The following is a 72,089-nucleotide window of genomic DNA, read 5'->3' as shown; positions in this document are numbered from 1 at the left end:
TGTAATATTGTGTCTCATTTTATCAACCATCATCAAGTTTTTGGCCCTTACGAAGAAAAGACATTGAATCAGACTTATAAAATTGAAATATGCAAATATTATTGATAAAATCTTGGGCGATTGAAAATAATTATATTGTGAAATGTAAGGAAACGGGAACTTATATCTACCTATTTCACCATCTTGCAGTCAGCAAAAAAATAATAATTTAAAAATACTGTATAGAATTGAAATTGGTAATTTTGATATTCGAACAGTTTCATTGTTATTAGGCTAAAAATTGAATTATTGCTTGCAAAATTGTTTGCAAAACGTTTGTATGTAATGCCTAAATGGTGTTTATGCGGTCGCCTCATCAGCGATTACCAAGCGAAGAGTTGAATTGGTTATCTTCTTGAATGGTTGAATTTGTTGAATGGAGACATTGGAAAAACAACAGTCTATAGGGGGAAACTATCATCAGGTAAAATCATATATATATCTTTTGTAAAGAACCCCTGGCATTTACATACTATCGGTCTAAAATTTGTCGCGAACTTGTCGCGGTATAGATTCAGCTTTGCAGTGAATCTTCAGGAAAGCTGAAAAACCTAACTTGTAGAACAGGAACGCGTTAACACTGTTTGTAAAACATTGCATGCCAATAAATTATAAACAAAAGACATACTTTTCTGTATCTCGCTTGTATTTTTCCAGCAAAAGTTCCGCCGCGTCAGCATTATCTTTTTCATTTCCCAATGATGCTGGATAAAATAAAACTCATTAATTTAATACATAGCAGCGTATTTTTTTTTGTTTCAAGTACAAAGTTTTCTCAAAACAACAATGTGATTATATAGAACAAGATTCGGTAGGTTTAACGACGTAGCCTCCTTGTCTGCTGTTAACATATAAGATACACGGACTAATTATTACTGTGAATGTAGTGCAGGCAGAGGCTACAAACGCTACCTTTTCCATGAAAATAGGGATTTCATTGTTTAAAACATTTAAACCCATTTTAAAATCATAGTATTGATTACAATCACAGAATACCCCATTAAATTTTTAAAGAGACTTGAAATTGATGACAATCAAGACTAATATTTTTGTCTAAGTTTGAATTTTGAAGCTTCACGCTTTACGCACTTCTTTAAAGTTGAAATATCATTAACTCCTAAATACAATAACATTCAACAGTGCGTAAATATTGAGTCTTCAAACCATGAATTAGAAAGACGTATCAATGTCCAACATAAGTACTTGTCTAGACAGGACAAGGTAAGGCACATAATTGTTAATCGTTTTATGTATATCTTACAGCGTTCAATAAACATTCTACAAACGAGCTACGTCTCTTGGTTTGATTATATTTGTACTTTGCGCCAGTTCCAAGTACAAGTAGAAACAAATGGCAAACTCACTACAGTTTGAAAGTAATTTTATCGTCTGACCTCACATGCAATCAAATATTTTCGCAATTTTGAATCATTGTGAAATAATGACATCCAAGTTACCATGGCTACGATGATGTAACAATAAGCATGCATAAAGGAAGATACTTATGTAACTTGCTCCTTTTCTCCTAGGTGCGCAAAATGAAAAGAAACTTATTTCGAAGAAATCTTACTGGGATCAAATGTGCTTTCCGGTGGTTGCATTATGACATCATCAGATTGATCGTCTTCAATCGACGTCGTGGCAATTATTGCGTCGGTTTCTAATTGGCTACTCTGTAAAAAAATAAGGAAACTGTTTATTTTGAAATTTATTCACATTGCAGTTCCGCAATTCCATCCATTGAAATAGGGATGTATGTTTCCAATTGCCATTCGAATGATTTCATCCGCAGAGCGAATATTGATATTAGAGGTAAGAAGAGGTTGGGACTGGCCATGGACCAGATGTAGTTCGAGTGAATATTTTTATCGATTTCAAAGGTTTGCTAACCGGAATAACAAATACTGTTATCGTCTCCTCAAAGGACGTACGTGATATGGTTTTATACGTTAGTTTAGTTTGATGACGTGTGAAAAATTTCATTCAATTATCATCCTCCTGACACACACACATATTATAGATTATTGCCATGGAAACGCTGAACGGCAAACAGGTGGTATAGGTTAGCACTTTACATATTTCAAACATGCAAAACAAAATGATAACATTTTGTATATGTAAGGCGTATTAATATGTTCATTAAATTAGTTAAAATCAAATCAAATCGCCATTTACAATAAAATTCTACCATACCAATAACTCGAACCTCAAGCAATCATTAGGAACTTCCATATACAGTATAATATAGAACTCTTGATAGCCAAGTTGTGAAACGCAACGCCGATGAGCGTGGTGAGAGGAAGCCGCAACCGCCAAGTGTTACAATTACATGAACGAATCTACGATGGCGTCCAGAATGAGTCCAGAAATCCTCTCGCACATAATTACCCCCCGCAAAAAAAAATTTAAACTCAAACTTGATTGTTATTTTCAACGACATCCAGTGTTTCATGTTCTGTAATCGTATCTTTCGGTATCAATGTCTCGTCTGTGAACTCATTTAGACCTTGTTTGACTGCCTTATCAAACGAAACCTGGAAAAATAACAGAGTAAAGTTAAAACTGCCATAAGTAGAAAGTATCAGTCCAGTATTCATTCGGAGGAGCAAAACTCAAGTTAACGTATAAAAGGGAGATTTTTATGGTGTTATAAAGTCAGTAGCGACAATTTTTTAGTGTTTGCTGATTTTCTTCTGGCAATTCATCAAATAAAGATGATGTTCATCTGTTTATCACACACATTTAAACTTTGCGATTTTTCAGTTTAAGCATCTTACGGACCCGGACGTTCCATTTATTTTCCAATATACACAATATGAAACAAAAATTGTGCAGAGTGCATGCAATCAAATTCCAAACATAGAATCATTGAATATATTTAATTTTATTCCCTACCTGTGTTGCATGCTGGTCCATTATCTTCATCAAATCTTTTTTGTCCTTCAACAACTCTTCTACAGTTTGGTCGGGAGGTCTGGGTGGGGGCAATTCACTTCCATCAGAATACATCTGACATCATAAAATTGAGTTATAATACAATGCGATCCCTAAATATGCACTGATATCGTACATGTTTGAATTTTGCAAATCGACTAATTTTGAAATACTATTTTTCGTTACCTTGGATGACAAGTTTGTCTTATGATGTGAAGTCGTTGATATTCCATTGTATGGAGGTAATGATGAATTATTGGTCTAAATATCATGAATAATAATATTTTTTAATATAAATAAAATCTTCAAATTAACAATTTTTCAGTAATTTATGACGAAACTCAATTCTAATTTTCAATAAGTGAGTTTTGCTGTACTACGCTTAGATGCAATCACCTCAAATATCATATTGGTCAGTTAGAAGCAGGTCAATTCATATGAAGTAATTTCGCTTAAAATAACATTTAAAAATCTGCTCTACAAAATCAGTCTAAGAAATCAATATATGCACACTATATAGGCTTGAAATTTTCTTTAAATTTCAAATTGACTTTAGGTCGAATATATATTTTAACTTACTGCGTATGGCTGCGATTTCGAAACGGAAACCGTTCCTTTGCTTGAACCACATCCCATATCGTCCAAATTGTTTTCGTGTATGGAATCCTTTTTGCTCAAAGCCTGGATCTACCTATTCCGCTATTCAATACTTTGATAAAAATAAATACAATAGAATTATATTTCGACCAGATATATGTTCCTCGACTTGCTATAATCTTTTTTTCAGCTTCAACGCATTAGTTTTTATTCTTTTCTTCGATTAAACACGGAAGCTAATTTAAATTATTTTTCACGTCTGAAAGGAAACATAAATGGTTCAAGCTAGGTTACTTACTTCTAAATAAACATATAAGTTGATCACACTCTCGTTGGTTATACGCTCTTTCAATTTAGGAATTTATGAGATTGCTTTTAGCAAGTTATATCATTTATAAATGCTATTTTCCCTTGCAGTCTAATACCTCCATCTGACATAATAAAGTATTTGCGCGAGACAGACCCTCGTCTCTATACAAACATTGTCTTCAATCTATTAAAGCCTTTCCATTGTCAACAATGTTTCTTTGTTTTTGCTGACAATTTCACCATCTACACAAAGGGATTTAAGTGTATAGAGTATAAACCATTTCTTATCCTTAATCTATCGGAACGTAGGGGAATACCGAATGAACAATATATTCCTATAACAATTCTTAAGAGTGCTTATGTCGGTTGCGCGACCACATCCTCAAAATAAAATTACTATACTCGGCCTTTTATAGGATAACTTTATTTTGTATTTGAATAAGTTGACATACCTGAATTAGGAATATCTATACTAAAAAATAACTTTCCCATAATTTTTGTGATAATATCATTTTCAATTACTTTACATATATAATTTCGATTATTGAACAAGAAATGTTCATATGCATCGTTTTGTTAAATTCTCGTTGTGGTTATTTTTGTTGCAGACGGAAGAAGTCGCTAGAAACCTATTGCTTAATTTTTTTTAAATTTCCCTTTGGCCTTGCGGAAACCGATTGTTCATCAAAAATTTTGCAGTTTTAAATTGATTGGAACAGTTTTTTTTATTCTGTATTGCTTGCACTCATGAAACACCGGTACTGATTTGCGACATTCAAATCAACCGGACATTTAACAGTATTTGTAAAACGGTAAATTCAACTACTGCATTTGTAGTTTGACCGTAAATATATACTACTACGGTTTGACAGCTGTCGTAATGTTATACGTTTAATTAGAAAGCTTCTAGAATCAATAACTGAACTTCAGTATTGAGTTTTGAGTATGAAGTCATAATTTTTAACGGATGAATCAAATTCTATCTTTCCGATTTCCAGATTCTGATATTTCGAAAAAAGTATGTGCAACAAGATGGCGCACAACCTGAATCCTAACCTGGTACACATACTATGTTCAGGATGTGCGCCATCTTTGTTCACATACTTCTTCATGATCAATTCGACACAGCCAGCTTTTAATGAGAAATGGCGACTCTTTTGCAGGTGACAAGCTCCTTATAATTGGGCAGAATCACCAAATTCACAAGTTCAGAGACCACAGTTCAGAAAAGTTTTGCTTGCCTACATATAAGTCCTTCCCACCGAGTTGGAAAATTGCTTTTTTAATACCAGTAGGTTTTTAAACTTTGCTTATTGTGAAGTGAAACTGGCGCCACTTCGTGGCACGCAAGAATTTTCGGCTACAAGTAGGTAATATTCATTAACCCGTGCTCAATCCTTTTTCGGTCGTTGCGGTTTTGTTGAAAAAATCTGGGACCTAACGTTACTATTACTCTCTAATGGACGAGATATCATAATGTAACAAACGAGAATATCGGTCGGAGACCGAAGACTTATCGATCGAAAGTTAGGGAATCCCCAAAACAGAAACTGCGGATTCGATTTATTCGCTCTTACTTCATAGCGAAACCGTGTGTCCCAGCACGAATTAATTGATAACTCGCTAATTATACGACATAATTCATCCAAAATCAATGGGCTTCTGATATGATGGATGCACATGCAAAATTTTGAGCTGATTCAACCTCGCTTTCGTGAGATCGCGTGTATCTAACAGACAAACAAACAGATACCTATCAACACACTTACCGATCAAGATCGATAAGTAACAATTTTAATATCAAATACATACATACATCGTACATACATACATGTTATTTTGGATTAGTAATTTGAAAAATGAGATAAATTTATCGAGAATTAACTTGTTATCGTTCTTTGTCACCTATCGCATGCATTTCTGTATGCGTGAATAAATGTTTTAAAATTACATGGCGTGCCGCATAAAAAACTTTCGCGGGCCGTACGTTGTGCAGCTACGTCTTAGATAAATAGGATCCGAAGTTAACTATACAAATTATTTTTATGTTCTTGCATAGAAACAGATGGGTTGGTGCTCCCTCGATTTGTTCCTATAGCATAACCGAGTATATATACTGTTCGCCCGAAACTAAAATTTTTGTATGGTATTCCATATAGGTAATAGGTGCAGGCATTTCTCTCGCCTTTTTTCTGCGAATAAAGTATTATGACGTCACGTATGTTCATCAACTGACATTTATAATCGCTCATTATTTATTGTTTACGGCTGGCGGCACCAAGCACCGCCGTATTTATATTACGTCCGGCTTAATTACACCTTGCTGATAATGAATTAATTTGCACATGCAAGAAATGAAATATTCGGAGAAAGCAGAGAAAATTTGCCAGAACTACGTATTATTTTATATATTTATGCTGGAAAAATATTTATCCCAATTTGCCGCTAATGTGCAAGAAATTGACGAAGTGTTGAATTTTATCATTTTGAAGGGGTTATATTAAGCAAATTCTGAAATTTGCGAAATAGGTTTTCTGCTACAATGTATGTTTCCTTGGCGGAGAAATTGAGCAATAACAATAAAAATCAATATGAATATACTGTACAGAAATATATAAATGCGGACAAGCCACGAATCATTCAGACGTATACTCATTGTTTTGAGACAGTGAACGCATAATAACTTTATCTTACAATAAGCGAAACACAAACAAGTACTTTTACTTAAAAGTATCGCCTTGCGATACCGACGTTCGTAATTAATTCGCGGAACTGGTGATTAAACATAATAATAAACGGCGAAGTATACCAGCAAGCACAGCCGGATTCTTTGAAAGATAACAGCACTCCTTTAACCCATCCTCCCGTTTCGACGTATACAAAAAGAACCTATTAAAACTTGATGTATCATTTTGTTCACCTTTATTATACGTCTAACCATAATGGAAAGTTTGTCGCAGCGGTCTAAAATTGAAAGTAGTAAAATCCCGGCTGTCCGCGAAACGGTAGAATTTAGAATAGAGTCATTGGGTCTGAATCTCACATATTTAGTTGACACGGGATTCAAAAACAATTCAAGCAAGGGCTGTCAGGGAATCCTATAGATCTTGACTTGATAACTAAAAACGAATCTAAACATCCCCCATTAAAACCATGAACAATATACGCTAACACAGTGGTTCCCAACCGGTGGGAAATTTCCCACTAGTGGGAAATTTGGGGGTTCCTGGTGAGAAATAGAATGCTCCTCTAAAAATATACGCACAATAACACAATTATTATATATTACACAATGAAAATCACAATATAAGCCATGAAGCGGAAAAAGATTCCCATTCAATTAATTGAAACTTTGGTAAACTATCACGGTGTTGGCCATGTTATTCTGATCGTGCTCATGTAACTAATTTTGATCTTTGGTCGACCGATAACAACCTCACAGATATGTCTCGAACGAGTACCAAGGCTCTGATTGTTACGCAAAAAGATTTTCGTTGAAGAGCCGCTAAGGGGCACAGTCTATTTTCAAATGTCTCGGAGATATTGGGTAGGCATACGCTCTGATGAACAAATGTCTGGTCCGTCCCGTCATTGTGGTCAACTTTTATTAAAGATAATGGCTAATGTCTAAATAAAGTACGATCATATTTATCTCGGCTACTATTCACGTTTTTGAAGAAAAATTTCGAGCAATTGACGCAATGCGTTGTTTGCACTAAGACCATCTCCAATGGTTCTATGAAGCCCCATCAAATGAAGCAACATATTTCCAATGTCCATTTCTTTATCAGTTTGCAAAAAAAAAACGAAAAATAAAAGCAATATGATATTCGACAACATGGGGCAATTTCAGACAAGTTTAAAGTGACTGCGTCTTATGCAGTTGTCCTAGGAATAGCAAGGACTAAAAAGTCCCATAACATCGGTGAGACATTGATGAAACTTTGTCTGGTGGAGTGTTCTGATATTTTGCTGAGTGAGTCAGCGACGTCAAAGATGAACGGGTCAAAATAGATTCAGACATCCGGTCTATCATATAAAAAAAGCAAAACTGATATTGACGGCACAATGTAAACTTTGATGCGTCCTTTGTAATCGTATGTGTTGAATTGTTCTATTCGGTGAATAACACTTTTTTTACACGGATCGTCACTATCTTTGGATGCTAGAGGGCGAAATGAATGTTTCATCGGGGTTTTAACTTTTACACCAATTGTGCAAGCTTTTATTACTGGAAGTCTTACCCATTATTATTGATGAAAAACTTATTCTTTTTAAGGGAGTCAATATTTAGTGGGAAATAGTAACTCAGCCTAAATCGGAAGTGGGAAATTAAGATAAAAAGGTTGGGAACCCCTGCGCTAACGTGACGTGATCTGGTACGCTCGAACGTCGTATTCTATCTACCTACTTATCTCCTAAAACGCAACATTTTCTGGACTTGACGAAGAGAACGAACTTTATTCAAGTAAGTAAGGCCTTTTAACACTATTACATATATTCTTCACAAATTCGCTATTGTTTAGAAAATTTTAACGAATAATTTGATGATTTATCATCCACGACCAAAAAATTTAAACACATAACACCAATATAAAATTTTCTGTTACATTTTTTATTCATTTATCGAATGTAAGTTTTCTGACCTGGCCAAGAGACTTTAAATGTCGCAATTTAGTGACGTCATAAACAGAATATTAATTAATAAAATCTAGAACCAGTTTTAATAACATTCACCACATAAAAGCGCTATATGAAAAAAATAACACAGTAAACCTTAGAGTCCATTCCTTCTCAGTCAAGTATGTGCCAACTTTTAATATAATTTAAGCTAAATAATGTACCGCATTAAACATGTGCCAAGCGGGAAAGCATTCTTGCTGAAATCCACTTTTACAATTCATGCTTACGAATTGAAATCAGTCATAGAGCAGAACATATATATTATAGTTTTTAAATTCCCTCTCAGATTTACTATGTTTTGAAATAATCGAACAATCCACAATGTTAGTCTATTTCAGTAGAAACGTCAAAACTTTTCATGTCTCTCCTACAGGTTGACTATTTTGTCGGGGTCTTCGTCTGGACATGTGTGTATTCCTGATAACATTCACAACCACACGGGCGCTGTAAAAAAAAATTTAAAGTTTTCACAAGGCGATTACATAAGTGACGTCATAAAGTTGACGATTACAATCTAAGAATAAATAATTATGAGTAACAATAAAAAAATCGTTATTTATTACGACATCGTCATCAATTTATTACTGCCCGGGTGAGTCGACGGCCCTGCACAATCTGCGCTATTACGACTTCTCTATATTATACGAATTATGCATTTATTGTGAAAAACACAAACATTAAAAGCACATTATTATCACACAATGGGTAACAATAATACACTTACTTTAACTCTAGCTTTTGATGAATATAATTTTCCACCATAGACGTAACACGTATCTACGACTGATTCACAAATCTTTGTGCGACATCTACATGAAGAAGCGTAAGAAGGATCGAAGTAGCTTCCTGCAGTCGTCCCACAAGGATGTCCGTCGCGGCCTCTGAAAACGAATTTGTATTCATTATAGCATGTGTATATGTATCAACCATTTGTGTTGTTTGAAAGCAAAACTATCATAATAGAAAGCTTACCTCCTGGCCTCTAATTTAGCATTGCGTCAACTACTCCACCACTACAAAATGACACAGTAATGCTGGAAACTTTCTATATTTTTGTTGTAATCAAACAATTATGCTACAAAGATTCGTCAGATGGGTCACGGCGATATTGTAACTTATGCTCTTTACCTATGCTTGATTTAGCGCCGCACTAATCTAATGTGTTCGTTCTAAAACAGATTATTCTAAAATCCATTTTTTCTAATCGGTATAGTGACTGGGCTAGCAGAATGCGCCAAAGCAAATATATTATAAACGAGTATTTTTCATTGCTACCGTAAAGAAAGTTACGGGATAAAATAGGACAGAAAAATGGACCAGTTACAAAATATATTACAGTACAATTATTTTTTCTATATAATTTAGGTACTTACTCGCATTGCTCTCCTCTAAGATAAATAGGATGAGAGAGTTTCACGTTGCTGTGTTGAGTGTTCGATCCAACACTTATGGTCACTTGACAAATGTCCGTTTTGGTTTTGCATAGATCTTCAATTTGACCGTATGGCAGAGACGACAGACATTTGCGTAATAAATGCGCAGAACTGTTGGGAAAGTGGTTTTGATTTGATAAAACATTTTTGTGAATACTATTGTAGATAAATAGCACGAAGTGTTTTTTAAACTTCAAAGTTATCAATTGTTAAGTATATTGTTATAATTAAATAATTATGCTTCTATCCAACTGTTTTTTGAAATAAAAGTTCCAAAAGCATTACCCAAAAAATGAGACTTTATACAAAATGAGACTTACTTTGGATCAGTTCTGCATTCTTGAAGCCCAAGCTGAATAAAAAAAGATAATATGAAGAAAATGATTACGTTATCACTTTAAATATTTTCGGTTTAATACAAGCAAAAATTTTTGATCGCCTTTTTAATATTGAGGAAGTAACGATTGTTCAAGTGATTCCATTTTACAAATTTTTAGATATCGATCTATATTTTGTGTAGAAGTCAGTAGATATTGATAAAGTATTCCACTTTAAATGTGTGTTTGTACGTTCAAATTTTGGTATTGTATGGTATTGGTGTCGTGTTTGCTATTCATATATAAGAACAAACGAAGTGTAATCGATTAAAATTAGTTTAAGCGTTAGAAATTTAATCTACCCACCGAAACGTGTTTTTGGCAGCTATTTCCGTAGTGTGAACTTCCTCCGTGATTATACGCGTGACTCCCGGAATGGGTTGTTCCGGGAGAAGATCCGTATTGACCACCATTGTATGTCGTTACACTCGAACTGTACATATGACCTCCAACAGTCCCCGATTGACTACCACTGTATGTTGTTCCACCCGAAATGTGCATATGACCTCCAACAGTCCCCGATTGACCATCACTGTATGCCGTTCCACTCGAACCGTGTACATGCCTGTGTTGGGCTACGTGTGGTTCCACCACACTACCATCTGCATTGTGATTATGACTTTCGACGCCATTTGTTGCCTGGCCGCCAATGTGTGCATGTTGCTCCACAATCGTTCGAACAACTGAATTGTGGGTGTGATAATTTATTTGTCCTGACGATAGTGATGTTATACTCCCGTCATTGTTATGGATATGCTGAGAAACACCAGAATTCCCGAAAACTCTACCGTCTGTTCCATGGGTATGTATGCCGTTAGACGCTACTTGCCTTTGATGAGTGTGAGGAGGAACGTTATATCCGCTACTGATATCCCCAGAAACTCCATGTGTATGTGGTGACTCATTTCCAATTGCATTTCCTTGAGAATTGTGAACGTGGGATCCAACTGGTCTTTGCCGAGGAGGGATATTGCTTGTTTGGGTATGGGTATGATCCGGGACGTTTCCGGAAGAGACTCTGCCACCTGGAGAGAAATGAAAATGAGGGATTTGATTTCCAATCACACGTCCATCTGGTGCGTGCTGGTGTGTTTCTAATTGCAGCTGAGGTCTTCTTGTTTGAGTGTGAGTGTGAGGCTGGACACCGTAAGATCGATCGGGAAGACCACTAACGGGATCGTGCCTATGGTTGGTTGCACTATTTTGAGGTTCAACATATCCGTTCGGACCGTGGGAATGCAAACCTATACCGGCCGGAGACTGTCGGTGAGAATGTGCTGGAACGTCTCCAATAATAGCTCCATTACTTGTGTGCATGTGAGGTTTGACATAGCCAATAGGATTTCTTACATCTCCGCCCTGTCCATGATTGTGTTGGTTTATTTGAGGCCGTGTGTATGTTGTCGTGCCAGAATTTGGAGGAGAGTGCACATGGTATCCAGCATTTCCAGACATTGTGTTTCCTGGCCCGTGGCTATGTGGTGGTAAGCCGCCATGACTGTGAACCGCTCGATTAGGAGGTGGTCTTCGACCTCCAACATTTCTATTGCTCGGTCGTTTTCCTAATATAGAGAAAAGTGCCAATGTCTGTAAAAGCTTGTTTTTTTTGCCGCTACTAGATCCTTTACCTCCAGGTTCTCCATCCTTTCCCGGAATTCCGGGAGCTCCCGGTGGACCTGGATTTCCTGTATCTCCTTTAGGCCCAGGTCCTCCTGACGAGCCATCATTACCGTCACTTCCTGGGGAGCCTGAGTCTCCTTTACTTCCTGAATCTCCCTTGTCGCCTTTCACTCCTCCCGGGTTACCAGGTTCTCCTTTATCTCCCTGGTCGCCTTTGTCTCCGGGAGGACCATTATCTCCAGTATCGCCCTTGATTCCGGGAGGACCATCTCCTCCAGTATCGCCCTTGCTTCCGGGAGGACCATCTCCTCCAGTATCGCCCTTGCTTCCAGTATCTCCAGTATCGCCCTTGCTTCCAGGATTTCCAGGATCCCCCTTGCTTACAGTATCTCCAGGATCACCCTTGCTTCCAGTATCGCCCTTGATTCCAGGATCTCCAGGATCGCCCTTGCTTCCTGGGGGACCATCATCTCCAGGGTTGCCTTTGCTCCCGGGAGGACCAGGATCGCCTTTGTTTTTGTCTTTATTTTTGTCTTTATCTTTGTTCTTGTCCTTGTCTTTGTTCTTGTCTTTGTCCTTGTTTTTGTCTTTGTTTTTGTCTTTGTCCTTGTTCTTGTCCTTGTCTTTGTTTTTGTCCTTGTCTTTGTTCTTGTCTTTGTCCTTGTTTTTGTCTTTATCCTTGTTTTTGTCTTTGTCCTTGTTCTTGTCCTTGTCTTTGTTTTTGTCCTTGTCTTTGTTCTTGTCCTTGTCTTTATTTTTGTCCTTGTCCTTGTTCTTGTCCTTGTCTTTGTTTTTGTCCTTGTCTTTGTTTTTGTCCTTGTCTTTGTTCTTGTCCTTGTCTTTATTTTTGTCTTTGTCCTTGTTCTTGTCCTTGTCTTTGTTCTTGTCCTTGTCTTTATTTTTGTCCTTGTCCTTGTTCTTGTCCTTGTCTTTGTTTTTGTCCTTGTCTTTGTTTTTGTCCTTGTCTTTATTTTTGTCCTTGTCTTTGTTTTTGTCTTTATCCTTGTTTTTATCTTTGTCCTTGTTTTTGTTCTTATCGTAGTTTGTTAATAAATCATTAAATTCATCATTATCACCATTGGCACTTAATGAATCCGATAATTCAAATGGGTTATATGCTGACACAACTGTTACAACAGAATATGCGACAAGAAATGCAAGTGCTAACTTCATCTTGCCGAAATCGGCTGGTCAAGACCAGCGACTAACAACAGAATGCAGAATTACGAGAACATCGTGGCATTATATAACAAGAGTCCGTTCATGATACGTAATATTTTCACGATCTCTATCGATTAACTTTCTTTTTTTTCATCTCTTTTTTCTCAACTCCATTTCAACGAAAAAAATTGAACTCATTATTTCCGTGCAAATTTATAGACTAACGATTTGTTGGCCAAAATAACTATAACTATAAAATACTACTGGATACTGCTGATTTTCTCATGAATAGCAATTATTAAAATCGCACTGTGCCCTCGGCATTTAAAATCAACTAATAATATGACTTAACAATAAACAGAACGCGGTCTCAAGAATGGATAAGCGAAAAAATAATCCGGTTCCCGATACGGAGTTGCATTACCTTAAAGTTAAACAATAATTAGTGCGCTGTTGTATTAGAACACATAATGAATGTATCTTGTAACTTGAGAAAACTAACTCTGATATTTTACTTCGAAATAGTTGCCAAACTTTGCAATCTTCGAACTTTAGTATATTTGGTTCATGCTATGTGTTCATCACTTTTTCATGTAATGAACAAGACTGACTACCCCGTCAAACTACCTCTAAAGCACTGCGCCATTATGTTTTAGGTGTTTTAAGAAAAAGTAAAACTTAGTTTACCATTCTATAGAATGAATTTAAAATTAAATTTTTCAAGATATTGTTTTTTTATGTAATTTTAATTTCTGCATTTTATTTATAATGTCATAAAGTAAAGCTATGACCGAGAAGTTACAGTCGTGGCTTTACCTGGCACTAATGTACGACGACTTGAACCTGGTTTAGGTTGTTGCTATCTGCCTTTGGGCCACACGTTTCAAGGAAGATATCAAACTCATATATTTCAATTGAATTCCCTTAAAAAACCGTATCTGTCCACTCACGGGGAAAAATGAGGGGCGAAAAAATAAATCTGTATTTAGAATAAAAGAAATAAAAATTTATTTTGCCTTAAATTACTACTGTAGATTATATATATTTATATCCGGTAAATTAACAAAATGAGTATTTTCAAACAATTTTATTTCGCTGATTAACGTCATTTGCAAAAATGTGAAATAAAACGTAAAATTTTTTTTAGTATAAATTATATGCAAATTCATTTTCACGTTGGAGAGCTCCATTGAAATAGAAATGTGAACAATAAAGGTTTTCCGTTATTTAATTATTATTACAATGCGGTAAAACCGAGACATCGCACTCAAACACTCGCGTGTGGAGGGGTTTTGATAAAAATCTTTTTTATTTTCGTTTTTCAACTCTATCTATTGGTCACGTATGATACGACTTTGATCCTCGTGATATAGAATTCGATCACGTAATCCAACTTATTTGCACTATTTTTATGCAGTCGAATTCTGCATATCAGATTTGATAACATTACTTTTTAAAGGTCTTCTAATTTCTGTATAATTTTACATGTTTTATATTTGGAAAACTTGATTTGTACAGTCACGTGGCCCATGTTTTGGTAAACTGTACAATTATTCCTCTAAGCGCCACTTTGGAGATTTACACGCAAGGTTCCCCAGCTTTATTTCCAATTGAACCTGTTAGAATGTTTTGTAATTACGCCCCATGTATCATGACAATTTAATCACTATCATTTAGTTGACAAAATGATTATAACAAACGTGGCTGACGTTTTAAACTGCATCTTATTTTTTTCATTCCTATTAAAACTAATCGGATTTTTTTTGAGTTTCTATTTGATGGGAACATGAAGCGATGATTTGAATTGAATTACCTTAACATTACACCCTGGGATTGATCTCCAAATGTTCACTTTACACGTCGCACAGGTCGTATCAAAGTTTTCAGTCCTGAAAATGTCATTCACAATCTGTAAACGCACAATACAATATGTGCTCATTTTTATTTAATACCGCAAGGTAAAAATAGGTCCATGAACCATATATAATATGAAGTATTATCGGGCGCCCCTGCAAATCGCAATACAAAAACACGCGACTCGAAACCTCAAACACATCCGACTGTTAAAAATGTGACAGAGTCAGTGTGTCGATTGTTGCTGGACCATGTTCAGAACTTTAAAAGGCTATTATGACGTCATGTTTCAATTACGTCAACGCTCAGACCATACTAACGTTAAACAAATCGATGAGAAGAATTTTGTAACGGGACTTACTGCGACTTCGCCTGACGCGAGAGCGAAACCGCCGCATCGTGTGCAAATTTAATTTTTGTGCCGCCATTGTACACAAATAACGAATCTCATACACTCCACCACTAAAAATTCCAAAGACATTGGTCCGGCAGTTTGAGAGAGAGGGAGTTTTTTCATACCAAAGAAAATACAAACAAGAACAACAACAAAAACTTAATAAAAAACGATCTAGGACAGGGCTTCCCAAACTAGGGGCCGCGAAACGAATTCTAGGGGCCGCGAAGAGAACACCTATTTTACACAAAGTACTATATCTATTGCACTTTTTCAGACTCTTAATTTGAAATACAATCATTAAAAATAGTGTAAAATGATAAATTCACGATTCCGAGTGAATATACATCATCACACCGTGTTTTCCCGAAAATAAGACATTGTCATCAATTTTCTTTTGAACACTGGAGCTCATTTTAGGGGGATGTAGAGAATAACGAGATTAATATACGAAATATGAATATCAAAATATGATACAAATTTAATAGCACGTTTCCATTAAAAATAGCGGCTACATATAGGTTATTAACAATTTAAAAAGTGGATTTCTTTCAACTATAGGGCTCAGTAGTTTTCGAACTTAATTGTATTGTGACGACCTCCAGAAATATGCTCAAGTTGCGACTTCCCATGAAAAATACCGTACGTATTGATACATTTCAATATAATACCTTTTTTGCATTGAGTTTTATATAAACGAACGAACAAAATCTAACAACAGTCAGTGAAATCAAATTCAATGAAACCAAATTCATGGTAGAAAAGCCTGCCTAATATAAATACGAAATCGCAAAGGAGATGTGGTGCGCAACGCTTTTTGAACCAAGTAAAAATAATCTTTATCTACAGAAAAACGAATTTTCAGAACATGAGAATCTCATCGAACATGGGTGAGTTTCGAGCATTTTAAAGAAAAACTAGGCAGAGTTAAGAAAGAAAGATTTGCACCCATTACATTGAATAATCTGAGTACAGATGTTTTTGTTATTGAGTAGCCCTATTAAAAGTTAAGAATTGGCTGTGTCAATAAAATATCAAAAAAGCATATTTTGAACTTTTTAGCATTATTAACGTGAACAAGGGCCGCGAAAAATTTTAATATATCAAAAGGGGCCGCGAGCTCAAAAGTTTGGGAAGCCCTGATCTAGGGGTTCATTTCGTGTCCAAAAATTGGTTTTTACTGCCCTTTAAACTCACCATTTCATGATTTGCAGTCTGTGAATGTTTGAATAACACAATTGTCAAATGAATTTCTATGGATATATATATTTAAACGAGTCCAGGGATAGATTTTCGGAATTTTGATGATGCAATGTTCGACATGGCGCTGTTACGGAATTGACAAATGTAAAGAATGCTAATCATTTTGGAATTGAAATTCTGTGTTTCTCGAAAAAGGTTTTCACAAACTCGTGAATTGTTCGAATTCTTCAATGAATTTATAGCCTCCACGATTGTGTGTCGTTGTTAAATGACAATTCGGAAAAGGTATCTCTAGCAATCATGTTAACCCACAAAATGATTGTATGTCACATTGTCACAAATGTCACATTTAAATTTGTGTTTCAGCGTCGAATATTCGTGATTAAAAATTCTATTTTTTTGCGAGCGTGCTTGTCAGTGATCGAGGTTTAATATAATAGTCATTCTATAAATATTTACTTATCATACGACATGATACCGAGTTCGGCTAAGGCCATAGTTTTTTCGATTGATTACTAGTCGAAAGATGAAAGGTGAGAGGTCGTAATGATAATTATCATATTTTAATCATCAGATTGGGAAGCGGTGTCTAATACAGTTGTCTCTTTTACGACATGATGTGAATACCGACTAGACCTACTCAATTTACGAATTTTTTTTCACAAAAATATAAAATCAGAAATGTTCTGAATTTCCCTGTTGTGAATTAATCCAAGTATTTCATAATATAGTTGAAAATACCAAGCATTGTAAAAATACGCAAATTTCATTTGTTGCATTCATTCAATTATTTTAATTTTTGCACGTTAATCTTAATTATAATCCATTCATTGTTGAGCATGTAAATTTTTACAATTAATTTCATTAGAACATTGCATTAGTTTGGCATACTCCGTGTAAGGTACAACACCACTTAATGACCTTGCCCGAGGTGTAATTACAAGTTCGACGCACAACAATGGTTTGACAATCAAGATTAAGCGCAGAACGGAACGTTAACAAAACATACCCTTTAAAACCCTAAACTGTTATATATACAATACGAAGATAGAAGGTGCTTGTCACAATCTGTACACGAAAAGGACGCCACAGAGCCAAGTACGGATATCTCTAGAATGTTATCATGTCATTTCATCAACAATATTTATTAAAAAAGCACACCCACATAAAATTCAAATTAACTATCCGAAATTTGAATGACGTTGTGTTATAAACAAAATTTGCCTCAAAAGTTAAGAATGACAAAGTCGTATTTCGCTTTCATGCATAGGCAAAGGACTCCTCCATATCATTAATCCTGTTGGTCAAGTTTCTACCCTTTATGATTTCCCCACTCGATCAATTTCGCTTCTAACAATGCTATAGTCTATGCTGGGAGTTTTCAATTGGCAGTTTGGAAAGATTTCCAAAGGAACAAAGAGGGAAAGTTTTGTCGATTCCATCTTTTGTGTAGATTTTACTATTTAATGATTGGGTGTAATACATGTTACAAAGATGAATCCACGGAGTGAATGCGTGCATAAGCCCCTATATTTTACTACTACTGAGATAAAACGTCACATGCCACCAATTTTACATATCACATCCCCGCCCATTAGGAACCCCTCGGCTCCTTCATGTCTATAACCACATGTTATTATACACTTGTTCGACCAAAAGACTAATCAGAAATATAGAATAAGATTTTGGAAAAATGCAACCTTTTCCTAATATTCACCATATCAAACAATTGTTTATTTAAATAAATTCTTTCTAAATGTATTTATATTATAGTGTGGATAGCTTTTTTCTACTGTGCAGTAAAAAGTCGCGGTTGCGCTATAGCCAGAGAAAAAGACTTTTGCAAGTGATTGATCTTTAGTTTCATTTTTTCGGCAAACAACGGTTTTTGATTTGTCTTCAGATAAATAGGTAAACAAAAACAGACTCTGTTTATCTACGTGCAGGAAGAAAAGTTTCATTTTCAGAAAAGATGAAATTGGTAAAAAATATTTTTATATGCATTATCGATGTTAATTCAAAACTTTGATGATATCTAGCCAAGGTTATTTTGATGTTTTAATTTTAATACGAAAAACACAAGCAAGAACCTTAGCGACTATTAGTGGATAGTATAAATCCAAGTGTCATTTTTTATCCCGTAAAATCAGGCAGGAATTTGGCATTATGCAATTCTGCTATTAAATCAAGAAACAGTGTTGAATATGTTCATCCAAACACGAAATTAGAAAAAGATTAACGATGCAAACACATGGTTTCCCGAATGTGTTTCACTACTTAAAAATTTAATTCTTTTAAAATTGCGTTTTTTAAAATAATAATTATATGATGTATAATAAAAACGAATTAAAGCATTAAATCAAACATATTGTCGACAAAAAATAAATAATTACGGGAATATTTTTCATGTTGAATCAAGCTATATTAGTTATAATAATTTTGGTTTGGATCATGCTCGATGTGCTATTTAATACGACAACAATGATTACTCTTTTTCATGGACCAAGCACGAAATATAATTAATGCCGCGCGCTTGCAAATGGAATTTCATTTTGCCCAAAAAAATGACATTTACAGCATTTTGCCCTCCGGTAAGACTAGATGTGAAAACAGTGGTTTTTCCGGCCCTTGTCGTAACGTCTCTGAAATTTTACATAAATAAGATTATAGGATAATTGTATAAAATAATAGCCTTTGGTGTAATCCATTACAAGCCATTCTAAAAAAAAAAAAATTTTTTGCTACGGAAATGGAAATTTTTAATATCATTAACCTATATTTGTAATTTTAAATTTTAAAATGAGATACAAAAAGAAATTACAGACAATGTACAACTTTAATGTTACGTTATATTATTTTAAGCAAGACAAACATCGCAATCGCATTTTATTCATATCAGGAAAATTTTCTGTCTGTATAGGTAAAAACGGACATCAAGATTTGACACCCGCATGGAATATCCCCATTGTTCACTAATATTTCAATCTAATAGTTTCTTTTTATGGACAGATAAAATTCGGTCACTTCACTTTTTAATTATGCTGTAATTTCACATCTTCCTCCCGAACAAAAAAACTGGTAAACGATACACATTGAGCTGTTACGGTTTTATGAAGGAATCAAATCGATCGTGGTTAGGCGGAAGAATCGGAGTTTTGAAACATAATCTAAATTTACATTTAGATTATGGTTAAATTACATACAACATTAGATTTACCATCGTGCAACAAAGTACAGGAAGTATGATAAATAACAAGTATAATAATGCATTTTCGCATAGGATGTGTTATTTCGACCACAGACTATCTAAAATAGATATATAACTACTAGGTGAGAAGTGTTATAGCGTGAGAGCTGATTTCTTAATTCAAATTCTTTTATTTTCTTAATTCTGAAATTAAAATTTTGTTGCAAAGCAAGATTCTTGTGCTGATAAATCAATATGGAGAAAGTGTTTTTTAATCAGTATTTTGTGTTATATATTCAGTGACATCGTGCCTCTCGAATATGTGGGCGTATACGACACATACGGCCAGCGGCAAATGCGTTATAAATGTTTTCACATACTCAAGAATACGCTTTTTCAAAATGGTTCATGTTAGTTCCGCGTAATGTAGCTGGGTATGATGCTCACGAATTTTCTTTAAAAAACTACCGTTTTCACCATTTTAACTTTAAAGAACTGATATCCATGTTTTGGCACAATCTCATAAACAAACAAAAAAATATTTATACATTGCGCTTATGCATTGCCATCCTATGATTACCATGGTGATAACTGTGGCTTCTTGAGATTCTTCTGGAAGAATGAACCAAGTATGATTTTTCTATAAATGCATTACTTCTTATTTTTTAAAAAAAAAATACTGAACTTTGGGCGATAATTTATATTGAAAACAGCGTGTACATCAATCTTCTAAATTTTTTTTTTAATAAATTCAACCATCGAGCTGACCCGTTTAAAAGAACTTGAATAGTATTGGATATATATGTGTTTCACTCCCATAGAATGACTTCGACAAATATTTTGAACCCAAATCAAACTATGGTTGATATAATTTATTTTCTTTTGCTCCGTAAACGTTTATCGATACTAAAAACATCACTCAGAGTTGTTTTTATTTTTTAAAACCAAAATGGCCGCTGAATATTTATGAAGGTATTTTTTAAAATGTCTCAGATTGACGATACACGTCATGCACGTCCGTCGTGAAGCGGTCGCCTATTAACACACATCAGAGAATGCCGTTTGTGTGTGGATCAAATATATATACATCATATATTGATCTATACTTCTGAATAATTTTAAAATATCTTACGTCTTGCCCGATGCATAAAAACATTACATACAGCCTAACCTGCGGGTTATATCCTTGTTGTCACATCAGATGGATTTTTCGATAACATTTCTCTTTTTTTTTTTCAATTTTTCAATTTTTCAACAATTTTTTCTTCAATTAGGATCAACAAAAAGTATCTTCAGCAACGTCGTATTTGTATATTCAGGTCATTCAGGAACTGCACTAAAATGGTCTAATTAGCACCACTTAATATTGTTGTCATTTTTTCGATAATCTCGCACACCGCAACGCTGCATAGTTTTGAATAGATTCACAGTTGAACACGAGTGTGGAAAACGCCCATTTCACGTAATTATTGGACAAAAAGTGTACATGTGGATGTTTTTGCTAACTCGTTGGTATTGCTATTCTCCAAAACTAACGGATTAGTTGCTTTCGAAGGATAGAAAACTTAGAAGAAGAGTTTAGAAGTCTAATACTTGTTCGGAGTGCCATTCGTGCTCGATGTTGAACACAAAATTTTGATTTTCTTACAATATTGCGCCACCACGTGACACACGTTCGGCCAGACCGACATATTCCAGGCAAAGCGGTGATCAATTCTCAGCTGCGGTCTGAGGTGAATTGCTAGGGCAATCCGATCTTCGTGTCTATTTATTTGCACTATTGCACTATTTTTAATACTCATTTTCAGAAATACACGAATCAAACATCTCTCGTTTCGGAGATAAGAGTAAACAACACGAAAAACGTGTTACGTCAAAGCATTCGAAAAATTGGACCTCCTGAAGTATGCGTACCAAGATGGCGCACAACCTGAACTCAGGTTGTGTACCAGGTTAGGGTTCAGGTTATGCGACATCTTGGTGCGCATACTTCAGGAGCACCGAAAAGTTTAATGGGTTATTTAAAACCACCAACAAAATATACAGTAAGTATACAAAATATACATATAGGCTACATAAAACAAACACACACACGGAAATTTTTCCAAAACTTTGATTGAGATTCAAAACATGAGGCATAAAAGTACCCATCACTTTTTTACCAAGAATATTGGTAAAACACAATAAGATACTCTGTAATCGGGTTTCAAACTTGTGATATACCACGAATATATATGAAAAATTACTATGATATCCCAAATCGAGCGTTAAACTTGGGTTAATTATGATAATACATGCCGTTGACATAAACGCAGGAGCCGTAGAAATACAAATTATACAGTGAAAAATACGGACTCGTATTATTCTTAAATTTTTGTCATAACCAAACTAAAATATGACGAAAAAGGTGTATTACGACCAAAATGTCGCACGCAAGTGAGAAGAACGAACAGTCAAGAACCCACTGTGAGATACTACTCTATTGATTTTGGCCATTCACACGTTGACAGTAATTTATATATCACTTTGACGTGTTTGTGTTTAAGACATTTTTCTTTGTCTTTGTATGTTGGAATTTTTTTAAATGCAAAAGAGAACAGTTAACTTTCAATAACTTTTCAATGTCAACTTTCAATGTAAAATATTTTCTGTTGAAGTTCTTTTGTGTCCATGCTGTTCAACCGATTTTTTCAGAGGAAAACTACTGTATAAAATATGACGTTGTATGTATGTATTGTTGTTGTTGAGTGGACCAACTGTTTTTTATCACGAATATTAGCCTATGTGAATATGGTGAATCTACAGGCTTGTCCATGGGAATCAAATGAGGAAACGTCCCATGGGATGGGATAGCACACATTTGTATTTTCCATGGGACACGAAAACCGTATGATTTTGGGGAAATGATGGTAAAACATTTCGTTATGGATTTTGTGTCCATATATTTAAACATAGCTCTCTTGTTAGTTATAAAGAGCAAAATATATTCAGCATTAACAATATACTACGTCAAGGGGCTGATATAGGCTTACCATTAAGGATGTCAAGTATGAGTACATACCCACCTAAGCAATACCATACGAAATCAAACAAGAGCACGATAGTCAAATTCTGGACGGAAAAGGAGGCCGAAATTAAGTAATATGAGTATCCAATCTTTCACAGGAGACAAAATCACACAATAAAAACGAATCCCTCAGAACCCACAGAGATTTTTAAAATAAATTAACGATAAAGCCTTCTGGCGCAAAAAAAAATATATATATACGGTGTATTATATATAGTGAAGTTTGCGGCATCGTAGCAACTAAACATAGCAGTGAAGCAGTTTATACATATATGTGAAGAAATTGCCACAAAACGTTACATATTGTTTGCAATCAAAGTTTTGAACTCGAGAATCGATTCCAGTGCATCGAAATCGATTGCGCAAAGAATCGATTCTGTAATCGAATCCAGACTCGGTCCCGCCATCCCTAGTGGTTAACTGGCAGCCTTTGCTACGTTTATATGACCATCGAGGTGTATGCTGCTAGAGTGCGTATTGGCGGCACCAGGCGCTTGCGACCTTGAAGCGAATTGAAGGTCTCGCGGCCTGTCTACGCGCCCACTGCGTGGGGGATGCACTGTAGATTCATCTTTCAAAAGTGCATAATGTCAGATGATTAGCGGGATAGTCTTGGCTCTGCTTTCTGTAGTGAATCTACGTACTATTCCCGGGGATTTATCCACTAAAATGAAGAGATAAGAGAATGCAGATATTTCGGGTAATTTCTGCTGACAGGTGGGTACGGAATTTGAAAGTCAAGAGATTTGGAAATACAAGTCGAAAATGAGGAAAATGTAAATGCCACAGATGCTCATGTTACAACTCATGCAGGCTCCATCTTATATTGTACACGCAACCAATAGTTTATAAAATGCCATACGCTAGAACAGTGGTTCCCAAACTTTTTGTACCATCGCCCCCCTACAGTAGCTTATACAACTTCATCGCCCCCCGGCACTACAAAAAAATGTAAAGTCAGAAACGAATATATTACAGAAGTGTGTACCAATGTAGAGGTAACTAATTTTGTTCGCCCACATACCATCAAGTTGTACAAAGGGACGGAAGCCTTGCTATGGGCAGGGGTATATTCACTTGGCTAACACAGATAGTCCCCGAACTCGTAATAGAAATAAAATAAGGTTAATCGGAATAAAAGTATGGTCGAACCCAGGGTGGTCCAGCGTTGAGGGCCTCGCAGGCCATACTATCATTTTTGATGTGTTCGCGGGCCACAGGAGCGTAACTTATAAATAACTGCAGATTGATTGAATACCGAATTTTACAAATTTGAGATACAGGGGGGTAGTTACTTAATTTTCTGACATAGCCTAAAAGCAGCATTTTTTGTAATACTGTTTGGGCTGATTGCGAAAAAACCACTCAGCAGGAATTATATTGTTCAGCCATAACAATAATATTTAGTTATCAGGCATAGCCAACCAAGGCTAATAGATTCCTCATTCGATTTTCAGTTATTTATTTAAGTCTATTTTGTTAGCATATATTCCTGACACAAAAGCGAGAAAGCCAACAATTCAGATTAGCCAAGCACATTATTCAACTTCGCTGGTTGCCTCAGCTAGCCATAACACTAGTCAATTCAGTGACATAACAATATGTCAAACGATTTTTTTGGTTATTTTTATGACGAAACAACACCAAATTTTGTTTTGTTCAATTTTTTGTTTACCCTCCCGCATGGGCGACGCAGGCCATAGATAATGAAGCCTGGGCCTGGGTTTGGACCACTCTGGTGTAATCCTTACCCGGTACACATACTACGGTAGTAATCAACTTATATATACTCTATACCAAAACACAAACGGAAAACTGAATCATATATCGAAGTGTAAGCACCATGAATCCTTCGTTAAAGTCCTTCTCCGACGTCGCTAAAATTACAGAACAGAGTATATATGTGGTTTAATTCCCTCTAATTAATCGGGTATCCACGTGCATGACTGTCAGTAAAAATGTCAGATAAAAAGATAAAACCGAAAATTGCCTTGTTAAAATTTCCCAATTTATTTAATCTTGGGATTCTGAGGAGAAAAACTAGTCGAAAGGATTTTGAGATGACAAAAACTTAACTTAAAAAGAAAAACGCTAAAACATATAGTAGGTCGGGGTAATTCGGACACCCGGGGTATGATGGACAGGCAAAGTAAAATCCGTCTAATAGCGACACCTCGCGCTTTATCATCGCTTGAAAGGCATCGGGTTATAGAGTGACACCTTGTGAACAATTCCGCCGCAAAAATTTGCATGCTTCGCTGCACAGCTTGCAGCGTGGTTCTTTTTCGGAAGAGGTGTAATTTTGCGGGGCGAAAAAACGACGTTTTATAAGGTTCCAACTTTGCGAGGAGGAATTTTTTCTGAAACATGTAAGTTAGCTCTGATTTTTATTGTTTATCTGGTCGAAGTGGATTAATTAGATAACATACATCCGTCAGTAAACTGCCACTGCTTAATTTGAGTAGGTATGATCAACTGAAAGGTGGGGTGGGTTTTGAGCTGGGGGGAGGGGATGTTTTTTTATTATTTAGCCTTGTGAAAATAATAATGGACCTTCGTCTTTGAGAGTTGAATATAATTATTCATTTATATTTTATACTCTTTTGCCACACAGGATAAATGCACTCTCATTGCCATAAATATTTTCATGGCTACTAGCAGGTAGTCCTGGTGTAAAATTCCATCTTACCCCATTCACTTTTTTTTTTAACAGACAATTGAAAATATGCCAAGAAATTATAAAAGAACTACTTCTAGAGGTAGTTGGAATACAGAAAATATGGAAACTGCAGTTAAAGAAGTTATAAAAGGAGGGAAAATTAAGTCAATAGCTCTAGCATACAATGTGCCAAGAACAACTCTTTCTCGTCATGTGTCAGGAAAGCTACGAAAACCGACTGGGTCAAATCATCTGGGCAAATGCTCCGTATTGGGGGATAAAAATGAACTTTATCTAATAAACCACATATTGGAGTTTGAAAGGCGTGGTTTCCCATTAACTGTCAATGATATCAGAAAACTCGCATATGAATTTGCGATCATCAATGATTTGCCCCACAGATTCTCAAAAGAAACTAAAATGGCAGGGATGGACTGGTGGGGTGGATTTCGCAAAAGGCACAATGACCTACTCACAATTCGTAAGCCACAGTCACTTTCAATTCAGCGAGCAGTTCATCTCAATAGGCCAATTGTCAACAAATTTTTTGATTTATTAGAGAGCACCATGCTGGAAAATTCTGTGTTTGGAGATCCTTCTCGAATTTATAATGCAGACGAGACAGGTTTGAGTTTAGTGCCTGGAGTAAAAAATATTGTTGGCCTCAAAGGTTCAAGGTATTCGAGTCAAATAACAAGTGGTGAGCGTGGACTATCTCAGACAGTTGTCATGGCTGTAAACGCTGTAGGTGATTATGTTCCACCAATGGTTATATACAAAGGTAAACGGGTTAATCCTCTTCTGCAGCAAGGTATGCCACCTGGCACTGTTGTCAAGTATAGTGAGTCCGGCTATATGAACAAAGAAATATTTTTGGATTGGATCCAGCATTTCAATGCTAACAAAAAGATATCATCTGAAAAAGTTGTACTAATACTAGATGGACATGGCTCACACACGCGTAGCATCGAAGTGCTGGATTTTGCAGCCAACAACAACATTGAAATTGTCAGTTTGCCCCCACATACAAGTCATTATCTGCAACCTTTGGATAAACTTCATTTTAAACCCTTGAAGGACTATTATAAGGAAGCTGTGCGAGTTCACATGAGGAACAATCCGGGGGTTGGTTTGACCAGATTCAATTTCCCAACTCTTTTTTGTGAAGCGTACATGAAAATATGTACTCTGAAAAATGCTGTTTTGGCATTCAAAGCAACAGGTATTTATCCATTGGATAAAGATCAGATTCCAGAGCATGCTTATGCTCCTGCTGAAACCACTGATGTTTCTGGTATTGTGATGGATTCATCACCTTCTACAAGTGGTATAGTACCAGTAAATGAAGAAGTTCCTGTTAATGAGAGATCATTTGATGATATTCAGCCTTACCCAAAAGTGTCTCGTAAAAGCAAGCCACCACGAAAGAAGTCTATCGAAACAGGGTCCAGAGTTCTTACTAGCGAAAATTATAGAAAAGAACTTTCAGCACTTAATGAAGCCAGCAACTCAGGAAATCATAGTTCAGGTCAGTCAAGTTCAGGTCAAAGCACACAAGTGAAGAAGTTGCTTAAGAAAAAAGTGAAAGTGGTAGGAAGAGAATTATTAGAAAATATTTGTGGTATTTGTGAGGGAAATTTTTTCGATGATGAGGAGGAAGAAGGTTGGATTCAATGTGAAATTTGTCAAAAATGGTTCCATGATATTTGTGCTGGGGTATACGGAAAGTTTGTAGTGAGGTTCAAATGTAATGATTGTAACTAACAGAATTTATTGTAGAGCAGCTAGTCAACATTGAATTTCTTTTCACCATTCGTTTTCTAGAAAGGTTCAATGATATTTAATATGAAACATTTATGATGTCGAATATTGAATTGATGTGTATATATTACTTTCTGATGTGATGTTTGTGTTTTGCTTAATTTTGCCATTCTAATTTAAGGTAATATAAAGCAATCATTGTTGTGTTTTACTGAAATAGGCCTCATTCATTTATTTGGACTTGAAAATTATTAGTTTGAATAAAAGTTGGTAATTTCATCATGATGTACATTCTCGCTCTAGCATCTCATCTCCAGGGGTAAGATGAACACCACAATAAATTTAATGAAAAAGTTTTTAAAAAAAAAAAAAAATTGTTTCTTAGAGGTCTAGGCACTGAGTGAAGACTTATGAGCAGACTTTGGGCTTATTCTGTTGTGTGACCGTATTACCCACGAAGTGGCTAACTTACCCCCATATTTTTTTAGCCCAAAATCGTACGTAACTTCCTATTGGTTGCCATGGTAACGATGAAGTTTTGCGGCAAATTTGCTGGGAGTTAGGCGCATCAAACCCACATGGAACGATTTTATTGGCGGTGTTACTAGGAAAGTTATTCTAAATTATATGTTAGCGGGTCCGACTTCCCCCGACCTACTATATCACACAGAATGACTGGTATATATTCCAGTAAATACCCTGCTGAGTAGCGTCTGTCGAGAGTCAACAATACACTGTCCCTCATGCTGCATGAGTCATGCATAATCACTCTTACTAATGCTTTTACCTACAGCGACCACTATTGTCCCTGGTCCCATGGCTGTTACCGAAATTGGAAATTTCATATCAAATGCGGTATGCAATTCGCCATTCATCATGAACTCGTATTGTCTCATTCTATGGAATTCCGAGTTTAATTTAGTAACTTATCGAATTGACAATTCACTCAAGATAATAAGTGTATATATCATTTATAAGTAAGTTTTATTTGGTTTTAATAAATTTTTCACTAGGCTCAAGTAAGTCCATGCTAACCCATCATAAAATATGAGGAATAATTATATATGCGCCAATGTGCAGTGAAATTAATATAATCCTTTCAATTCTTGCTATAGTATCTTTGTGAAAAACGAAAACCAACACAGAGGAAGGATAGACGTTTTGAGATTTATACAATAAATATTGTGGCCGAGCTGAGAAGGCTTTTTGCCTCTTGATTTGACCAATGACATTAAACAACATGATGCGCAACTCCGGCATTTTTGTCCGAAGATCGTATTCGATAGCACGCTCCAATGCACATACTTGACGAGCCGAAAACGAGCGGATGTGTGCTGCTTCCAAGGCGTAGCACGAATGGTGTTCGTGCCTGCTTTGACAGGTGTTGTCGATTTTAATGATATTTTTGAAAGTTGGGGTAAAAAGAAATTGGTAAAAGGTAAGGTGAATACTATTGTTGTATATCACACCCGGGCATCGCACTGTTAAGTACATGTGGGAAAGCCAGCCTTTGTCAAATACTACGAAGTTATTAATTCAGTACGGTACGTAGTTGCCCATTTGCCGAAATTACATATTTACTTACCCCTTATGGTTTCAAATAGTTCATGCACCTCCAGTTAGATTTTTTTAATCAGTGAGGATATATACTCATTGTTGATTGCTGCTCATTGTAACATACTATTACGCATTCACTTTTATTTGCGTATTGAATCAAAGTGTTAACAAGTTCACCTAACATTTCACTCATACCGGTCTATATTGTATAGTCTGATTTCTCAAGTATTTGGAGCCACGAATGCTTGTAATTTTCTGACTGAACCCTTTTATTAGTTGGTTTATATACCAAATTCAGTAAAATATTTTTTAAATAAAACATGAGATATTGGATTTATTAGCTTTTCCATTCTGAATCATATAGACTGCTTTATTTATTCTTAACGAAAATTAATAAATCTCCTCTCTTTCTTCAGATGTGAAAGTTGTGGACAAACCTGTCTAAGCATTGTGAGACTCTTGCAGCACAAGAGGCAATAGCAGAAATAGTAAGTATATCAATCAAGAAATTAAGCCGACATAAAGCAAAACTTTCAACTATTCGTCTAATCTCAATTTCCTATTATTTATACACAGGACAACTATAGCAGACGGGGAGATATCAGAAGTCTGGCGACATATCAGTGACAGTGTGATTCCAAGAAATATAATGCAATTGAAAATAGAAAATTGCAATAGAAAAACAACCTATGGAGGCATGCAAAGACATTTGACCCTCCGGTAGAGTTGTGTATGGCCCCCACATCCTGCAGGGCTTGGGGAAAATAACTAAAAATTCCAAAGCGTATAAGATTGCATAAGCGGTCTTATTTGTAAAAAGGCACAAAACACGCCAGACATACTTAAAACAGCTTTGGAAATGAGGATTACGGGTACCTCACTGCACCTGTGTTATATTTGGTTCATCAACTTTTGGTAGTACTATAGAAGAAATTCCGGAAGGGGGAAAACCATCATTCATGATAAAATACTATCATATATTTTTTGAACAACTTCAATCTAGACCAGGGGTCTCAAACTCGCGGTCCCAGAGAACTTCCAGTGCGGCCCTCGAACGCTTAACAATAATTGTAATAGCATTTTTGAAGTTTTTTTTTTTATCTAAATGTAATAGATTTTTCAAACCTTCTAAAGTGAAATTGATTATTCACACAGAAAACAATTTACTGAAAGTAGTTTTGGAATATTAATTTTTTTGTCCACATTTTGACCCAATTAAGAATACACATCAAGCTAGCAAAAGAATACTTGAATAAAACACTTGAGTAATTAAATTAAACGCAAAGTACATGAAGAAGGTGGCATTTTCGAAGAAAATGGGAGTTGTAACATTTCTGCTCTTCATAAAATTCTGAAGCACATTGTTTAATTTGTCATATTTCCGTCAATACAATCAAAAAACACAATAAGCTCAGCAGTCAATATGACAAATTCGAAGACCAACTTCGAACAGAAAATTTCCATGTGTTTGTATATTAATATAATTATACAACGACTTAGTTACTAAAAATCAATATCAATAATAATTCAAGCAATCCTATGCCACGCAATGTAGTGCGAAATGTCTTGTCGAAAAAATCTGTCATTTGTTTTTTTACTGATCTATACATGAAATGATAAAAGTAACTTTTTTGCATTACTGGAATTAATTAAACATTCGTAAAGATCCAGATAAACCCATGATCATGTGGCCTCGTTAGTTAGAGTTGGTACTATAAAATCATTTCAGACTGGCCTTAGTATGCTGGTGACACAAAAAAGATGCCAAACGCCAGGACAAATGTAATTATTAAAACATTGAGTTTATACTGTAGTATTTTTGTTAATTTTAGGTTCATATATTTAGATTAAGTTATTTTTAGTGTATGTATTATTCTTTCCTTATTCAAAGCTTGTTCAAAAATGATTTTGATGGTTGTACATAGAATTTTACGATTTTTTATAATAAATACTGTAACTTGCAAATGTTGCAATAATAGTGGAATGCAAATATTAATATGTAATTGCATTTGAAATTGAAGAAAATAATAAAACTTAATCCAACTGTTTAGTTGCATCACAATATATGTCACAAACTAAAACTATCTTAAAAATATCTTTTAAGTATACATTATCAAAAACTGTTTGCGGCTCTTTTTACAATTTTCAAAATGCAATGCGGCTCTCGAAAACCCATGAGTTTGACACCACTGATCTATTCTAGACGATTCAAGCATTGCTTTGGGAAATTATATCACTTCAATTAAATTGAAATAATCTCGCTATATTAAATACAAAATCGTTGCTATCATAAAGGTAAACCAATTCAGCCACTCGAAATATATTGGCCTTCGCAAAGAAATGGAGGCAAAATTGAGAGTTCATGAGCTATGAACATTTGTTCTTTTCTTTGTCTTGAACTTTCCATACTCCACAGCCCCTATTAATTTTTTTTAATTTTAATTACCATGTGATGGTCATACATATCTTTAACTTGTATTTTCTGTCATGATGTATTATCTCAATGTGCCAAACTATTAATTAGTGTGCATATTCTGCTTCCAGATGACATAAATGTATTGTCATGTTTATTACCTCAGCTTGGTGTATTGACAAGAAAAAGGTGCCAGTAAATTAGGTAAAAAAAATTTCAACTCATTGTTATAATCAGAATTCACAATCAATAGGAATTATAAACAGCCAACAATCAGTGAGAATTATATGCGAAATTCCTCAGAATAAATTTGTCTAAAATCGGAGGAAGGCAAAAAATATAGGTAGTTTCCACCCACACAAGCATTTTAAGAAGACTTGCTCGAGCCAAACTAAATGAGCATCGTCAGGTGATCGGTAAGGCTGCAAGTTGAATTCAGCCCTGCAACCTCCTGCATAGAAGATAATATTAATTAGTGGGCTATGAGCTAAATTCCTAAATTTAAACAAACCTATCTACGATGCATTATGTACCAGCAATGTTACCTACGATTAACTGAATATGTAATATGTCTAATAAATTCACCTACAAAAGCAAGTTCGATAGGTGCAAACTTTGTGTTATGGAATTGTATCGCAGCACAGTTTTGTATGACACCCTCTTTAAATGAAATTTCAATGATTAGGCGCAAACATTAAAATTACTAACTTTGAACTTTGTCATTATCTGCAAAATGTTCCACACAAATCTTTCCGCTATCGCGTTTGTAATCTTCTCTGATAAAAAAAAACGTCTATGATGTCCAGAATTGCTCCTTACAGCTTGCCTGTTATTCCAGCTTTCCAAGTAAGCAAAACTTCTTAGATATAGAGATTATTTTGTTTCGTTACAGGCGCAAAAAGGCAGGTACTACACGTAAAAAAGACGCCGAGTAGCAAAAGCGAGCGGAAAACCAATGACATTAAACAACATGATGCGCAACTCCGGCATTTTTGGCCGAAGATCGTATCTGATAGCACGCTCCAATGCACATACTTGGACGAGACGAAAACGAGCGGATGTGTGCTGCTTTCAAGGCATAGCACGAATGGTGTTCGTGCCTGCTTTGACAGTTGTTGTCGATTTTAATGATATTTTGGAAGGTTGAGGTAAAAAGAAATTGGAAAAAGGTAAGGTAAATACCATTGTTGTATATCACACCCGGGCATCGCACTGTTAAGTACATGTGGGAAAACCAGCTTTTGTCAAATTCTACGAAGTTATTAATTCAGTACGGTACGTAGTTGCCCATTTGCCGAAATTGCATATTTAGTTACCCCTTATGGTTTCAAATAGTTCATGCACCTTCATTTAGATTTTTTTTAATCAGTGAGGATATATACTCATCGCTGTAACTTACTATTGCTCATTCACTTTTATTTGCGTATTGAATCAAAGGGTTAACAAGTTCACCTAACATTCACTCATACCGGACTATATTGTATAGTCTGATCTCTCAAGTATTTGGAGCCACGAATGCTTGTAATTTTCTGACTGAACCCTTTATTAATTGGTTTATATACCAAATTCAGTAAAACATTTTTTACATAAAACATGAGATATTGGATTTATTATCTTTTTCATTCTAAATCATATAGACTGCTTTATTTATTCTTAACGAAAATTAATAAATCTCCTCTCTTTCTTCAGATGTGGAAGTTGTGGACAAACCTGTCTAAGCATTGTGAGACTCCTGTAGCACAAGAAGCAACAGCAAAAATAGTGAGTATATCAATCAAAAAATTAAGCCGACATAAAGCAAAACTTTCAACTATTCGTCTAACCTCAATTTCATATTATTTATTCACAGGACAACTAGCAGAGGAGAGATATCAGAAGTCTGGCGACATATCAGTGACAGTGTGATTCCAAGGAATATAATTAGAGTACTCCATAAATGTTTGCAATAGAAGAACAACCTATAGAGGCATGCAAACACATTTGACCCTCCGGTAGAGTTGTGTATGGCCCCCATATCTTGCAGGGCTTGAGGAAATAACTAAAAATTCCAAAGCGTAAGATTCCATAAGCGGTTTTGTTTGTAAATGGGCACAAAACACGTCAGACATACTTAAAACAGCTTTGGAAAATGAGGATTACGGGTCACTCACTACACCTGTGTTATATTTGGTTCATCAACTTTTGGTAGTACTATAGAAGAAATTCAGGAAAGGGTATAGTCATGATACACGATAAAATACTGTTATATATTTTAGCCAACTTTAATCTAGACCAGGGATGTCAAACTCGCGGCCCCAGAGAACTTCCAGTGCGGCCCTCGAACGCCTAACAATAATTCTAATAGTATTTTGGAAGTTTTTTTTATCTAAATGTAATAGATTTTTCAAACCTTTTAAAGTGAAATTGATTATTCACACAGAAAACAATTTACTGAAAGTAGTTTTGGAAAATCAATTTTTTTTGTTCACATTTTGACCCAATTAAGAATACACATCAAGCTAGCAAAAGAATACTTGAATAAAACACTTGAGTGAATAAATTAAACGCAAGTACGCATGAAGAAGGTGGCATTTTCGAAGAAAATAGAGTTGCAATATTTCTGCATTTCAAAAAATTCTGAAGCAAAGAAGAATTCTGTTTAATTTGTCATATTTCCATCAGTACAATGAAAAAACACAATAAGCTCAGCAGTCAATATGACAAATTCGAAGAGCAACTTCGAACAGAAAGTTTCCATGTGTTTGTATATTAATATAATTATACAACGACTTAGTTATTAAAAATCAATAATAATTCAAGCAATCCTATGCCACGCAATGTGGCGCGAAATGTCTTGTCGAAAAAATCTGTCATTTGTTTTTTTACTGATCTATACATGAAATGATAAAAGTAACTTTTTTGCATTACTGGAATTATTTAAGCATTCGCAAAGATCCAGATTAACCCATGATCATGTGACCTCGTGAGTTAGAGTTGGTACTATAAAATCATTTCAGCCTGGCCTTAGTATGCTGGTGACACATAAAAGATGCCAAACGTCAGGACAAATGTAATTAAAAAAACATTGAGTTTATATTGTAGTATTTTTGTCAATTTTAGGTCCATATATTTCGATTAAGTGTATGTATTATTCTTTCCTTATCCAAAGCTTGTTCAAAAATGATTTTGATGGTTGTAAATAGAATTTTATGATCTTTTGTAAAAAATACAGTAACTTGCAATAATAGTGGAATGCAAATATTAATATGTAATTGCATTTGAAATTGAAGAAAATAATAAAACTTAATTCAACTGTTTAGTTGCATCACAATGTATGTCACAAACTGAAACTATCTTTCAAGTATACATTATCAAAAACTGTTTGCGGCCCCTTTTACAATTTTCAAAATGCAATGCGGCTCTCGAAAACCCATGTGTTTGACACCACTAATCTACTCTACACGATTCAAGCATTGCTTTGGGAAATAATATCACTTTAAATAAATTGAAAAAAATCTCGCTATATTAAATACAAAATCGTTGCTATCATAAAGGTAAACCAATTCACCCACTCGGAATATATTGGCCCTCACAAAGCAATGGGGGCAAAATTGGGAGTTTATGAGCTATGAACTTTTGTTCTTTTCTTTGTCTTGAACTTTCCATACTCCACAGCCCCTATTATTATTTTTTTAATTTTAATTACCATGTGATGGTCATATACATCTTTAACTTGTATTTTCTGTCATGGTGTATTATCTCAATGTGTCAAACTTTTAATTAGTGTGCATATTTTGCTTCCAGATGACATAAATGTATTGTCTTGTTTATTACCTCATCTTCGAGTATTGACAAGGAAAAGGTGCCAGTAAATTACGTAAAAATTTTTTTAACTTTTTGTTATAATCAGAATTCACAATTAATAGAAATTATAAACAGCCAACAATCAATGAGAATTATATGCGAAATCCCTCAGAATAAATTTTCTCCTAAAATCGGGTGAAGGCAAAACATATAGGTAGTTCCCATTCACACAAGTCTTTCAAGAGGACTTGCTCGAGCCAAACTAAATGAGCATTGTCAGGTGATCGGTAAGGCTGAAAGTTGAATTTAGCCCTGCAACCACCTGCATCGAAGATAATATTAATTAGTGAGCTATGAGCTAAATTTAGACACAAACCTATCTACGGGGCATTATGTACCAGAAATGTTACCTACGATTAGCTGAATATGTAATATGTCTAAGAAATTCACCTACTAAAACAAGCAGTTCGATAGGTGCAAACATTGTGTTATGGAATTGTATCACAGCACCGTAAAAAGAAGTAAAAACAGTTTTGCTGTTTTGTATGTTTTGTATGCTCTTTAAATGAAATTTCAATGTTCAAGCGCAAACATTAAAATTATTAACTTTGAACTTTGTCATTATCTGCAAAATGTTCCAAACATATCTTTACGCTATCGCGTTTGTAATCTTCTCTGATAAAAAAAAACGTCTATGATGTGCAGAATTACTCTTCGCAGCTTGTCTGCAATTCCAGCTTTCCAAGTGAGCAAAACTTCTTAGATATAAGGATTATTTTCTTTTGTTACAGGCGCAAAAAGGCAGGTACTACACGTAAAGAAAACGCCGAGTAGCAAAAGCGAGCGGAAAACGGTCGCGAAAGGCGACGAGAAATATGTGCATTGGAGCGTATCATGAAATACAATCTTTTGCCTGTAGCCTTATGGAGTGACGTCAGAGTTGCCTATCATGTTGTTTAATGTCATTGGGAAAACGGACGCGAAAGGCGACGAGAAATATGTGCATTGGAGCGTATCATGAAATACAATGTTTTGCCTGTAGTCTTATGGAGTGACGTCAGAGTTGCCTATCATGTTGTTTAATGTCATTGATTTGACAGATAACAAGAGAGCTACGCTCAAATATATGGACACGTAGAGTCACATAATTTTGATGAACTCATAGCGAAAAAAAAAGTAATAGCCTTCTGGAGAAAATTTTTATCTTTAACCACTGAAAATTTCAAAGCAATTGGTCCAGTATTCGAAGAGAAAAGCGACCTTTTAAAAACGTGTCACAGAACAACAACAACAACATAATATTGAAACGATCGTTATGTCCACTACGTGTCCAACAAAGAGATGAGAGATGAATTCACGGCGGTACCGGTACCTAACGTAGGTGCGGTACTGAGTTAGCAGTCAGCCAGCATCTTACCTGTACACTGTAGGCCATATACGGTAATTGATCACAGAACACTGTTCCCTTGCAAATTTTATGTTGTTTACACTTTAGGACAGATAATTGATCACAGAACAATTCTTCCCTTTCAAATTTTATGTTGTTTCCAGTAGACTCTCATCAAAATAAACAAATATAGTAGGCTACAAGTGCTACAACGCTTGCATTACTGCACTGGTAGGACCGTGAAAGAATAAGTTACGGTAATTTCATTGTGGTAAGACACCGGTACCGGCACCAGTACCAGTATCGTACTTACGTACTGAGCTACCAGTACCGGTACCGAACCTGTAGGTCTGATATTCCGTTCCGCATACGATAGGCTATAAAACTTGCATTGCAGCATTAGTAATACCGCGGAAGGAATAAGTCAATTTCACTGCGTTACGGTACCGGTATGGCAACTTACCAGTACCGACCTACAGTAGCTGTAGTACTGAGCAAGACAATCGATCGCGAAACCGCTTGAAATAAGTGTAAAACAGTGTTCCCATGAGTAAAAATAAATACCGCGAAATTTTGTATGAAATATCATATCTCATAGGATTCATATAAAATTTAAGAATAAATAAAAGTAATAGCCTTCTGGGGAAAAATATAATCTTTACTCACTGAAAATTTCAAAGCAATGGACCTTTCCCCGACCTTTGACCCTCGGAAAATTCTTCCTATATTTTACCATTGCAAAATTGTCAAGGCTATTTTAAGAGTGCTTTTGCGAGTTGGCGTCTGTAAAATGGGGTATGTGTTCCAAACCATCATTATGATTCATCGCATACAACAATCTGTTGTTTAAAAGTACCGGTAAAGAATTTCAGGCTAGTCTATCACAGCTATTTCTACACTAATTTTCATTACTGCAATTAAATTAAAACTCCTAGAAAGACAGAGTGATCATTGAATTATCTGATTTTTATTTAAGTTCCCAAAACACAACTAAAAACTAACGAATAGAGTCCAAAAACGCGAAAACGAGGTAATGTTTACAATCACGCTTGAAAATCTGTCTGAGTGAGAAAAGTGTCTGAGCGGATGCGAAAAGGGGGCATTGTTAGTCACTTTTTGCATCTTGCTGATTGGCCAATGTTACGAAGTAAACAAGGAAGTCGATGCTCGGGGAAAGGTCCATTGGTCCAGTAATCAACGAGAAAAGCGATTTTTTCATAACGATACCAAGAAGAAGACAAATAAGAACAAGAACAACAAAAATACCAAAACAATCGTTATGTCCACTAACGTGTCCAATTATAGTTGAAAACATCAAATCCGTCGAGCTCCGTCGCGTGGTGTTGATGAAAATGTGTCATTGAATACAATCATATCCTAAAATCTCTCTCAGATTACAAATGTTTGGGCGGGCTTTCCTAACTCAACGGAAACGTATTGGAATTAGGTTATTTCGTCCATATCCCCAATACATGTTGCGTTGAATGTATAATTCATTCGAGTCCATAAATCTGGATCAAACAGTGGGTTAACAATTTTCATACCCGACATGGTGTCGCTGCTTGATGACCATTCCTGGTTCCCCGCTACTTCCCTTTGCCAGTAAATGTGTTTTCAGTTTTGTATTTTGTTGATTTCGTATCTTATTTTTTACTGAATGGGGAAAAAAAACTTGACTATGACATGGACTGGTGGCCGGACGAGAGGACGTGGTTCGCCATATGATTATGCTGTCTTATCGACTTTCCTCTCCCACAGGATAATTCGTATTCTACGTACTATTCACTGATAGTTGAAGTATTGGCTCTTATCCAATCGACTTCCACTAGCTGCTCTATGCGTGCGAGACGTCGATCATTGACAAATTATGTTCCGAGATTAATTTGTAGTTCCGCCACTACGCGCCCAACCATTAAATTCAAAAGTGATTCACTGGTTGTGTCTAAGTTTCAAGAACATATGCAGACTACACCCCTTAGTAACAACAATAATATCAAGTCATTCGAATCTCATTTTAATTACGTCAAAATTACAGCAGGAAGTTTACAGAAATTTAAAAAAAATCAAAGGGCATTAAATAAAAAAGTAAATATGAGAAAACATTCTAAAATCTATAAGTAAGAGAAAATAGGAATATTTCCTATGAGAATGTGGAGAACAAGACTAAGCTGATGGTGCACATAAATGTCTTAACAGATTTTTTGGCACTATACACAAATTAACAAGCTAAGAAGAAAAATAATAAAATGAGATGGTAAAAAAAGAAATAAAAAAAGTGCAAAGTGCATTTATTGTGTTGTTGTCTACAGTAATTCAAATATAATGTGTTAATACAATAATGATACAGTGACAACTAAGCTAGTTGGGAAAACCTCAAAAAATTTTTGCAACAACTTGCAATTCAAAATTGCTTTTATAAGATAAAAAGATATCGATTCAATTAGAAAAGTTGTAAATAATGGAGTGTGACATCATAAACATATCTTCGAGTGGAATCATGTTTACCGTAAGATTTTTTTATTTGTATTCTCCTCAGAATCTTCAAATTGAAACAATTTTTTGAACTCTTATTCTAAATTATCTAAATTTTTAATAGCGAATGTGTGAAACCATTTGATCAGCTCTTTTCTTTTGAATAAAATTTTCTGAAGTAAAATCTGGATGAATAATGAAATGACTTTTGAATGGAGCTCGCACAGACTGGAAGAAACTGACATCGCACTAAAGAAGAAGAAAAATACTTTTATACTATTTATTTTTTACGCATGAAATACAGAAATAAAAGGAGTTTAGGAAAATAAATTTAGATTCTACTTTTGAAAATATAGCAAAATTTAAGTAGCGTAAAATATGAAAAATATGGGCAATTGAACAGAACGATTTGAATTTTATTGGTAAATAAAAAAGAATCACAAAGTTTATCTATTGAGCAAAGAATTGATTTCATAGGTCTTTCCGAATACAATGCAGGATAAAAATATGTCAGAACTGACTGCTAGCTAAAAAATTGATTTTATCCAGTATAGTTGGTTCAGGGGAAACCATGTTGCTACAGCGTCTTGCACTTTACTATAATGAACTGAAAAAAAACTGACAATCAATAAGCATTGTATTTCAAAGTCACTAGAATAGCAGGTAATTTATTTATACATTTCATTCAATGGTTGTTTTTGATCATACGTCACCTTATAGTCTTTATCCTTAGTTCCTTGCGTATTTGGATAACTATGCATTGGAGCTATTAGATACTTCTTTTCTGGTTGCCTCCATTGTTTTTGAGTCACCCTGTTGGAGGCCATATAGTTAGGTTTGACAGAAAATTGTTTAAAAATCTTACATAAAAATCAGAAAATCATGGTTGATAACAATGAAAGTGAAAAAAGTAGGTTAAAATCATTTACTTAGCTATTTTGCTCAAATATTCTTTCAATTCTTTTTCATCTGCTGGATTTCCAGGAACTCTCATATCTTGTCCTGGTAATCGATATATTCTCTGGTCTCGAGGAGGATATTGAGTAGCATTCGGAACAAGACCTAAGAAAAAGTTGCGCATTTACTAGGGAAACATCCAAGAAGAGGTTAGAGGTCAACATCGGCACGTAGTTTCAATACGTTGCAACAGAGAAGCCACAACGAGTGGTTACGTGAACCAGCTTACACCAGCGAAAAGCTTTGCAGTAATTCATACAGAATCGTCTCTCCTGGATTTTCAACCTAACCATTTCTAGACCCGATTCAGCATAGCTTACCCAATTTATTACACTTGGGGTGGAGTGGGTTGTGGGTGGCATGAGATTTTTATCCGAGATGTGTAATATGTGATGCCAAAATAAGTCTTTAACCTCTCGACCGTCAATTTTTTTTTAAAACTGAGACTTCACAAAGAAAATCAAAATTAGTAATCTGATGTCACAAAAATGCCATTTTTATGAGCATTATAATCTTAGTCTGTATACAAATATTAATTGGTGAAAATGGACGTAGGAAAACCGAACCGACCGTATAATTTTTTGACCGGCGCACTATTCAAATTCCTTTGTTTATTTTGTTGTCTTCTCAAATTATTAAAGTATGGTGACCATGGTGCAATTTTCTCATCTTGAGGGATTTGTTGATGAGCAGGAACACTTTTTGCTCTCATAAGTAAATGGTAAGCTTCCTGAGGTGAGGGTGGAGTAGTAGGTGGTCCCTCATTCGGTTTTGCAGCTTTGTTGAGCAGATTATACACAACTTGTTTCTCTAAAAAAAAAAATAATATCGAATATTTTTCATTTTTTTAAATAGCGAACAGACTGAACTAAATTAATACCTCGTTGCGCGGTTCACTCACCATTCAAAATTGGCACTTCTCTGTGCCAATTTTGAATGGTGAGTGAACCGCGCAACGAGGTATTAATTCAGTTCAGTCTGGTACGTGAGCGTAATTCCAATCCAGCTAGCTTGTGCAAAGCGAACAACGCATGTCATAAGTAGGGATGTAAGTTTCAGAATTTCGAATCGAAGCGATTCAAATCAACTCCAATTCGAATTGAATCGAAGCCATTTAGGAAAAAACGTCTTGATTCTATTTTAAAAATAATGATAATTTAGATAACATGCGGCGATTGCACAGTCTCATAATCGACCAAAAGCGTTCGTTTTCTCTACGTTTACAGCGTTCCCAAGTCTTAAAATTCAGGGGTTGTTATATTTCGTCTCATCATCGACCAAAAGCGTTTATTTCCCCTACGTTTACAGCGTTCCCAAGTCGTAACATTTGCGAGTATTCCATATGAGTTAAAGCTTTAGAGGAACCAATGTTTTTTTTTTCAATTTTTTAGTCTATTTAATATGTTACGAAGTTTTACAAATACGACAATATATAAATGTTTTTTTTTTTAATTACCTATGTAACGTCATTATAATAACAACATTATTCCTCATTTAAAGTATAGGTCTGCAATTTTTCCCTTGCTATCATTTGCTTTTTTTTAAATCACGGCACAAGCGCTACTAACGCATGTTTAACTGGCGTTTATCATTTGGATGAGGAGTTAATTTTGGAAGAAACGATCACTATACATCCGGTATTGGTTGCGAACATAAATTTATGTGATAAGCAAATATAACTGAGTGTACCTCTATGTAACAAAAATATTTTTTTTCAATATATTATGTAGTTGATGCATTCATTCAATGTGTTTTTCTATTAACATGACTCATTCTTCAAGTTCTATATTGATATTTTATCACACTTTGAGGTATAGTTCTTCCAAATTTAAAGGAAGTTACCAATAATGAGATGTTATACTAAATAGAATCAGATTCGGAAATATTTGAATCGAGACATTCCGGTTCGGAATTTGATTCGAAAACAAACTATTCGAAACTTACATCCCTAGTCATAAGATAAATAACCAAAATTTTTGTGCCTGCAAGGCTGCAATTACTAGAGAGCCTAAATAGAGGTGCGGCCTGCGGTTTCACTCAGTTATTTGTATCTGGCCCTCCTGTATCGAGATTATACACCCCAGATTAGTGTGAATAAAAGAAATTCAGCTTATAAAAAAAATGCAGTGCATCATTTTAATCGTATAATATTACAGTACATAGTACTTTCCAATACCTATATATCATTAATTGCTTGTTCTGATTTCACATATCGACATGGAAAATTATATTAAAACATAGCTCACCATAATCATTTGCAGTTTCTGCCCAAGCACTGAGTTTATCTTGTACTGGTTTATACATAGCTTTGGTATTGTTATTACCAGTAGATTGTTTATAATATGAATATCCTTGAGTAGGTGGCGCAGACAATGCTCGCTTTGTATGAGTCGGACTGTAAAATAAAACTTGACCCTTAAATCAAAATTCACAGTTTTAAATTTTTAATTCAAATATCAGTTACCGCAATTATTTAATTTCAATCTGAAATCCATACAAAAACCCAAGAAGAAATATTAATTAATAATACAGTGATTGTTTGTTTCTAATTCAGTAGGTGCGCGTTACTAGTTAAGGGGTTACTAACTAAGGGGTCGGCATATACATGCATAATGCTAAACGCACTAAAATTTGGTTTATACGAGCATAACTCTGATCGCACTCAAACGACATGACATTATGCTAACTTACTTCCGACAGCTAAAACTCGTTACGATTTGTAGGGTCGGGGCTTATATGAGAATTTTTTATAGATTCATCATTTTTGGGCCGTTTTATGTGGTCGGCTTATATGCAAGGATATATTGATCTAAACAGCATAAATCTGAAAGATGGAACCAGAAGATATTGTATATGTTTTAAGAATTACTTACTTTGTCCAAAGTGATTTCTTCTGCGTGGGAACGGCAGAACTTATTCTTTGCCACTTTTTTGGTTGAGGACTCGCCGTCTGAATTCTATGTTTGTCTTCAACCTCTTGCCTTATTCTCACAGAACCTGAAACATATTGATTCTTTCGATTTTCTTTATTGTTTAATTAGGTAGTTAATCAGAGAATAGCAGAAAACTTACTTATTTGTGGCAATGTAAAATCAGTATCAGCCATCTTTCTAGCTTTTTTCATCATTAAAGTGGATAACTTAGGTGGACCTTGCACAGTCTTCCAGACCATCAGGTCTGGTTTATCTTTGTGAAATACCATGTTTCTAAACTATGTTTATAAAACTTCTGCCATTTGAGAGAAATTTTCATCGCATATTAGGGGAACAAATTATCATTTGAAACAGAATAATACGATCTGACATAGCTTCACCAATAACTAACCTAGAACCTGTGGTTCACACATTTAGACCAATGTCGTTTGTGGGAGTACATGTTCTGAGATTTTACACCAGTACATGTTCTGAGATATATATCTCATCTCTATACTTCAAATTGAATTGTGATTACTCATGTTGGCAAAATGAGTATTTACATAATAATTCTGAACTTATCTAAAACTGTCAATGACCATAATCGAGATATTTTCAAAGTCATAAATTTTTCAAGTCCATGCTTTTGAAACAGGCAATTGGTTTAACTAATTGATACCCAACATAGACTGGTAACCACATGATTAAAGCATCTTATCAACTTTCCTCTCCCCTCAGATAAATAGGAAAAATTAATCCTATCAATAATTATTTCAGAACATATTTTTACAATGTTGAAAATCGAACCGTTTTTGACACATTTCTGAAAAATACTAATAAATTTTAGAAACTGTCATTTCAATTTTCAATTATTCAAAATCTATAAAAATGTCCAGATTTAAAACTCAATTTGACTGGATTTTTGGCGCCCCAGAAGTATTTTTACCAATATGGAGGTAACTAATTTCAACATCAAGTTGTGTAAAAGGGACTGAAACCTATCGGCAAGGCGTGTTCACTTGGCTAACACAGGCAGTCCCTGAACTCGTAATAGAGCTAAAATAGGGAAAATTATAGCCTAACCCTGACCTGGTACACATACTATGGTCTACGGGAGTACCGAATTTTTAACTTCAAATATCTGGGATTCATGATAGAACTGCTGTACTCCCAATACATTTAGCACCACAAAAAATCAATGCATTTCATCATTATTCTCAAGACATAATAACACTGTCAACGACGTATGTATACCAACTCTCAAAATATAAGTACTGTAATGGATGACCATTGATTTCTCTATAACGTCTTGAGGACCTCATAAGCCTGAAAAGGTGAGGCTCAAATTTCAAACCAATTAAAATAAACTGAAGATAATATTAAAGTCTTTTGTATCTGAAGCCTTTCTTTGTCAGCACAACAATACATAAGAGGCGGAGAAGTACTTTTAATACACAGTGCAAGGGACAAGTGAGCCAAGGTGAAACATAAGTGGAAGACAAATAGGGCATTTAACTGAGAGTGCCGGTAAGTACGTTTTAATTTCGAGTGCTCATAGAATGCACATTGCAAACGAACTTGCAACAAAGTCAAATCAAATAAATATTCAATTATAACTGCTGTTTTATAGTATGTTTTTGAAAGACACCATATGAAATTTAGAACATTCACTTTATTTATAACAATAATTTTGCAAATTGAATTGCGTGTTTGAATTCTGGATTGCCAAAATATAAGATATGCACATCTGCAGCAGAGATCAATACCAAAAATATTTTATTTTAATAGCAGCAAGAGAGGACGAGGGGAGGTAGCTAGGATTAGCGTATCATAGATTTCAAGTTCGAAGTCTATGCCCATCACCTCAACCTCAAGGTGCAATACAATGGTATGATATACCGCGCAAGAGGATTGCAGACTCTCCAAAAACATGAAATAATGTCTTACAACCCTGCTTTCAGCAGAATTACCGACAGGCCAACTTCAACTCTTCACAATTTCGAAAATTAGGAATTATCTTCAACTTACGATCTCTTTTGCTTTCTGCTTGTAGATAACCGGGTGGAGATCTTTCAATTGCAACAGCTGTAGATGGCCGTTCTCTAGCGGCAAAAGAAGTTGTCTTACCGGTAACTTGGAAATTTGGAGAGGAATCCTGATAATGTGAGTATGATCGATACAATTTGTTGCTCGCTGCAAAAAATTAAAACATGCTAAGTCTCGAATAAATATTTACGGTATATATTCTGATCTAAAATAACACCGATAATATCAGAATATTCAAAGATATTTTATACAAACAACTACAGCAAAATAATTTTGTATTATATTTAAATAATTACATGAATATTTTCGTTAATATAACTTGGCATTTTAGTAAAATTCGTAACATTGATATGAAATATTACAATGATAAAATTCCGATGCACGAGTGTCTACGATGAAATAATAGAAAGAAAGAGTAATTTGACAATAAAATATATTGGGCAGTCTGGAGCGAAGAAGGTTTCTTATAGAGGTTCCTCAGCACCCAAAGCGGCCACAGAGCATTTATCTTGGTCTCTTGTTTTATCTAAAATAGTTGAATTATGATCCAACTGAACAAGAGAAAAAATATTCTTGCTATTTCGCAGAAAGAAAACATGTTATTATTATTAAATCTTTTATACTAGAACAATTAAAACCTTCAAACATGGATAAAATATCCAAAATTCACATGTCAAAATATTTATTAAATCTCACTTTTTGGCATCAAAATTTCTCTCGGCCTTAGGTCCTCGTCATTTTTTGGAGGAATGAACTGAGGAGGAGCTTGTGAGTATGAATTAGAATCGCCCTCACGATAATAAATTTCATCCAGATACTCTCGAACTGCACGACGAACTCTCTTCTGTAATTCTATACCATCGTTAATTTGTGATGGAAGAAGAAAATCCTAAAATATGAGACAAAACGAGAATTGCAATATTATTGATAATTTTAGTTTTATAATAATTTCTTTCGCTCTGAACAAGATTCTACACTGATATGTGGGGAGCTATTATATTTTGGAGGGTCCGCAATCGTCTACCCAATTTATTACACCCCTATTCAGGGTGCTTTAAGGTTTAAACCACTAGGCCATACCCTATTACAATTGTTTATGTTCATCTCCTTGAACAAAATGCCTACAATAGTATTTATACATTTTTTATAGAAAATGATTAATATAGTATTTCAGTAAGTGTTTCAGGTGAAGTGTCTTTTCACAAGTATAAATAATAGTAAACTATGTGCACAACATTAAATCAAATTAATATTTTGTCTATGTAATCTGAAATTCTGAAAATTTGATTACACTTTTCCTATAATTCATTTTTTAAGAAATTTCTGGGCTCACTTTAAATTCTAAACCTACCTTTCAATACACACTAAAACCCACTGAAAGTTTACGGCAACTCACGTCCTGCAAGAAAATACTTTTATGTGTAGAAAGTATTTCCTCTTTCAGCAATATTTACGACATATTGAAGTTTTTGATCGAAGAGTAATTGTGTTATTGTATATGATATTTATTGAACGTGACAGACCCCCTCGATTAAATGCAGTGTTCCCTTTTTTCAATTGTTAGTCGTATATATTACAAACTACCAAGCATGCAATATGAATAAAGAGCTAAAATTAATATATCCAGATACTAGAAGTGTGACCAATCCTAAATCCTACTTCTTATTATTTGTATAGGAACACTGCTTCGATAAATATAAATAGTATCGTCTTGGCAACAAACGAATAAGTATGTATGTGATGTTGACATAACATTAATCCCATTGTGTTATAATACCGGCTCAGCAAGGACATAAAGACGTTTAGTGTTTGTATCGAAAAAGGATACTCTATTTAGATAGAGACATCAATTTACAAAATATATCAGCACTATTGTTACTAGAAAAATTCATACAAAAGGGAAATCCTATTATAAATTGGCAATAATCGAGGATTAAATTTTTCATCATTTTTTATCACCAATAAAAAAAAACATTACCTTGTTAGGATGAGGTCTGTTCTTCCTCAGCCTATTTTGCGGTCTTGTTGGTAACGGTGATGAAGTAATTCTTTTTTTGAAATCATTTTTATAGACTGAAGTACCTGTCTGCATTCGAGGTGACACTTGACATGCCATTTCTGCTTTTAAGTTTATACTTTTTATCACAGATTACTAGTTCATAAAACCCAAAATTAAAATTAATCAACAAACAAATGATTATAACTGCCTTATTTATGAAACTCAAAGAGAAATAAATTTTCGTTTTCAGAATTTTTTAAACGTTTGAACATCAGATTGAAGACTGCATCACATCACATTTTGTAAATAATACTAATATTTTGTCTCAAACAAACATAGCGTATCATAATTCAAATATTTGCATCAAATATGAAACTAAGAGAACTACGAATACCAAAAATCACACCAAAAGTCTTGAAATTCACAATTTTGATCCCACTAGATTAGGAAATCCTGCCGATCGATCATCTAAAACAAGAGTCTTAACATAACCTCTCAGACTGTTTACAGAACCCTTATGTTTAATTGAAGACTTAGAGAGAGAGACATGTGAAATACTTTAAGACAAGTACTGAATGATCCAACAATTAATTTGTCCATCTGGATACAAAAAAGCGCATATTATTAAAAATTTATGGAGAAATACTAAAATACCCGAAACATAATTATAACAAAATTATATTTTTATTATCTATGACTAAAAATAGTTACTGCAACCTAAAAAGATGTGATTTATATACAGCCCATGTTTGAAATAGAAAAGTTTGAGACTTAAAAGTAGTATAAAGAACATAAAAATACACAGAGAAGTTTTAAACTTATTTGAAGATTTCTAATACTGAGCAAATATTATGGGCTAAGTGGATTATAATTTGGAAGATGTAGATTATCTAAGTAAAATGGACAATGACTAGAATCTACAAATATATGCGATTAAATATTTCCAATAAATATCACAAGTGCAAAACCCTTCAAAAAACCTACACTACTTCTTAAAGGTTTCAAGACATTATTTGATTTCTGAATATTGCGACCTATATACCAAAAAAGTAGGTCAAGAAGACTAGTGACAATCATTACAACTAATATAAAAATTATTTAAAAATACATAATCAACCTGCTGGTAAATTACTTATAAATGAAAATATAAGATCTCATTTTCATTCTACGAGAATACAATTTTTTAAGTTTATTTCATTTCAATATAACATCTAAAAATTGTTTTATTGCTCATAGATGACCAATGTTCCATCTATATAATTAAATTTATATTACAAAATATAATCATTAAAAATAAAGATAATGCATTTCTATCCTTAATAAATTTATATAACTCATTTAACATAAGTAGCACACCAACTAAAAATCTCTGTATAAATTATATTTCATCAGCTAACACAAAACCAGGATCTGAAATTCGCCTTTTCTCATTTTCTATGTTTCCTTTGAAGTCTATGTGGTCTATTTACGCTCAATCACCCTGTATGTACCAGTTGTCATTTTTACATTCACACAATACACATTGACGAGAGAGAATTGTCAAATATAGAATAAAAAGAGAATATTTTACACCCGAACGAGCGCCGCCAAAGATGACAGACGATTGCTCTTTCAGAGGACAAGAAGTTGAGTAAACACAAATAACAAAAGACAGGAACAATGCTCTTTCCCTGTGCCGAGCTAAATAAACTACTTAGAGTGCTACTAACACCTCTTGAGAACATTGAGGAGATAAAAATAGCAGTGGAGAATACAGCTGATTTCGCTAAATATTTTACGCCCGGCCAAGCATGAAACTTTGACAAAGCACACAAGGCTGTGACCTAATACCACCTTAAATTTTTATGAAATTTTATAGCTTCTTCGAAGGCTCTGCAAATATATTACAATTTATTTTAATATATAAATGTTATTCCTGTATAGTTGTAAAATATGACCTCTGACCCCAATTATGCAGTGTCACTGACGCAATTACACCTTATAGTTAATATTAAAAGAGATATTTTCTGCCCCAAAACGCCCAACAAATTTTACCATTTTTTGATCAATCGGCAGCCAATTTATTTCAACAATTAACAAAATTAAATTAATGCAAAAAAATCAATTCATACCACTTGCACAAAAAATGATACAAAAAAATGAAAGATTTGAACATCATATTTGCAATATTAATTATGACAGGATAATAACAACACAAAAAATTCTTTGGACGAGATTGCATTTTCATGAAGCCAGATATCTTTGTACGGCAGATGCATTATCAAGTTTTTTCTAAACATGGTTTGTAACAATAAAAGAATTAAATTGACTTTTTTTTTCTGGCGAATGTCAGATGAAGCAATCCTATAAAAAGTCATGAGTCATCTATCATACAAATAGTCACGAGTCGTACTATTTTGATCAAATCTAATTGTTCTAGTCAGCTCGATAGCACTCACGAAAATAAGTCTTTTAAAAAGTTCAATTTGGTCAAACTTTACAGCATTTTATGACGTTTTTATCTTTTGAAAGTTGCTCAGCTTTGTTGCCATTCCTCGAACAACGGAGAATTTCTGAAAATAGAATGACTTGTATGTAATAAACTTAGAGCTAAATAATTAGAAATCCACAATATTCGAATGCAACAAACTAAACTTTATAAGAAAATCGAGCCATAAATACACATTCATCTCATTTGGAAGAATTGGATATAAAATATATGCTTACACACAACAAGGAAGTAAATATTTGCAGAGGCCTTATAAACAGTTTTTATGACAGGATCAAGCTATCGAACCAGGTCAAGTCATTCAGAATGATTTTGCATTTTACATAAATTATAAGCTGAAAGTCAGCATATATATGATGAATATATAATGATAAAAATAGTGATTTTTATTTTGTATTTTTGAATTGGAAGCTTTTCAAATATTAAAAACATTAAAGCAGGGATGTGCAACCTATATTACTACTGGAGGGCCAGATACAAATAACTGAGTGAAACCGCATGCCGCTCATTTATTTAACATAGACACAGTAATTGCATACACGAAGATTGTAATGTCATAGCATAGACATAGATAATAAATTGGACCCAGGTATGGGCTTTACTCGCACAATTTTTCCCAGTGGGCCGTGTTTGGCCCGCAGGACGCAGGTTGTAGACCCCTGTCTTAAAGCATTTGAAAGGTTTCTGACAAATTCAGTTTTTTGTTGTGTGCAAAATGTGTAGCATATTGGTGGTTATAATAAAAACATCCTTTGAGCCAGACACAAGTCTGCTATTTAAATAAGCAGTAAGATTTGTGCTGTGCAATACTGTGTTGTGTCTGTGGTACATTAAAAATATACACTTCAAAAGTGATCATATCATCTGATTGAAGATTATCTAACGATCAAAAAATTACTCACTGAGATGGCGAAAAAGACAAGGGTGACATATGAGGCAATGATTACACTGAGGTAGAGATCAAAAACAGCTGATCGCACCATAGAAGCACTCATTTGTCTTTGTAATCCATCGTACAAAACGAATTCCGGATCCCTACAAATAAATGTTTTTTATCATACAAACACATTGCTATCTATGTTAAAGCAATTTAAGAGAAATGAAACTGAATATAATTGCGGAAAATAATATTCCAAAAAAAAATGTTAACAAACAAATTAAATATTATTGTATTACTGGTAAAAATCATCCTGTGACATGTTAAGAAGCGAAACGAAAAAATATAGAGTGTCAAAATATATAAAATTTCATAAAAATAAATCTCCAATCACAGCTGGATATACTGATCATGTTTTTCAGCTCTTATTTCCCTTGGAAGATGTTCAACAAAAACAAATTATTACACCCTGGGTCATGGTTTCCCAAACTGGGGTCCGGTTAGGCACTGAAATTGATTCGGCAAAGCGTGGGGGTCCGTTAAAATTAGGATTCTCAAATAGGGGTCCGCTGCCCAAAAAGTTTGGGAAACCCTGCCCTGGGCGATGTCGTGTGCATGAAATTTGAACCCAAGATTTTACCTTGTGATGGCTGTGATTCCATATGAGTTACCGTAAGTCTAATGCTCTAGCTTGGCCACCACGCCCACTAGTCAATATTTGAACAAAGTGTTCTACTTATTCTTGAGCGCTCCAGAAGTGTGTGTAGTTCGACTACTTTATGTCAAGTTGTGCGAAGGGACTGAAACCTATGGACAGGGGGGTATATTCACTTGGTTAACACAGATAGTTCCTGAACTCATAATAGAACTAAAATAAAGGAAAATCGGAATAAAATTATAGCTCAACCCTAACCTGGTAGGCTGGTATACACACTACGTGAGTACCTATTCTTGTAAGCCTTGTAAAACTACAATTTAAATTGTGCTTAGTAATATTTCACAATAAATTACCTTTTATCTGCCTTGAACGAGACTTTTTGTACATTTTTCAAATGTTTTTGAAAGACAGATTCTAACGATGTAACAACAGGATGCTTCTCGTGCATGTCCTAAAAAAATGACAAAAAATTAGAGAGCGAAAATATTTGCCCCAAAGAAAAAAACTTTCAACTATCTAGAGATATCTAAGATTTCACGATTAGAATACTGGAGTACAGGGTGATCCCCAGAAGGGTACCCATGTCATTTAGAACATATTCTACAGAAAACGTAACTATTGTGCTAAGCGTCCTTGAATACCGAAACTTTTGGATACAATTATATACAAATAAAAGACCAAATTTTCCATTGATTAAAATTCCACATTTATAGTCATGTAACAGCAATATTATAACACAAAGTTATATTTAAAAAAAAAAAAATAAATCTTACTTGCTCGGGTCTTGGTTGTGAAGCAAGATAATCTAACCAGGTTGAAACATACTCATTATGTACTTCATAATCACCATGGGATATTCGATCTTCATTATCCTGAATAAAAAGATTAGTGTAAAACTATATATATCAGGGGTGAGCAACTACTTTTCTGAGTGGGCCAGTTACAGATAATAAACTACATTACTGGGCTGAAGGCTCAAAACTCAATATGAAAAACTATAAAGAAAAAACAGTTTATTTACCACATTTAACATTTATAAAATAATAAGAGGCACAATTTAACAATCGGGGTTATTGTGATGTCATTTTCATCGATATTTTCGATGTGAATTTATACCTATAAAAACTTTAGTCGTAATTCCAGCAGACGCAAGTGGGCCGGATGATACACTTCGGTGTGCCGGATCCGGCCCGTAATTTGCCCATTCCTAAGTCCTAACACATATGGTCATGAAGTTTCTTGAAATTCATGTCGAAAACTTAGCCTTCTGGAAAGCTTCTTTCTTTAACAATTGATAATTTGAAAGCAAGCTCTGATTTTTACTCCAAAAACAATAACAACAATAATTTTTCCTAATTTTATCACCAAGTAAATCTGTTTTGATGTACTGATAAATCATTATACAAATAATAATCGAAATACAAATAAGTGACATTTCATTTGTTTCAATATTATGTACTCCATCCCCCAATTTCAGACTTCTAAGTAGATTTTTTCGGAAGTCCGTTGCTGAAGTCAATTTTTAAATGGCTTGGATATGAGCCTACATATCAAAAAGATCATACATGAATTTGGGAAATATACCAATAGCAAACTTTTTACTTAACTACATGTTAGTAATAGAACAGCGAGATAACTATCATTAGGATAAGGAAATTAGCCTACTTCCTTCCTATAACGAATTGAAAAATATTCCACAATATCAAGCACTTACTTGTTTGATCATACATGGGCATTTGAATGGGCAAACTGAAGTTTGACTTATCAAATGCCCCTGTATAATCAACCAAGTAGAAAATTCACTTACAGTAGGAACATTGTAAATATATCTCAATACAGCTTCGTTAATGATTCGAATGTTTTGCATCAGTGTATCGTCATTTACAGTGCCACGTTGATCCATAACTGAAAACCTAGCAGTCTCCTGTAAATAGAAAGAGTAATAATTATAACTTTGGTCTCTGAATCACAAAAAAAAAAAATTTTTTTGGTCAAAAATGAAAATTCCAGCCGAGGGTCGTAAGATGGATAAGACTAATATACATATGCATTCAAAATTGATTGTATTCAGCCTTTAGACCTAATTTTACTTATGACACTGTGAAAAAATAGGCAATCAATTAAAAATATTTAAATTTATCTCAGCTATTCCGCAGTACTAAAATGTAATTTTTATGTATTTAAAAATTGCAATATTTTCTGTTGATAATGATCTTATATAGACTATATTCTATATTTCATATCCGAAAATATTATGTCAAAATAGTGAATTATTTAATTTTGACCATCCCTCGATATAATGTTAACTGTCAATCTTTGATTTAACAAAATTTCTTACATCAAAAGATTCCAGAGATGACAATGTGACAGCAGGAAGACGCCTGATTGAATATCGTTCATGTTCCCAAGCGAGAGTGTCAGCAGACAATCGAATTTTCTTGTGTATCAAGGTAGTGTTGGTTGCATGTTCAAGGGCAGAAGCCTAAATAAAAATAGAATAGTTGATGATCAAGCAAATTCTAACGATTCAGTTGTAATTTAAAAGGTCTCTCATTAACAGAAAAGGGTTACATAAAGGGTGAACCAAATAACTGTTTGTGGGATTTCATTTTACTGTGGCGACTAACTTATACAACCTTAGTTTACAATCAAGCATTCAGATTATGATCCCACCTTACAATGGGTTACTACATAACAACTGTATACTAGTGTGAAATGAGTAACATGATATGCAATATTGACTATAAACTAAATCAAATATAATATAGAATAAGTTTGCTTCGTTGGAATCTGCATGATATTTTTTGACACGCTATGTTTATGCATAGTCATTCAAGAAAGGGATATATGTGATTGAATTTGAACTTAGTTTACAAGATTTTGTAGTACTAAGGGGAACGACATATTGAGAGCACAAATTAAGATTAGTCAAAATATATAAACAGGCTACCATTTGCAAATGGTAGAAAACAAATTGATCCAACATAGCTAAATCATAGTTTTGAATTTTCAATAAAGAATGTAGTGGGCACGCTGGTCAATATTATTGAGGTCAAAAGTTGGACATGTCTCATTCGATTCTCCAACTCGTTACCCTTGTTTACGATTTGAGTGGGCAATGTTGAACTGAAAAAATTCCGGCCATTACAAAAATAGTAGATTGTTATGTAAATGTTGTTTGCTGGAAGTACTATTCGAAGTGATAGTGTGAAAAACTATATAGATAACTTGACAATCAATCCAACCACACATTAAATATTATGCATAATAATGTACTGAATCAATTTTGTGAGATATTCAGTTCTGGAATTCAATTTATTACATCCGTAATACTTTAGTAATATGCCATTACATCACCATTTCTACTAAGAATGTGAAAAACAAACCTTTTCTATTTGTGTGTACATGTCATGGGTGTGTGATCCATCTTTAGGTGGTTTGGATACATGCATATGAAGATGACCTGCTTTACTAGCGAGAGAATCGAGACAGAGAACTACGTTTACGTTAGAAAGAAGGTTGGATATAGTTTCCGATCCAGCAGTAGGGTTATCCAAAGCATCTTCAATCCAGCGCTTAGTGCCTTGATAATTAAACTTCCCACCACCAGAAAGAAGAAACAGTATATTGTGCCTGAAATGTTTAAAATAAAATTATTCAAATATTCATCCATAGGGGTGACAATAAAATCAGTACCTCGCCACCATGTCTATGTTATTGTTCATAAAAATATTGTTCGGTTTAAAAGTGTAAAACAATAGATAACTAGCATATGAAACTTTATAGCTTCTATGAAATGTGGGATAAATATCACACAGGTTGACCTAAATATAGGACCTAGTTTATTTGGAACATATTCTTAAGAAAACATAACTTATAACATAAGCATACTAGATTACTGAATTTTTTGCGTATAATCGTACACAAACGAAGTTCAAGTTTAAAATAAATTTTCATCATTTTCGTAGAAGTACGCTAATTAAGAAATTTATGGGTGTTGTTTTTCTTTGGGTCACCATATAGAAGACTAAATATTTTCATTTCAAAAAATTAGCTGTTTCTCATTAAAATTCGACTTAGCTGCAACGAAAAAATTTTCCCAACCAGAGAGGAATTTTTTTCCTAGAGCAGAAGAACAACAATAATTAATAACTATTGATCATTAAGTCAATAATCAAATATAAAAATCAGTCAATCCCGCATAATAAAGCTCGATACAGTTCAATACAAAAAATACCAGAACTTTCTGGGGATGAGAGAGAAATATTCACACATTCACTGAAGTTGGTTTGAATGTTAGTTTCCAATTTCCAACTCAAATCCTACTGCTACTATGTAAGATAACTTACTTGGGATGGGTTCTCAAATTACTGTATAATTTACTCAGTATTCTCGACAGTTCAATAACAGCTACCACACCAGATGCATCAGAATTTGCTCCATATGACAAATACTAAAAACAAACAATTTATCATTAGTCATTACCATAACAAACAAAAGATATGAGTAATCATATATAAACCGAACATAAACTGTATATAACCACACATGAAGTGACAATAACATTAGTGTATTATTTTATCTTTGTACATCTGTGGGATTTACCGTGCTTGCAACTTCATACAAATTTTTACTGCTTACCGGTGCAATTCCATAAGAATCGTAGTGTGCAACAATTGCTATAGTAGGAAGTTGATCTTCCTTTCCTAACCCCGGTAAATATCCCTGAAAAAAAATTATTAAAAATTAACATCTAAAGACAAAAATTGGGATTATAGAACGCCCCATTTAGGCAGCATTGGGAGTCATTCCATATGGTGCAAGACATTCTAACAAATTTGAAATTTAAATTAATTTACCTGAATATTAACAATGCTATGATCAAACTGAGGTTTGCTTTGTCCTCCACTGGTTACAAGCTGGTAACCAACTGACGTTGCGGAGTTAAGAAGAGCTTCCAATGCACTCTCTGCATCATCCGAAGTTGATTTCTGAACCTAATATATAGAAGGACGTTTATAAAACAAAATGAATAGCAAACTGGAGAAGGGATAATTATAAGACAATAATGGGAGTAAGCACTTTTTATTAATGTAGTCCTCGCGAATAATACCCATTGTAAGCCTTTACTTGTGGTCCGCATTGAACCGCTACATGGCCTCCGAGGGCCCTATTTGAGAAGCCCTGTTCAATAGATTGACATATGAAACACATTCTAATAACATATTCTGCTTATAAGTGAGTATATTCAAAGCTGTTCTCCTTTTAGAAATTTTTCAGCAATACTTGAAACATTGAACTGAAAATGTATAAGTATGAACAACAAATTCTACTCACATCATACATCAAACTGTCCAAATTTTCGTCTTCGTGAGCAAAATATATTGGAACGTTTGTCTGCTCTTCTAAAAGATCTTTTTCTAATGCCATAAAATGCTGAAGAGATCAAGTAATATAGAGTACAATTTGTATGTAATATGTCAAAAATTGGTTCTCCCGTAGTGTGTGTACCAGTTTATGGTTAGGCCATAATTTTATTTCGTTTTTTCTTATTTTAGATCTATTACGAGTTCGGGGACTGTCTGTGTTAGCCAAGTGAATATATCCCCAGCCTAGAGGTTTCAGTCCCTTTACACAACTTGATGTAAAGTAGGCGAACAAAATTAGTTACCTCCATATTGGTACACACACTTCTAAAGCGCCCAAAAAAAAAAAAGCGCCTTACTCATAACATTTTATATCATCTTATAGTTTAATAATTCAAACAAAAGTAAATTTGAAGGAATAAACTATGCGAACCAATTAGAGGTTAAAGTGTAGACAACACCTCGGGTTCAAATCCCACGTACACCACCCCACCTAGGTCAAAATAAATTGGGTAGGCAATGCCCACATTAAATATTGAGATTTACAATTTGTGGAAATTTGTGATTTAGGTAGAATAAACACCAAAGTTGAAATGTTCACAGCCTAAATAATACGTCACGCTGACAAAAACAATCTGTGATTTAGCAAAATGCAATCGTACACGTTTTTGACGATATTTTCTCAGTTTTCGACCCCGAAAACCCCTCCTGGCTGCGCTACTGTAGATATGTATCAGTTGCTTCTTATACAAGGTGAAAAGGCATAAATATTGTAAAAAAGTTCGAGCAAACCTTCATGTCTTCTGTTGTACCATTTTGTGGCAATACGATTAGCAATGCCCCCATTGCCCTTTCTACAGCTTCCATATATCGTTCGTATGTCATATCTCGAGCATGTACGACAACACATTTCCTTGCAAGTGAATTTCCTGATGAAAGAGTTCTTGCTTCCATGTTTACTAATGAGTTGCGACAACCTGATAATTCGAAAAAATATTTATTAGGAAGTAACTATACTGTGATTTTGATTTTTTGAAAATAATTGAGTGGGTCTTGTTGTTTAGTTGAGATACGGAGTATCATGGTACTGAGTGTCTTACTTCCATTGAGTAACTTCAGGGTTTTTGATAAATGGCAACTTGGGTGCAACCAAAGTTGAGTTACCTATGTCAATTTGCCTCCTCAACACTAACTGCTAAGTTATTATTATACTCCAATAACGCCAAAGTCCTAATATTACTAAAATATATCAGGAAATTGACATTACCATATGATTTGCTTTGTAAATCATACTGTTGCATCCGATAAACTGTAAACTCATGTGCTGCATTCACGGCGGACGGAGATACGACAATGAAGACCAATGGAACGAAAGCAAAAAAAGCAAACGGAAAACTATTTTTCAGAGCATCTAGTGCCTGGGACGCTGCTTCCAACATCTTGATTATATTGAATTAAATAAAACTAGGTCTAACTATAAAAGGAAATTATTAAATACATTACATTTCAATTACAGTTTGAATTTCATGAATCAGTGGAAAATATAAGAGTTTGTGGAAAAATATGGCATAAAATTTAATCAACAACATAGAATAATAACGAGGATTCAATAAGAGGCAATATTTTTTGCAAATACGTTGAGCAAAATATTTTTACACCATAATATGAAATTATGCCAAACAACAAACACAATGAAAATCTTTTTGAGGCTCATTAGAAAAATATTACAAAAAAAAATTGAAGATTATAATGAAGACTTGATAATTCTGAATATAGGCTGGTTGGAATGAGGAATTAATCAACAACATAAAATAATAACGAGGATTTTATAAAAGGCAATATTTTTTTCAATTATGTTAAGCAAAATGTCTTTACACGCACCATAACAGAATAAAAAATCTTTGAGGCTCATTAGAAGTATTACAAAAATAATTTAAGTTTATAATGAAGACTTGGAATGAGAATTAAAAACATACAAATTTATTAATACATGCATAATGTAGTACTTAGTTTTAAAGTAAGAAGACATACAATATTAATTGTTTAAAACGAGGTTTCAGTGCCCAAATAGGGGGGCTATGAAGTGTTTTTAGAAGGCCACAAGCAAAGGCATTGGCTACGTACCATTCCAAATGACTATATTAATTTAGGTAAATTGACTGTTATTTGTTAAATCTTGACTGTAATTCTTATGTTTGCTATGTTTATATTATTAAACTTGACATATGAAATAAGATGTTGAGCAAAACTAAATACTTTTACAGAAAAGTGGTGGACAGTGTGGAACCTCTTTAGAAGACGATCACAGATAAACAAAATGTTTGAGAAAAATGAAAAGCACTATGTATTTGAAAATTTCGACATAGTCTGAAAATCTTTATACATCAAAACATATTTATACATAAAACATATGAAAAATTATTATACACAATCTTGTTATTAAAATTTGATCAAAAGATGGGAGCTATTGATTAATACAATGCTATCGATAAACATTATCAATGACTTAAATTTTAGCGTAGTTGTAATTTTTCCAACATGGATTAGTCTCCATAACAAAGCTGCTGATATTTCAAGATTACCAGAAGAAAATAACTTTGCTGCTTTGTTGAATTCTTGGGTAATTTGATACATATACATCATCTCTGAATTTGTTTTTATAAAATTGTTCCAACTTTGCCAAAGGCATTTAATTAATCGAGTGATTGAAACCATTTCGAAAATCATATTGATAGAAAGTTTTTTAGTATTTAAAAACAATTTTCTCGAATTGTTTTTTACAATTAATTTCCATAAATATGAAGGACCTTCCTTTAATTTTCCACAAAGATGTCTTTCATACCATGATTCAACTAATTTCGAACAGACACGATCTCGAAGTAATGTCACCCATTCGTTATACAACTGATGACATAGGTCCTTTTGTAAATGTGATAACACCAAAACCATTTCACGACATAATTCAAAAAGTTTCCCATTTCTTACTCGTTCCTCATAGCTGAATAAAATTTTGAAAATAATCCTTGCTTGATCAATGGAAACTGTATGCATATTACGTAAGTCCTCAGGAGTCTGTGATATAACTTTTGAAATTTCAGGAAAGTATGACTCGAGGACATCTTCAGGCATAACTGCAACCGCAGCCCATGAAGTTATATAGTATGTTGTAATATATTTCTCGGGCAAAGTAATAAATGCAGAACGAGAGACAAATTCTTGATAAGCTGTTAGTATCTTTAAAACGTAATCGAGTTTTCTAAAATTATTTTTCTCTTTGTTGAACTTTTGCGTATAACATTCCAAAACACACATGAGATAAACTTCATCATTTATCGATAAAGGATCCACCGAAATAAGCAGAGATTCAAGAACTCTATCTGCAAGATTCAAAATTGAAAGTGTATCATCCCATTTTCTACTATGGCTTGGAATATAATACAGCATTCCAAAAAGTAAAGGAATATGTTGTTCTTGAATTTTGGCAATATTCTCCTCAGCTTTTGAAACCAAATGAAAAAATTCACCCTTTTCCAACTCTTTTTTCATTTTAACTTTAGCTAATGATCGGCCAAATTCGAAACACATTTGAGAAATATTATCATTTGTTTCGGACAAGCCTTTACAACAAAACTCGAGTACAATTTCTGGAGTGCGACATTCCAACATAGAAATCAAATAAAGAAGTTGATGGTTGAGGTTTCTTTTAAACTCAATAGAATTTTTTTCCACAATTTCCACCACTTTTTCATACATTTGACGACGAAAATAGACACTGCTAAGCAACAGAGTAACGTCATATTGTATAGAGGAATCATTTTCCAAGTAAGATAACTGATGTTCAACTTTATTCAACAGTTCTACTCTTTCTTTGTGTGATGATTTCCTGTGCTCATAAAGACTTGAATAAAGGGATGCTAAATTGTAACGCACTTCCGAAGAATTCACATTTTTAACTCCATGATCATCTTGTTCGAGAATTTCCAACATTTTCAACAAAACTTTTGCAGCGTCTTCCCAATAACCCAGCACATAAAAAGATACCAATACTGATTGGTCAAAAAAAGGAACTAAACGTTCGGGTACTTTTGTCCCAATTTCATCAGGATATATTAACGGTCTGACAAAACTATGGAATTTAGCATAATTCAGCGCACAATGAAGTGCGTTTTGCTTCCCAACTAAATGAACAACCTCGGACTGGCTCAATTTCTGTCGCTGGTTTCCAAAAGTAGAGTATAGTTTAAGCCTGAGTTCACAAGCAATTGCAAGAGCAAAACGGAGTTTATTGAAGCCCCCATTTGAGATTATTTCAGACTTCATCAACGCACTAATGGTGTCCCATGTCGTAGTAGAATGAAAATTTTGTAGTCTGTCAACACAAGACAACAATGCAGTTAAAGGCCGATAAAACATTTGTTTTACATCCTGTAAATAATTATACGTTCCAGATATCACAAAAAACTTCCCTTGAAGTTTAATATTAATATTTTCTTGAAGACTTTTAGAGAATTCCTCTTTAGATAATCGTTGTGCATCCAAGATCCATTTAGAAACATTGTTAAAAAGTTTGTAAACATTTTCATCTCCATATACGAAGCATGTACGCGCTAATAAATCTTTCAAATAATACCCATTTTTCAAATGTGATTCAGATAGTAAAAATGTAACCATTACCATTACAGGTTGTATAAGCTCTACGACATGGGTATATTTTTCAGTTGGCTCTTGTCTTCCTAAAGGAGTGTTACATGAATGAGGTACTCTACCATCGAACGAAACACCACTTGGAGTAAATACATCATAATACCAATTTTTCGACTTGTCTTCTGAGTATAAGTCATTAATGCTTTTTACTCCAACACTTCGTATGAAAGTTTCACCGATTCCAATTATAATAACCTGAAATATAACAGCAAACCAACGAAAGTATTCTTGAACGTTGTGATAATCGGAAGAATATTGAATCCCCTCTTGAAGTATAATAACATGTTCAAAATCTGAGTATAAAGTGATTTCATTTCTTGCAAGAGATCCCAAGCCAACAACAGTGAATTTACATGGGGCTTCTCCAAGGATTTGTACACATTTCTCAGACACGAAATGCATAATTTCTTTGTAATTCCGAGTATTTCTCTCCATCATTGACCTAATTTCATAAATTTTAGTGTGATGTATCTGCAAGTCTTGCCAACCATCATCTGTTAAAGCTTCTTCATTAGAGGTTGATAATTTGGCCAAATCAGTTTTTTCTGTTTTACGTAAACATTGCAACCAATCAGAAACATCTTTTGAAATCTTGTACAAGTCGAAGGAAGCGTCTTTAGCATTTGATGCCTCAATCAGCATTATGTTCATCTCCCTCAAGGTTTCAATTGCGTTCAATGTTCCAAGAACGTTGTTAAGTATTTTGAATCGAACAATCACACCATTTAACAAGGCAGAACATTTTATAAAATTCAGCTTTTGAAGCATACCTTGAGTGATTTTAGCTTTTTCAAGGTAAATTTTTCCCATTTCATATAAAATTTCAGTTGATTCACGTAGTTTTGACTTTATTTCATCTCCAAAAGGTGTGCAGTATGATTTAAGCTTTCGAGCCAATGCAATTTCATGAGCTGATATATTTTCCTTCAAATCCATTTCGATAAATAGAGAATTAGCAAAAACTATTAATACACTTAAACCTCCCTCAATATGTCCATGTAGCAACCTCCGTTCAGCACACTTTATATAAACAATCAATGAGCATTAAACTGAGATACCAAGCTAGTGCAATGTCTCGATAATCAGACACAACCACACATGTAATGTGATAGAAGTCAGTTTTCTTGCCTGTACAGATGTATGAAACTTTGCACTGTTCCTGGGCCTGGGAGTTGACAGGACATTCCGCCAAATTGAGCATTTCAAGCATCAGCAATGACAGAATGGGTATCCCTGTATCCACAGTAGTGCGACATACTTTTTATTAACAATATTACTTAGTTATTCACATACTGACATAACACATTGACCCCTTGGTAAGAAAGCAATATATTAGAATATGTTGATGAGAAATTAAGTTAAACAAAATCAAATTTGAGTAAAGAAACTGTTTCAACCCTAGGACCTCAAACCTGCAAACTGCTGAAAAGTAACGGTGTACCTGGTCAAACTGTCAAAGGAATCATGGTGGCGAGCATTCCTAGATAGTATACGGTAATTTCTTGCTGAAACGTGGAATGAGCAGTGCATAGCGACATAGAGAGATAAGATATCGTAATTTACCGTATATCTGTATTTGAATTCAATCACGCTGACATGCCCAAATCTGTCACTAATTCATAGTATTTCCCCCATTACCGGTATGCAGTAATGAAAATCCACTTTGTACAATAGAGAATGTCTAACAATGCAAACCACATTTCAGGGTGGAGGAAAGCCAATAGTTTTCTGATTATTCAACAACGATGCCCGTGATCAAGCCCAACGGTAATTAACACCAAGACGGTATACAGGTATAAAAGCGAAGCGAATAATCGATTTACAAATACGGAATCAAAAATAGCTTAATCGTACAGTTACTTTCTGACATTACAGCAGTGCTAGGCCATGTAGATACCAATACATTATTATACAGTTATATGTCTGTTTGTATAATTTGCGTCGGAAAATAATGGTGTCCTCTAAGACAGCGGTCATGAGCTTTCTACCATTTAACGTTACACTCAAACATTAGGGTCTCATGTACTTTCTTACCTGAATAACTTCTAGTGGGCGTGGCGTAACAATTTTTGGATATATGATTCCTGACCCCCACCTGATGACGTCATCCAAAAATTACGTCACTGCGACGTCACAATAACGAAATACAGCTTGCCAAAGTATAGCGACGGTCCCCCGTAATGGCGCCTACGAGTATGTCAACAAACTCAATACGTCAGCGACCTCTCTCTTATCGGGGTCGTTGTACAGAGCTCAAAATAAACAAGAATCACAAGCGACTAAATTGTCCCCAAGGAACGTTCACGATATCCCATTCTGACCAATTTCTGTCCAACAATAGCTCATGTATCGTGCTACAATCTAAAATAGAGCGTTATACGATACAACTCTAACCAAGGCTTTAGACAAGCAGAAAATACATGTTATTTTACGCAATGGTTGAAGTTGGGTACCACACACATAAAGACTTACTATTTTATGTTCAGCAATAGCTCATGTATTGTGCTACGATCTATTAATAGGGTGATATACGATACCGCTCTGAGCTAGGCTTTAGACAAACAGAAAGGACATTTAATTCACGCAATGATTGAGGTTAGGTGCCGCAGACATAAAGACTTGTTATTTAATATCCAGAGACTGATCATGTATTGGGCCACATTTTATTAATAGGACGTGGAACGCTTTCACTCTATGCAAGGCTTTAGACAAGCAGAAACCGACATATTAATTTGCCTTAGCGCAATGGATGTAGTTTCTTACCTCGATAACTTATACTTATCTTAGCGTAACAATTTTTGCATATATCATTCCTGACCCTCACCTGACTTCGTCATCCAAAAATTACGTCAATGCGATGTCACAATAACGAAATCGAGCTTGCCCAATAATAGCGACCATAATGCAATCGTGATAAATACGCCTGTGTGTCCGGTATGGGTGTAGTTTCGTACCTCAATAACTTCTAGTTAACTTAGCGTAACAATTTTGGCACGTAATATTCCTGACCCTCACCTGATTTAATCATCAAAAAATTACGTCAATACGACGTCACAATAACGAAATAGAGCTTGCGATTACTGGTAATGCCACCTATGGATGTAGTTTCTTACCTCAATAACTTTTAATTATCTTAGCGTAACAATTTTTGCATATAATATTTCTGACCCTCACCTGACTTCATCATCCAAAAATTACGTCAATGCGACTTCACAATAACGAAATAGAGCTTGCCTAATAATAGCGACCATAATGCAATTGTGTTAAATACGCCTGTCTGTCCGCTATGGGTGTAGTTTCATACCTCAATACCTTCTATTAGGCTTAGCGTAACAATTTTTTATATAATATTCCTGACCCTCACCCGACTTCGTCATCCAAAAATTACGTCACTGCAACGTCACAATAACGAAATAGAGCTTGCCCAATAATAGCGACGTTATTCGTAATGGCACCTATGGATGTAGTTTCCTACCTCAATAACTTCTAGTTAACTTAGCGTAACAATTTTTGCATATATCATTCCTGACCCTGCCCTGACTTCGTCATCCAAAAATTACGTCAATGCGAATTCATAATAACGAAATAGAGCTTGCCTAATTAATAGCGACCATAATGCAATCGTGTTAAATACGCCTGTGTGTCCGCTATGGGTGTAGTTTCTTACCTCAATAACTTCTAGTTAACTTAGCGTAACAATTTTTGCATATATCATTCCTGACCCTCACCTGACTTCGTCATCCAAAAATTACGCCACTGCGACGTCACAATAACGAAATAGAGCTGATCACCCTCAATGGCGTCGGCGATTATGTTAACAAACTCAATGAGGCCCGCCACCTCACGACCACACACACCTAAAGATTTGGTATTTTATATCCAGCAACAGGTTATGCATTGTGCTGTTAGTTATTATTAGGGCGTTTTACGATAGTACTCTATGTAAGGCTTTAGACAAGCAGAAAGAACATATTAATTCACGCAATGGTTGAAGTTGGATACCACACACATAAAGATTTGTTATTTTATGCCCAGCGATAGATTATGTAATGTGCTACAATCTACTAATAGGGCGGTATACGATATCACTCCAAGCAAGTCTTTAAACAAGCAGAAGCGGACATATTGATTTAAGTTCACGTTGTCCGTGTAGTTTCCTATGTCCATAACTTCATTTTGCCGTAAGTCGATACAATTTCGAGTTACGTTGAACACAACTAAATTTTACTAGACAGATAAATCGTTATACGCTGAAAAGTCAACTTTTTTAATGTTCGGGAAGAAAGACAATCGTCTCGAATGTGGGACACACTGTGCAAGTGTAAGACAAGCATGTTATCACGGAGATTGATTCGGAAATTTCGAATTTTAACCCCGCCTCATTTAAAGATCCTTCCTGCATGCACTATCGCCTGCTAGTTCTCTGATACATCTCTGTTAGAGTCATTTTCTAACACGTAGTGGGATTACCGTATATTTTTTATTGTCCCAAAAACTATTTATATTTTCAAGTTGATTTCGCAATAAAAGCAATATTGAAATCCCGTCATTCTATATTTAATTTAGCAGTCTGTATTAATAAACTGAAGAATAATACGGTAAATCAACCCGGAAAAAGTACCAATTAGGTCTGATGATGGCCAGATAGACTATATCTAAATCCATTTCTTTGATGTACCCGTTTACGACAAAAACCATCGGCTTAAGATCCTTCAAATGTTAATACCACTACAATGTTTCCAGAACATTTTCATCTTGCGGTTCACTAACAGCGAAATATTAAGAAAAATGTTTTCTGTTCTCATACCGATCTTTGAACACTCGCTCGCTAAAATTGGTTAACAGAAATTTGACATAGGGGAGGAAGTGGTATAGTATTTGATCTCCAAGTAATTCAGGGGAAATGTGAAAAAGGATGAAAGAAGATCATATTTATAGGCTCTTCAATTTTCTAACTGTTGAAATTTGGAATGGATTCGACTTCAAGCGCAATCGATAAATAAGCATTCGTTCACAATCCTGAGTTAATTTCCAGGATGCATCTCTCATCTATCTGTCGTTACGTTTTAACCTTCCGACCGCTCCAATCCCTGACCATTTTATGGGTATTTTCAAACTTATTTTTTTTGTCAACCATTAAGCCCTTAAGCTTCAATCATGGCTTTTTAAAAGCGTCTGCTAGAGTTCTATTCAGCAATATATCTTTAAAAAACACTCCTCGAAAAAAAAATTTTGCAAAAAAATTTCAAAAATTTCTAAAAAAAAAATTGGACTTTGAGATATTCTGTGTACAGTAGAGGGTTAATAATTAATTCCTAATTAATTAGTTTTTTCTTCAACGTTTTCGTCAAGTTTTTCCTAACATAACAATACCGAAACGACTATTATAGCATAAATGGTTATTACTCTGAAATTCACAATTGTATTTACAGTATTGTCAAGTTCAAGGTCAAATTACCGATACTGATGACGTCACAGCTCTTATTATTACTGCACAGACCACCCCCAATGCAAAAAAATTAAATTTTTTCGACGGAAATGCGCGTAGAACGACGTAAACAATCTCATACGCGCATTCACGCGTTAAAATTACCATTAATTTTACGTTTTTTTTACATACAAAAAATCTCCATACCTCTGCCAACTATGGAGCAGTCGAAATCATATTTATCAAAACAACACAGCGCCAGGAATGATCAGGGATAGTTAGTATGACTGAAAATACATGCTAAACCAACAATAAGTCATTATAAAGGAGTATTTTTTGTCTGAGCTGAGTCGACATTTTCAGACGTCTGACAGGCGATTTTGAAATCCACGCTATTTATACGATTCGCACTTTGCGTCACGGCTGGAAGGTTTTATCGCTTCTCTCATATCAGGGCATTACGTCAATAAACAGTTAAGAGCGATATTAACAGTAGGTTACCATGTGCTAGACTTAATAGCGTTGAGAATCCCATATGGACTAACGAGCGGCGAGAGAGTTAAATAGAACTTATAATCATATTGGATGATTGTAATGAGCAATGAGCTCAATAGGTAAATTATATGAGTAATTGTCAATTTCGTTTTTGATGTTTATGAAATGATCTATTCAATTTCCTCAGCACAGAAGCATCTTCTGACAAACTTCCGAAAAAAGAAAACTTTAAATACAATGATAGCAACGGCTATGTATAGGAACCCAATATGTCTAAACGTTTGTCGGTAGAACGTGGGTGTTCTATAAAATTATAGCGCTTTTCAAAATTGAAATAGGCACCAAACAAAGCCAAATTTTAATCAGAACAAGTAAAATGGCTATGTCATAGTCGCGCAGAGAAATGGGAGTAAAATGAAAATCACAAATACAGCACACATTAAAGTAGTGCATAATTATTCACACGTCTGTCTCAAATATTTTCATTGTCCCTTTTGAGAATCTGAGTACCCTGTGCCAAAAGTCTCCCGAATCCGACTATAGGGATAGAATGTCAAGATCCGTAAAATATTTGCCTTTGTATATGTGGCACTACACTCATTGGGGGACCTTAAATTAATATGCCTGTTTCTCATTATCCAAAGTCCATCCAAAGTCTTAGTCCGGCAGATAAGGGGACCTTTTTGGCCCAAGTTTGATTTCAGACATAAAGTTTTTTTTATTTGTGATTATTCATCTTGGGGTCATTGCCCATCATTTCTACATGGGTGTGGCGTTTGCAGCCTTGAGCACTTTTTTTACGGCTCGATATTTGTATTAGTGTTTTTTGTCAAACCTGTGCATCATAATGACGCACAACCTGAACCATAACCTGTTACAATACTATGTTCAGGTTGTGCGCAATCTTGGTGCCCAAACTACGCAAGCACCAAATTTACTAGGAAATAAAATCGATACCTTCTAGGTATTTGTTGAGCCCAGCTTTGGGTCGCGACCCATATACAGTATATGGAAATACTGTCGAAACATACGCGTAAAATAAAGAGTACTATTTCAAAATACCCGTTTTTTGTTGCAATTAACAGTACAAGCCTGCTAATATAGTCGCCAGTGGTTCAAGTGGATATATACCCGGTGGAGAACAGTCAATTATTTGTTGGCGAGAATTGTTATGCAGCGGGATGATCACGACGACGCAGTGAAAGATAATGATATCACGAGAACAAGAATGAGAAAATTGCTACATTTTATAGTATATCCCTGGGAAAGAATGTAGTTCATTCTTATGTTCCATGCCAATGCTTTTCAAACTACCAGAGACTCTCAACACTTTTGCTTCTTCTCTTCTATAAAAATACATTGTTATTATGTATTCGCATTTCCATCTGTTTGTTCGTGCTCCCAGATAACCGATCAGCGCCTCCAAGGAGGACGGGGTCCCCTTTCAAGAAACCCTGTCATAAACTAAAAGAGGCGACCGTGCTTCTCTTGCCTGTTGTCATGCTGTCCCTGGAATTCAGCTACAACAAAAATTTCACGAAAACGGATTTTTAAATTTTATGATTTTATTAATATTCTCAACAATGAATGATATACGGGTGGTAAAATGCCAAGTTATTCCAACAACATGATCATGTTTTGCAATTTACAACCAATATTTTGTATGTAACTTTGTTTGACAGAGCCCCAAGAGCTCTAACTACAAATATCAAAAATGTGAGGTTAAAATAGTCACACTACAACATTGTCAAATGTGCTGTATTTACGATAGATAACAGGTTTACCAAAAAGAATTACATGCAAAATGGTAAAATAAAGATCAATTCAGCAATATCTACTTGGTGATATTCATCTGTTGATGATTTTATGTGTTTGTTTCGGAAGTTTAATAACAGAAGTAATTGTGGTTGTTGGGGATGTTTTAAAAAAGGTTGCATGGAAAAAAGTTTTCACAAAATGTCAAGGTTTGATAGTAGTAGAGAAGTAGAAAAAATACTCCCATGTTTGTTTTTTCATTTGATAACCACGCCACAGAACTTCCCCGATAAGTATACGCAGCAATTGCGAGAGGCAGAAATGCTAAGATGGGATTTCATCGCATTACAAACCAATATTAGCAATTCTTATATATATTCGCGCATTAACATCTGAACAGCGTGGAAAAGATTGTACCCATCTACACACTTTAAGAACTATGTCAGATGAGCGTCATATTATCGAATATCAGTAAAGGAATAGTGCAATGGGAAAAGACATATAAGGCGGAACTTTCAGTAGTATGCAATCAAATAATCTTATTGTAGAATATATATTTAAAAACATTTTGTCACGCCAACTGCAGTCCGAAACTTTTTGTCTCTGGCTGAGCTTAGATACCAATTGGCACTCATGTAAACTGGTAAGACTGTAAGAGGCACGCGATGGAGCAGATACTAAGAGTATCCATCCCCCAGCTGTCATTTGAGTGGGTACTGCTGTTTTTATTGCAGATGTTACTGATCTTTTTGTATTAAAGATTTACTGGCATCACCGATTTAAGGATGTTGGAAACCAACCCGCAATATTACAAAACTTACTTTCAACACGCGGTTTGAATGAATGAAAAAGCTGAAACTAGTATTCTTTAGAACAGCATACAAATTCTATGGAATGAAATCATACACAAAAGCTCGTCAAAAACCTATAGCTCAATAATCAAATGGAATTTGATGCATGTGCGCAAAAATGTGCGCGTTACCACGTACAACCGAAGCACGCAGGAAAATGCGTGTGATGTAAACGTTTGACTCAACTATGTTGGCATAACAGGTGCACATCTCGGTTTCGCATACGCATACCTTCTATCTCCACAAGGATATATTAATTTTGCCAAAGTCAATGCAGCACTGAAAGGTTGCGGTTCTTCCAAAAGAAAACACGTTACACATCTTTAGATACCAGTGGATGGTATTACATGGCCTTGTTCGGAGTGAAAGACGAGGTCAAATATTCCAATCCAATTCAACTAATAAAATATTTCACAAGTCCCTAAGCTTAAACTAGGAAAACGAAATGCCAGATGTAGTTTGAAGAGCGCAATAGAAAGTGGCTAGATGCTGTCGATGGATCTTGGCTTGTATCAGTGAAATAAACTACCATTTAATCTACTAAAATTGAATTTCTGAAATTGTAAGGAGATTCAATGTTACTATGTATGCAAACCTAAACCATGTAGTTATGAAATAATTGTTTTTAACAAAAAGGCGCTCTTGAAGTATTTGTACCAAGATGGCGCACAACCTGAACACAACCTGTATGGTTACCCACCTGGGTATCATTATATATGTCACATACATTATATCTAAACAACAAAAAAAAACTTTATGTCCCAAAACAATGCTAAGGCCCGATTCTGCCTGACTATCTTATCCAAAATGTATAGTTTACAAAAACAAATTAAAATATAAACCTCACTGATAAATGGTGGCACAATACAAAATACACCCATATAATGTGAACGTAAATTAATATGTCCGTTTCTGCTTGTCTAAAGCCCTGCTTAGAGTGATATCGTATAACGCCATATTAATATATTGTAGCCCAATACATGATCTATGGCTGGACATAAAATAACAAGTCCCTCCTTATGTGTGTGTGGTAGGGAGGCCGCTGCCCTCACTGAGTTTGTTAACGTAGTCGCAGACGCCATTACGGGTCATCAGCTCTATTTTGTTACTGTGACGTCGCATTGGCGTAATTTTTTGATGACGAAGTCAGGTGAGGGTCAGAAATATTATATGCAAAAATTGTTACGCTAAGTTAACTATAGGTAATTGAGGTACGAAACTACATCCATAGGTGTCATTACGAATATCGTCGCTATTACTGTGCAAGCCGTATTTCGTGATTGTGACGTTTCTGTGACGTACTTTTTGGATGACGAAGTCAGGTGAGGGTCAGGAATGATGTATGCAAAAATAGTTACGCTAAGCCTAATAGAAGTTATTGAGGTACGAAACTACACCCATAGCGTACACACAGGCGTAATTATTACGAGTTCTTTATTGTCGCTATTATCAAGCAAGTTCTATTTCGTTATTGTGAAGTCGCATTGACGTAATTTTTTGATGACGAAGTCAGGTGAGGGTCAGGAATATTATATGCAAAAATTGTTACGCTAAGATAAGTATAAGTTATTGAGGTAAGAAACTACATTCATAGGTGGCATTACTAGTAATCGTCGCTATTATTGGGCAAGCGTTATTTCGTGATTGTGACGTTGCAGTGACGTAATTTTTGGATGACGAAGTCAGATGAGGGTCAGGAATCATATATACAAAAATTGTTACGCTAAGCCTAATAGAAGGTATTGAGGTATGAAACTACACCCATAGCGGACAGACAGGCGTATTAATCACGATTGCATTATGGTCGCTATTATTAGGCAAGCTCTATTTCGTTATTGTGAAGTCGCAGTGACATAATTTTTGGATGACGAAGTCAGGTGAGGGTCAGGAATATTATATGCAAAAATTGTTACGCTAAGTTAACTAGAAGTTATGGAGGTAAGAAACTACATCCATAGGTGCCATTACGAATAACGTCGCTATTATTGGGCAAGCGTTATTTCGTGATTGTGACGTTGCAGTGACGTAATTATTGGATGATGAAGTCGGGGGAGGGTCAGGAATCTTATATGCAAAAATTGTTACGCTAAGTTAACTAGAAGTTATTCAGGTAAGAAACTACATCCATAGGTGTCATTACTAGTAATCGTCGCTATTATTGGGCAAGCGTTATTTCGTGATTGTGACGTTGCAGTGACGTAATTTTTGAATGACGAAGTCAGGTGAGGGTCAGGAATCATATATACAAAAATTGTTACGCTAAGCCTAATAGAAGGTATTAAGGTATGAAACTACACCCATAGCGGACAGACAGGCGTATTTAACACAATTGCATTATGGTCGCTATTATTAGGCAAGCTCTATTTCGTTATTGTGAAGTCGCATTGACGTAATTTTTGGATGATGAAGTCAGGTGAGGGTCAGAAATATTATATGCAAAAATTGTTACGCTAAGATAATTAAAAGTTATTGAGGTAAGAAACTACATCCATAGGTGGCATTACCAGTAATCGTCGCTATTATTAGGCAAGCTCTATTTCGTTATTGTGACGTCGTATTGACGTAATTTTTTGATGATTAAATCAGGTGAGGGTCAGGAATATTACGTGCCAAAATTGTTACGCTAAGTTAACTAGAAGTTATTGAGGTACGAAACTACACCC

General features: G+C 34.7%; 5 protein-coding genes and 1 long non-coding RNA gene across 6 annotated transcripts in view; 1 reads left to right on the top strand and 5 right to left on the bottom strand.

Moving 5' to 3' along the window:
- The window catches only part of LOC120334225 (uncharacterized), an 11,354-nt gene extending 7,501 nt beyond the window's left edge, over window positions 1-3,853 (bottom strand). Inside the window, exons 1-7 of the mRNA XM_039401690.2 lie at window positions 3,553-3,853; window positions 3,160-3,234; window positions 2,935-3,048; window positions 2,457-2,573; window positions 1,610-1,712; window positions 668-743; window positions 1-46 (exon numbers count right to left, since the gene is read on the bottom strand). The exon at window positions 1-46 is cut by the window's left edge and continues 141 nt beyond it. Coding sequence (XP_039257624.2) covers window positions 1-46; window positions 668-743; window positions 1,610-1,712; window positions 2,457-2,573; window positions 2,935-3,048; window positions 3,160-3,234; window positions 3,553-3,609 — 588 coding nt within the window. The 5' untranslated portion in view covers window positions 3,610-3,853. The remainder of the gene's footprint in view (window positions 47-667; window positions 744-1,609; window positions 1,713-2,456; window positions 2,574-2,934; window positions 3,049-3,159; window positions 3,235-3,552) is intronic.
- A 4,467-nt stretch (window positions 3,854-8,320) lies between these two features.
- LOC120334228 (uncharacterized) lies at window positions 8,321-13,216 on the bottom strand. The gene is made up of 5 exons (XM_039401696.2): window positions 10,679-13,216; window positions 10,316-10,347; window positions 9,936-10,106; window positions 9,287-9,443; window positions 8,321-9,006 (listed from the first exon to the last, which is right to left on the bottom strand). The coding sequence occupies exons 1-5, from the start codon at window positions 13,163-13,165 to the stop codon at window positions 8,941-8,943; spliced, it is 2,913 nt and encodes a 970-aa protein (XP_039257630.2). The 5' UTR covers window positions 13,166-13,216; the 3' UTR covers window positions 8,321-8,940.
- A 19,071-nt stretch (window positions 13,217-32,287) lies between these two features.
- Window positions 32,288-33,783, top strand: LOC144411885 (uncharacterized). The gene is made up of 3 exons (XR_013468971.1): window positions 32,288-32,417; window positions 32,938-33,009; window positions 33,098-33,783. It is a non-coding gene; the product is annotated as an uncharacterized LOC144411885 (long non-coding RNA).
- A 4,628-nt stretch (window positions 33,784-38,411) lies between these two features.
- On the bottom strand, window positions 38,412-48,559 carry LOC120334250 (uncharacterized). Its single transcript, XM_039401722.2, has 9 exons — window positions 46,784-48,559; window positions 45,502-45,694; window positions 44,788-44,952; window positions 42,721-42,844; window positions 42,094-42,242; window positions 40,418-40,657; window positions 39,820-39,952; window positions 39,604-39,703; window positions 38,412-39,139 (listed from the first exon to the last, which is right to left on the bottom strand). Exons 1-9 carry the CDS (start codon window positions 46,919-46,921, stop codon window positions 39,008-39,010), a joined length of 1,374 nt encoding a protein of 457 aa, XP_039257656.1. The 5' UTR covers window positions 46,922-48,559; the 3' UTR covers window positions 38,412-39,007.
- A 281-nt stretch (window positions 48,560-48,840) lies between these two features.
- LOC120334239 (BOS complex subunit ncln-like) lies at window positions 48,841-57,684 on the bottom strand. Its single transcript, XM_039401709.2, has 13 exons — window positions 57,461-57,684; window positions 56,986-57,170; window positions 56,165-56,263; window positions 55,687-55,824; window positions 55,469-55,552; window positions 55,177-55,280; window positions 54,214-54,460; window positions 53,166-53,309; window positions 52,635-52,751; window positions 51,601-51,699; window positions 51,181-51,278; window positions 50,195-50,327; window positions 48,841-49,356 (listed from the first exon to the last, which is right to left on the bottom strand). Exons 1-13 carry the CDS (start codon window positions 57,630-57,632, stop codon window positions 49,291-49,293), a joined length of 1,686 nt encoding a protein of 561 aa, XP_039257643.1. The 5' UTR covers window positions 57,633-57,684; the 3' UTR covers window positions 48,841-49,290.
- Window positions 57,685-58,100: 416 nt separating this feature from the next.
- Window positions 58,101-62,234, bottom strand: LOC120334227 (uncharacterized). Its single transcript, XM_039401695.2, has one exon. It carries the CDS (start codon window positions 61,831-61,833, stop codon window positions 58,633-58,635), a length of 3,201 nt encoding a protein of 1,066 aa, XP_039257629.2. The 5' UTR covers window positions 61,834-62,234; the 3' UTR covers window positions 58,101-58,632.
- Between the last annotated feature and the right edge of the window lie 9,855 nt (window positions 62,235-72,089).

Source organism: Styela clava, chromosome 15 (genome assembly GCF_964204865.1).
Source record: "Styela clava chromosome 15, kaStyClav1.hap1.2, whole genome shotgun sequence".
Lineage (NCBI taxonomy): Eukaryota > Metazoa > Chordata > Ascidiacea > Stolidobranchia > Styelidae > Styela > Styela clava.
Note: the sequence above shows the minus strand (reverse complement) of the source record. Positions and strands in the feature narration are given on the sequence as shown.

Bases quoted from the DNA above. Each gene is read 5' to 3' on its own strand.
- LOC120334228 (XM_039401696.2), bottom strand. From the start codon at position 13,165: ATGAAGTTAGCACTTGCATTTCTTGTCGCATATTCTGTTGTAACAGTT. The intron at 10,348-10,678 runs GTGGGTAGATTA...TTTTTTATTCAG, and splicing joins GCTGCCAAAAACACGTTTCG to CTTGGGCTTCAAGAATGCAG. The intron at 9,007-9,286 runs GTAAGTGTATTA...TTTTTTTTACAG, and splicing joins CATCAAAAGCTAGAGTTAAA to CGCCCGTGTGGTTGTGAATG.
- LOC120334250 (XM_039401722.2), bottom strand. From the start codon at position 46,921: ATGGCATGTCAAGTGTCACCTCGAATGCAGACAGGTACTTCAGTCTAT. The intron at 42,845-44,787 runs GTAAGTTGAAGA...AATATGTTTCAG, and splicing joins AGCAGAAAGCAAAAGAGATC to GTTCTGTGAGAATAAGGCAA. The intron at 40,658-42,093 runs GTGAGCTATGTT...TTTTTTTTTTAG, and splicing joins AGAAACTGCAAATGATTATG to AGAAACAAGTTGTGTATAAT.
- LOC120334239 (XM_039401709.2), bottom strand. From the start codon at position 57,632: ATGTTGGAAGCAGCGTCCCAGGCACTAGATGCTCTGAAAAATAGTTTT. The intron at 52,752-53,165 runs GTAAGAAATTTT...TTCTATTTACAG, and splicing joins CATCTCTGGAATCTTTTGAT to GAGACTGCTAGGTTTTCAGT. The intron at 51,279-51,600 runs GTAAGATTTATT...TCATTTTTTTAG, and splicing joins CACAACCAAGACCCGAGCAA to GACATGCACGAGAAGCATCC.
- LOC120334227 (XM_039401695.2), bottom strand. From the start codon at position 61,833: ATGGATTTGAAGGAAAATATATCAGCTCATGAAATTGCATTGGCTCGA.